Source organism: Bactrocera neohumeralis, chromosome 2, assembly GCF_024586455.1.
Source record: "Bactrocera neohumeralis isolate Rockhampton chromosome 2, APGP_CSIRO_Bneo_wtdbg2-racon-allhic-juicebox.fasta_v2, whole genome shotgun sequence".
NCBI classification, from domain to species: Eukaryota; Metazoa; Arthropoda; class Insecta; order Diptera; family Tephritidae; genus Bactrocera; species Bactrocera neohumeralis.
This window is the reverse complement of record NC_065919.1, coordinates 80,161,286-80,233,374: the sequence shown is the minus strand read 5'-3', so window position 1 is coordinate 80,233,374 and position 72,089 is coordinate 80,161,286. Positions and strand designations below refer to the sequence as shown.

Sequence of the window (72,089 nt, the reverse complement as noted above, 5' to 3'; positions counted from 1 at the left end):
ATTGTGGGGTCTCCCTTTTTGTGGATTGAACAGAGTACACTTAAATTCCAATCGTTGGGCATACTTTCGTTCGATCAGATTTTACAAAGAAGCTGTTGCATGTTCTTTATCAGTTCTTTGCCGCCGTAGTTGAATGCTTGGTCGGCAATCCATCGGCCACCGCCGCTTTGTTGGTCTTCAGACGGGTAACTGCTGGCCGGGCAATGCTCCATCGTCATCGATTGGGGAATCGGGTTCTCCATCTCCCGATTTTATGCTTTCACTGCCATTCAGCAGGCTAAAAAAGTATTCCCTCCATAATTTAACTATACTCAGGGTATCAGTCGCTAATTCACCTCTGGGGATTCTACAAGAATATGCTCCGGTATTGAAACCTTCTGTTAGTCGCCGCAACTTTTCATAGCATTTTCGAACATTACCCCTATCAACCAGAATGTTAAGCTCTCCGTACTCACACATTTTGGCCTTTCTCTTTTTTGTCTGCAAATGCGTCTCATTTCCCATTCCGCACGTGCTGTACGTATGGAGTTTGAAATGCCGTCTCACAGTTTCCTTATAGTTGCTAATGAGTGCTCTCAGAGAGCAGGAGTACAAGTCGAGTAGAAAATCGTTCGGCTGTTTATTGTAGTTGCAGCTACGGATGCATATCTAGGCTGAAATAAGATAGTGGGCCGAGTCAATGTTAGGACTTCGGGGCGTACGCACGTCTTAAACACCGGAGACGTGTCTTTCGTCTACCACAATATGATCGATCTGGCTTTTCGATCCGAATACAGCAAGGTAGCTTGATGAATTTTTCTATGCTGGCATCTAGTACTACAAATAACCATACAAGGTGCGTTTCAAAGTAAACAGGACTTAAACAAAAAAACCAGAACAAATGGTTTTTTCGGCAAAATCAATTTATTTAATTCAAAATAGTCTCCTTCTACTTCAATACAGCTTTTTGTACGGTCCAAAAGCATGTCGAACGAGTGTTTTAGCTCGTTAGCAGGTATGGCCGCCAGCAAGCCTTTTGAATGGCCCCTACGTTGCATAACGCTATCCTTTCATGGCAAATGCATTTTCCGAAAAGGAAGAAGTCGCACGGTGCCACATCAGGTGAATACGGGGAGTGGTTAATGGTTAAAATGTGATTTTTGGTCAAATAATCGTCCTTCGAATGTTGGATTCTGAGCTATTTTTGGTCGTCAGTCAATTTGTGCGGAACAAGTTGTTCGGTCAAAATGCAATAAATCGATGTTTTGGAGATCTTCAATTCCATTTCCATAAATTTCAATGATGATTTCGGCTGATTTTTGATGAATTCACGCACAGTTTCGATGGAATTTCCGGTGATCACGGATTTTGATTGGCCCACCTGTTGATCGTCATTTATGTCCTCACGACCACTTTGAAAACATTGAAACCACTCGTGCACTCTGTTACGGGATAGGCAATCATCGCCATAAACTTGTTTCATCAATTGAAACGTTTCGGTAAAAGGTTTACCAATTTTAAAACAAAATTTAATGTTGGCTCTTTGTTCGAAGCTCATTTTCGCACCGATAACACAAACATACTGACACTTAGAACGCAATAACTGCACTTCCAATACATAAAATGTCATGAAATTCTCTCTGGACAATCGATAAAAATAGCAGATTCGAATGCACTGGTAGTAATATACATGGCACCACCAGGGGGCGCTAAAATCTCTCTCCAACCACGAATACCACACCGAATTTTCGCCTCTTCAAATGCCACCAGAACCCACTCGCCTCAGTCCTCGTCCTGTCCACCGCAATTTTTGGACGGCGGTGATGTCAGTCTATACTCTAACGTGGACTTCAACCAGCTAGGTAGCGGCACCTTCCCAATTAAGAGACATGCCCTTAAATCGTAATCCTTAACACGTTTGCAGGGCTCATTATCAAAAAGGGGGTCTTTCGTCCGAGGCTGTGTTCTTCTTTTTTTTACATGGCGGGTCTCAAACTCAGCTCATAACCCTGGTGAGGGAATTTTTCACCTTCAAAAGGATGTTTTTAGACTACGCAGATGATACTTGGTCTAAGACCGGGAGACGTGAGCTGCTTAAGCTATATGCGAAAGAATCGTTACTGGCCAGAAACTTTAAAAAGGCTCAAGAGCAAATCAATCACAGTTGATAACTCACAAAAAAGCAAACTGAAATTTAAGTAAACCCCTCACCTCCCAGTACAGCTTGCGACTCCGCATAATTTATTGACCAACGAAATAATAGAATCAAATTACGTGTTAATGATAGCTTTATTATCGCCCACGAACCATTAACTGGCTGCTTGGTTTTACCCCACTGCTTATCATTCTCCCCTCCGCGCCGCTTAGCAAACGGTTAGAGTGTAATTCATAGAGCAAAATTTTTCTTTGGGGAATTAGCGCGCGTGTCGCAGACTGCCAAAGCGACATTTAGCTTACCCAACCCTTGGCGAAAAGCGAAATTTTACCCGCCACTTTGCACTACTCCTTCCAGACTTCCGCGCGCATTAGCGCTGATTTCTGGTGCTAATCTAAAATTCATTACACACAGGCAGTGCGTTAAATCGGCGAACATGCCGTGGCAATGTCACATTACGTTGAAACAACAACAACAATGACTGCTACAGCTGCTCGCGTTGTCTTTGTAGTTGTAGCTGTTGGCGTTGCTCTTTAGTTTCGGCGACAGCTCCACCGCAGAGAGTGTGTGTTGACAGTTATCACCCAACTCACTCGCGCCACTCGCCACTCGCCCCTCGTCACTTGTTTTATAATGATACTGCATGTTGTTGTTGTTGTCACTATATACTTGGCAGACTTTCGCTATGCAGTTATAACAACAACAAAAACGTTTAACGAAAAATTAAATTTTATTTAATCTGACAAAGTTGGCTATCTCTCTGCCTTCTTCTTCGTCTTCTTGAGTTAGCGAGGACAACAACAACGAAAAAGCCAGAAGGGAGTTTATTGCGCCGTTATGGTGACACGAGGGTAGTCAATTGAGAGTAAATAAACCACCCCTTAGTGTCATTGTGTACACAAACATTTTATTTTATTTTTATGCATGTGTGTGGTTGTTGCTTTATAGTTGATGTTGTTGTATGCATGTATGTGTGTGTAATCAAATCAAATGTTGCTTGCGAACAATGAAATTGCTGCCGCTGCAGAAGTCGCCACCCCTCAGCAACTTCATCGCTGTGGTTGTTGCTATTGTTGTTGTTGTTTCTATATTACTTTTGCTGTGATTTTCTATTAGTGACGGCGGTTGCGCTGATGGTTATGGTGCGTTTATTGAATTACACCTAAATGGCTGCACTGTCAACCGAATGTGTGGCGAAAGAACAAGACGAAGAGACACACTTCCAGTCCTAATAAGCACCCTTCAGGCAGCTCTTCCGCTCAGCATCGTAAAACAACAAGCAAATAAATAAGTAAATAAATTTTTGATTTCTTCACCAGCATTTTTGTTGTTTTTCTTTCTCTGCTGGCTATTGTTACACACACACACACTCTCATTTCATTCACCTAACGGCATTTGCATGCAAAGATTTGTCTCTTCTACTTGTTTTGCGGGGGTTGACGGCAGCTTTGATTGCTTTGGTTAGATTTTGTGCAAATACAAGTATTTGTCCAACGCAAACACATACATACATACATACATACATACATACGCACTGGTGTCCCTGCGGGAAATAAATACAAAAACACTTAATAAATGATTTTCGCAAATTTGGCTTCGAAGATAATATTCTTTATTGGGTGATGTTACGAGCTTTTTTTGATATCATATTCATTTATTAAAGAGATATCCCTCTTTTAATTTGGACTAAGGGTAGATATGGATTAAATTCATATACAAGGTCTGTCGCAAAAGAAACAGGACTGTTAAAAAAAAAACAACAAACAATTAATATTTTTCAAAAGTTATATTTTTTTATTCAAAGTAGTTTTCTTGTGCTTCGATACGGCGTTTAGCTCGGTCAATTAGCATTTCAAATGAGTGTTTAAGGTCATTTTTCGTAATGCTCTTAAAAATATCAGTCGTCCCCTTTTGGATAGCTGAAATGTCCTGAAACCAGTGTCCTTTCATGGGCAAATGAAGTTTTCCAAATAGGTAAAAATCACAGGGTGCCAGATCAGGTGAGTAGGGGGAGTGATTAATGGTTAATATGGTGTTCTTTGTCAAAAACTCAGTGCCAAGCGTCGACCGATGACACGGCGCATTATCATGCAACAGGCGCCAGGACCCTGCCTCACGGTATTGTGGCCGAGCACGACGAATGCATGACAAAAGACGCTTCATAACACTAAGGTAAAACACAGCATTAATCGCTTGGCCAGGTGGGCCGAACTCTCGGTGTACAATACCCTCGGCATCGTAAAAACAAATCAGTATTGTCTTTATTTTTGACTTCTGAAGACGACCGACTTCTGATCGTCACAGAGGTCCTCACGACCTTCTTGGAATCGCTTAAACCACTCATGCACATTACTACGGCATAGGCACTGATCACCATAAACTTTTTTCATCATTTGAAATGTTTCAGTAAACGTTTTCCCAAGTTTAAAACAAAATTTAATATTTGCTCTTTGCATTTTACGACCGATGACCAAAAGCTGCTGTCACTTTTTGATCGATAACATCGATTGTAGTTATCCAATTGTCTTAAAATTTTTACGAAATGTCAACAAGAGATCAAACTTTTTATTTCATATACCCAGCAATAGCTGGCGCCACCAGAACCAGTTATATTTAAAAAGTTCTGTTTCTTTTGCGACAGACCTTGTATTTTCACACCAAATAAGATTCTACTAAATGAAAGACTTCTATTTCATTTTACTAAACTATCCCAAATTTCTGACCCAAATATACATTAAGCTTAGCGACAGTGACCCATTAATATGATATGGGCATATATATGGACCGGTTTCAATCATGTTTGCATCAAATCATATCATGATAAATAAAAAAACCAACTTTTTTTAACTTCAATAAAAAAAAGCATCCAAATAACCTTATTCCATGAACTATCCATGGAGCTTAGAATACTAATTATTGTCGGTCTTCAACCATATTTTGTGTAAACTTACAGTCATTGCAGTTTAAAAAAGACTCTTAGTTAATTTTAGTATAATCATTGTGAGCATATCTTTCTTGGTGGTTTTGATTTTTTTTTTTCAAAATGGTGTATTATTGGTAGTGGAATGATTAAGGTAAGATTTCTCACTTTCCCCAGAGAATGTTATGTAACAAATTTGCTTACATTTGCTATAGCCCCATACCTTCTGCTTACTTTTTCGAAGGATATCCAAAAATCATTATTCTCCTCCATTAATTTTCTTAATCTTAGCCTTAATCCTCCATGAACTACCTATGGGACCTATCTGAGGTCAGAACTAAGTGATTATGTGCCAATCTGGAATTTCTTCTACAAAAACCAACCTATGAGCAATTATGCTATACAATTTAAGCCTGAGCAAGTATCCATTTTAATGGTATAATTTCAAAATACATAATTTGGCTTTTTATACATAAGATAAATAATGTTTTAAGATTAGAAAATGTATTAAGGGGTTACATGGGTTTCCTCGGTTAAAAACTTTTTCAACAATATTTTTCTCATATAAAAAATGTTTTATTTTAATAGAATTTTTTATTGTTACATACACTATTAACAAAGAATTTCTGAAATTTTTGGAAAAAAATATTTTAAACTCGTCCATTGTAACGCCATTTCCGATGACCTCTCGAAAAAAAGTTGCCCCACTATGACGGAATAACTCCTTACAGCATCATCCAAAGTGGAAAAATACGTGTTTTATTTAAAACCTTAACTCAGAACTTTGTCGAAGGAGAAGAAAAATTGCAAATTGAATTTTTGGCAGACATTTTTCCAAAAAAATGAAAATTTCGGAACTTCTTTTTCAAATATTTGTAATCAAAAAAGAAGCCTTCGTCCAAGTCTTTAAGAATTGTATCTCAAAGACCTCGGTTTGAGTAGTTCTCGAGAAATTTTGCCAGCCGACTTCAAAAACAAAATTGGTAAAGAAGCCGGTTCATAAATAAGCTGATACTTCTTTCCAATTCAAAAGTCAAGCTATCTTGTAGGATCTGATGAAAACAAAACTCAATTTCTAGCTAATAAATAATTTTATAAATCTTTATTTTAATAATGAAAAACAACAAACGGCCCACTGTTAGTTGCTGGTCAGCAAAAGGCAGCTGGTTTGACAATGTGTTTTCACATTTTTCTCTATTTCTTGCATTTTATTTCATTTTTATTAGATTTATACGAAAATCCAAAAACATTTATTTAATTACAATTTATTTCGCATTTATTTCTTGTTATTGTCTTGGTACACTTTTCTCACTTTTAGTCTCATACAAACAGTTAGACCAGCTTGAGTTTGAAATTTTTGTTAAAATAAATTAAAATGTCGTTGAGTTAAATAACCAAATAGGCCGAACTGCACACAAATATATATACATACATATATATTTCTAATATTTACATACAAACATGAACGTTCTTACATTTCTGCACCATTTTAATTGCTTTTTGGGAGACAAAAAAATAACATACGTTCAGATACATTTCTAATTTGAGAATAAAACTATTTTATTTAAAATTTAGATAAATAACGAAAGGAACTAACTGTAAGTGGAATTAAAATTATATCAAAGACTTGAACATGTAATATAATAATAATAGTTGTTCTTTAGATAAAAAATTAAATAATATCCAAAATAAAAATTAAATTTCAGCGTTACTTTCCAAACCAAACATTACATTTTAGTCCTTTGGGATACAAAATGGATTTCATGGTCTTTTGAAAATAACTAGAAGCTTAATCAAAAAAAAAGTCTTCGCCCAAGTCTTTAATAATGCCTGCACTTGATCTAAAAAACAAAATTGGTAAAGAAGCCGGTTCATAAATAAGTAAAAGTTAAATTTGCAGCATTCATTATTGGAAAATATTCTAAAATATACCACGTCCAGCAAGTAGTGAAGAAAAAATAACGAAGACCGTGAAGACTCGATTCGGCGCCGTTCGCAGCAACTCGGACTGACATATGGAACGACTTGACGCATTTTACGTCGAGATCTTAAACTGAAAGCATACAAAATACAATTTGTGCGGGAACTGAAGCCGCTCGACCTTCCCAAGCAAAAAACATCTCTTCGTTCTATGGTTCTTATTTGAAAAATTTAGATTCAAGAAGATAACGACGTTTATCGACCGAAAATTTGTTCAGCAGTGAGGACCATTTCTGGCTCAAGCAAAATTGCCAAATTTGGCGAAGAACAATCTGAAGAGATTCAAGAGCTGTAATTTCATCCAGAAAAAACAACAATATTTCTTCAAAAATGATACCAGTGAGAACGTAACCGTCAATGCCGACCGTTATCGCGCCATGAAAATTTAATATTTGATGTCTGAAATTGAAGCTCGTGTTGTCGACGACATTTGGTTTCAATAAAATGGCGCCACTTCCCACACATCGCATCAAAGAATGGATTTATTGAGAGAACACTTCGGCGAGAAGATAATTTCGCATTTTGAGCCGGTCGATAGACCACCATAATCGTGTGTATCATACCGTTAGCTTTTTTCTGTAGAGATATGTAAAGTTTAAAGTCTATGTGGATAATCCCGCTTTGATTCAGAACTTGGAACGAACCATAGCGCTTGTCATTCGCCAGTTATCAGTCGAAATGCTCGAACGAATCATTTAAAATTGAACTCAACGGATAGCTCATCTGAGACGTACTCGCCGCCAACATTTGAACGAGATAATTTTCAAAAAATTAATACCAAAGAATATTCTATGATAATTAAACATTATTCATTAAATTTGAAGTGTTATCTCGAAATGGATCACCCTATATAAACAAACTTCTAACTCATTGAGGTAGGTAAGCTCTTCACACTTGTATAACTCAAACGATGATATGTTTCCTCAGGCACTCAGGATCTTCAATTGTAAAGCAGTTGCAATTACTGATGTTCTGAAAAAATCAGTGATTGAAGGAAACCCGTTTATATAGCGAACCGCCTTCTTCAAGACAGACGCCCGTTTGCAGCCGCACCTTCGGGTGGACAGACGTTGTAACCTCGTTCAGCCATTAAACCGGTTATCTAAGAGTGGCTCTCTCAACACTCCCTCTCTTTTAGCCGTGATCCTGAGTTCCGCACGGGTTGGTTACCGCATCTTACTCAAAGTTGTGCACGTTGCTCGCGGTGTTCGACGCGGACGCAGGAATAAGGATTGAATATGATTGCTCAATTGTGGTTGGACAATCGGAGTAAGTACCACATTCAATTTATTTACTTATTGTATATTTCGGAATCGACATAAATGCCACCAATAATCTTAAGTCTGGAGATCATGCGCAGAATAACCCTTGCTCAGAGGTACTACTTTCGGATCTCGATGTCCCGTCCTATTTTAGGGTTCTTAAACAGGAACGATGACGACCCCAGATGAGAAAAAAAAGTATATATGTATATAGAGTATACCAGTTAGTCTTCATCCAATCCATCTTGGTGAATAAGAAGAGAGCTTTATTCGAGAGTACTCGGTACTAATGACATTTATATAACGACATATTATAAATATTAACGATCACCCTGCCGCCGATAAGGCACGAGCAGCCACATCGTATAGAACTTACGGTTCTACCATATTTATCTTTCAGCTGATGGCATCCACCGAGCTTGCATATCGAGTTTCGAGGCGCTCTCTTTGTCTACTAGCTGAACTGCCCGCGATGATTTTGCTGCTGCTGCTCTTGTTGATGGTGGTGGTAACTGCTCAAGTGGTTGAAGTTGTCCAGTTGGCTCAAGTCTCAGCGGCTGCGCAACATGCTTTACTACGCTTCAGTTCAGTATTTGCCTAGCTTCTACATGTGAAGCACAGACATACATATACATACATATGTATGTATGTATTTGTAAGTATGTGTTCAGTGAAGTGTTTGCCTTTACTTAATTTCAGATTTCAACGCCAAATGAATTGTTGCGCTAATAAAGATGAATGACTTAATAAATTGCGACCCTAATCGCAACAAGATGGCGGTTCACTCTACTGCCTCTGCCAGCGGGGTCGGCAGTTGGCGGATGGTGGATGGCGGATGACGCGGTATTCCACTTTTATTTCTGTTTAATGATGTGTACACACATCGAACGCACCGTGTGAAGTGTCAGTCGGCGACTCACGCAGCCGTGAATATCGCGGTGGAAGCGATGATAGTCTTAATGGGGAAGATAGAACAGATACTCGTATTGTTATTGCTGTTGTTGGCATTCGTAGCGCTAATGTTACACTTTGTGTGTGATGGCGAAAATGGCTGAAGTGCTTGGGCGGCACTGGTGGCGTTGGTTAATGCACGGTAAGAGGGAGGCACATTCATTATTTCACACGTTTTGTAAGCACAAGCGATTACTAATCGTTGCATGGCACTTAGTAAGTGGCTATTAGTAATTTACTCTAAGCATTTTCTATTCGGCGTTAATTAAGTCAATATAATTTTTGAGGTGAATAGTTTAAAGGTGACAGTTTTAAATCTACAATCACCATTTTGTTGATATAGTTAAGGCGCATACATAGAAACATTAAACTAAAATATGTATGTATAACATATTTTTTTGGAAACAGTTTTCAAAGATTTTAGCAATTTTGAAAATAGTAAAATGTAAAAAAAATAATGTAGAATATTGGCATGTATTTGATTTTCGTATTGAGAAATAACATCATTTCCTGAAAAAACCGATCTTAGGCAGCTTAAGAAGTATGGTGTTCTAAAATTTTACTAAATTTTTTGAAAATATAATCTTGAAATATAGTCAATGGGTCAGCGAATGCTGATCTAAAGTCATCTGTGGTACGCCATTCATTATGAAAGTCATCAACGAAGTTTATTACCTACAGAAAAAAACGTCGAAGACCAATTGATGCATATACTTACTACTATGAGCAAAAAATAGTAAGACTCTATTCATAAAATTCTTTATTTATTCTTCAAAATCTATGTCGTTCCCCTCAAAGTTATTCCCTTGGCCCCAATACACTTGTGTTAATAGTTTTTCCTATCCTCAAAACAGTTGTTAAAACCAATTTCCGATCATTTAAATTTGGTGAATAGCCAGAAGTTGCTAAATCAGGCGTGTATGGTTGCGGCACGATGTTGGTTGAAAATTTGGCAAAACCTCAAGAAGAATCAATGCAAAATGCCACGGTGCAAAAACAAAGAGTTAACGGCCCATAATTTCGGCCACTTTTTGAGAGTAGCTTCGCGCAAACGAAGCATAACTCTCAAATAGTATTCCCTGTTCACAGTTTGGCCGGGCGGAACGAATTCGGAGTGCACCATACCTCGATAATCGAAGAAAACTGTCAACATAACCTTGATTTTTGATTTCTTTGACGTGTTTTTGGAACTGGACTCACCCTTGCCATGATATTCGGCCGATTGATCGTCAGTTTCCAGGTCTAAGACTCATCGCTAGTAATAATACGTTTTATGACATATTGGTAGTCGGAAAGCATAGTTTCACAGACGTTAACGCGACGCTGTTTTTCGAAAAAATTTAGTGATTTTGGAACCCATCTGTGTTTCACTTTTCTTAGGCCCAAATGAACTTTGACAATGTTTTTCACTCATTCTTCCGTTATTCCAACGATGCCAGTAAGATCTCAGACTGTTAATCGTCGATAATCAAGCACCAATTCTTTTATTTTATTGATATGTTGGTTGATACTGATGGCCGTCCTGCACGTGGTTCCTCATCTAGATCGGACCACTATATTATGTTTGTATATGTAGCTGACATGCGAACTGAAACGAAGATTAAAATATTTTATACCCTCTTATGATATATAAAAAATGGGTATTATAGCTTTGATACAGGCGAAATACATTCTTTCTTTTTATTTATAAATTTCATATTTTTTTAAGTTATGTGCGAAAAATTGATTCAAACTAATTTGTTTCAGGCGGCACAACTTCCTAGAATTACCTTTACTCTTAGGGGCCCGGGCTAGAAGAAGATGACCCGAAAGATTTGCCTACTAGCAGGCAATTTTGAACCAAATGTCAATATAAAACTTTTTCCGAAAAAGATGAGACCGAAAATTGGCCAGCAGCTAACATATTTTATCAAAATTCAAATATAATCTTTTTATACAAAAAATATATAGTTTATTTCTTTACCATTGCTCGCAGAATATCTTGTCAAAGTATGGCTTCTTTGATAGCTCTACACTGAACAAGCCCTTAACAGATATCTTGTGCAAGAACTGTAATCGCTCGACCTTCTCAAGCGACATCATTTCGCTCTATGATCTCTTGAATTGTTCCACGAAGATCCAACGTTTTCGAGACAAATTTTGTTCAGCGATGAGGCCCATTTCTGGCTCAATGGATATGTAAATAAGCAAAATTGACACATTTGGGACGAATCTGAAGAGATTCAAGGGCTGCCATTTCAATCCAGAGAAAAAAACCGTTATCGTACCATGATAGCCGACTATTTGATTATAGAAACTGAAGCTCGTGATAGCGGCGAAAATTTCTTTCAACAAGACGGCGCCACTTTCCACACATCGCACCGATCAATGGATTTATTGAGAGAATACTTCGGTGAGCAAATAGTTTCACGTTTTGGGCCAGTCGATTGGTAGCGAGACCATGTGATATCACACCGTGAGACTTTTTCCTGAGTGGATATGTAAAGTCTAAAGTCTATGCGGACAATCCCGCTTCGATTCAGGCCTTGGCGCAAAACATCACGCGTGTCATTCACCAGTTACCAATCGAAATGCTCGAAAATTGGACTCAACGGATGGACCGTCTGAGACGTAGCCGCGGTCAACATTTGAAAGAGATAATCTTTAGAAAGTAAATGCCAAGAAATTTTCTTTCGAATGATAAGAAACATTCCCTATTAGATTTGAAGTTTCTGTGTTTTTCTTTAAAAAAGTTGGGAACCTCAAAATAGATCCCCCTTTAGTTTATGAAATTTAGTTATAATTTGATTTAAATTTCATAATCATACAATAAAATAGACAATATTAATACATTAAATTTATTAAGTAACAATGCTAATTACGAGCCAAACTTATCACTTAGCATAAGGAAAAAAATCATAATTTTTTAATTGATATAAAACTTATTTTATAATAAAATTGTATAAGCGGAACAAATTTTAAAATAAAATTTCTATTTTTAGCGTTTAAAAGCCGACGAAAGCCATTAAAACCATTGATTAATTCCGTAGTTGCCTAGACACTGGTCGAAGACGCATTGTGCTCAATTGACTCGTACTCGCGCTAATCAGTTTGGCTTGACTACAAAATACTAGCGCGTTAAGTTCTAGACACAGTCTAGAAGCGAGCTTTGTCTAACTGAAAATCGCGCTAATTACTATAAAATTTAATACAAAATAATAATAAAATTATATAGTAGATGCAGTTGTAGTTGTAGGTGATACAAGTACATGTACATATACATATGTATGCGAATAAAGGCTAGGATCTATTTATGTATATATTATATATATATGTATGTATATATAAATATATATAAAAATAAAATTAGACTCTACTTTAGTGGAAGTCGAGTGTCAAACTCATTTGCTAGTTCCATTGCGGGTTATCGCCGCTGAAGTGATTGAGTTTAGTATATAGTACGTACTACAAGTATATACATATGTATGTATATAAGTACGTTCGCTATAAATATGCCTATACGTATATTACATACTATATCAATAAAACTTTCAAAATAAAAACAAAATATTATATTTTTTGTATTTCTCTCAAATTAAATGAAATAGACAAATGAATTATAATTGCAGAATATTCGCTTGGAAATTACTTGGCAGTTTATTTGACATTTTAAAAGCAATTAATTGAGTTGTGCTTCTAAACCGCAATAAAAAACTTTTTATTTTTAATGCGCATATTTTTTGTTCTTTTTTCTTTTTGTATTTTCTCAAATTAAAATCGCTGCCTTAACAACTAAATTTTTAGCTTTTCCACACATTTTGCTTTCTTAGACCAAATGAAACTATCAAAATATTTACATTCCGCACGCTGAGTGGGCCAATTTATCATTTTCATCCGTCAAAGCATTGTCCGCAACGCGCAGACGACGGCGGCGTTAAATCAAAAGATTTCATTCCACGCACCGCACAGCGCCAGCTTTATAGTCGCAATCAGAAAACAAAAAAAAAACACGTGAGCATAATAATAAAACTTGCGTTGGTGTAACTTAGAAAATTAAGACATTTTCACAATCAGCGGTTTTGTGAGTGGATAATTTTTACTTTTTGTATTTAAGCAATACAAACAAACATACATATCTAAGCATAATATGTATACTTATAAATGCAATCGCACAAATTTTTAGTCGTGCGATACATTAAAGAAAACATATATTTATTTGTCTACATACATTTATAAGGTTCAAGTTTTTGTCCGGGATAAACGACTAAACTACTGAACCGATTTTAGTAAAATTTGGTACACTGTGTTCAGTTCGATCCAACTTAAGAGATAGGATAGTTTATATCTCAATTATGTTAAAATTAAAAATAATTCATAAATAAAAAATACAAGGTCTTCCAAGAGATATGATATGATTTCCAAGAGTCATTTCGGCCGTTTTTAATATGTCATGATCTATAATTTCAGTAAAGATGCAATGCAGTATCAGTTCGGGTAGCACAACAATGATTCGCTCGCTTCCGTTCTGGAAATTGCGATGTGAATGATGCACCTCGCTCAGGTTTTCGCTGAAAAAGTCGATAAAATTATGGAAAACGTTGATCAGGACCGTCACATAAGCAGGCATGACTTCGCTAAGGAACCTAACATTCATCATCAAACGGTTTTGAACCATTTAAAAAAGGCTGGCTATAAAAAGAAGCTCGATGTGTTGGTACCATATGAATTGTCTGTGAAAAATTTAATGCACCGAATTAACATCAACGATTCTTTGCTGAAACGGAAGGAAATCGAAACATTTCTGAAGAGAATGGTAACAAGAGACGAAAAGTAGATCAGGAACGACAATAATGTGCGAAAAAGATCATGGTTCAAGCGTGCTGAAGCTCAACAAATAGTCGCAAAGCCAGGATTGATGCCTCGAAAGGTTATGCTGAGTGTTTGGTGGGATTGGAAAGGAATCGTGAGCTGCTCCAGCCTGGTCGAACGATTGATTCTACATTTTACTGTCAACAACTGTTGAGATTAAACAAGCAATCGAAAAAAACGGCCAGAATTGATCAACAGAAAGAGCTTCGTCTTCCATCAGGACAACGCTAGACCACACACATCTTTGATGACTCGACAAAAACTGGAAGAGCTTGGCTGGAAAATTTTGATGCATCCACCATATAGTTCTGACCTTGCACCCTCAGACTGCCATTTGTTTCGGTCAATGCAGAACTCCCTTAGTGGAGTAAAGTTGACTTGAAGAGAACTCTGTGAAAATTACTTGTCGCAGTTTTTCGCCGAGAAACCAGAAAAGTTTAACACTGATGGAATAATGTCACTAGCGGAAAACTGGCAAAAAGTGCTCGACAAAAATGGTATATTTTTGGTTCATTAAAGTTCATTATAATTAAAAAAAAATAATTTGAAGTTTGATTAAAAATACGAAAAGACTTTTTCGACTCCCCAATATATGTATATGTATGATCAGCGTTGCGAGCTGAGTCAATTTAGCCATGCCCGTCTGTATGACGGTCCATCTGCAAATATTTGCGGGAGCTAGTCTAAATGTTTTTGAGATGTTGACCTGAAATTTTGCAAACGATCTCTCCTCCTCAAGAAACTTATCATAAAAATGGCTACACTTAGAATATTAATACTTGTATATAGTACACTGTTCGGCGCCTCGCCGACTAGTAACAACTAACTAGCTAACAATTTTTACTTAGCAATACTTCATATACATATGTATGTACCTTATATATGTATATCAAATACATTTCTTCATTTCTTTTAAAAACTTAGATTGAGGCACTAAATAACAACAACTGCGTCATAAAATTATTCCCCATACTCATATGCGCTAACAGATAAATGTAATAATTTTATGTAATCACAAAAATATTTTCGCTTTTGATGGCATCAACTTTCAGCAACTCTCGATTAACAAAACCGCAGACATGGAAACCGTTACTCATACCACATAGCCTGCAACAAGAGGAATAACATCACAAAGCGCAAAATCACCAACATTAACGGCACTTGAACACAACAAAATAATAGTCATTTGCTGCGCCATTCCTCTTCCTGCCGCCACCAGCTTACAGTGTTAACCACTTTCCACGCACACACACAAACACACGCACGCTTCGCTACACCAACACTAGCAACTAGCAATTTATCACTTTCAATGGTGTTGCAGCTACTTCCAAGCCAACAATTTCGAATAATAATAATCCTTAAAATGAGTTTAATTTGTTCAGTCAAATTGCTGGCGCGCCTGCCTCGCTTCACTGCGCTGCGTTGATGAGGCGGTGCGCGGGGGAGGGGAGTTAGCTGGTTGGTTGCTTGCTTGCAGCTGCCGCCAGTGTTGACTGTCAATTTTGGTTGCAGCAAACTTTTGTGGGTGGAAAATGGGCGAGAAATGGCTAAAAGCAGGCAAAGTTGTAACTACTTGAGATATTTATATGCATACATACATATGTATATATGTATATATAAACACACACATACAAACGTAGTTATGTAACCAGCGAAATGTAACCAACAATAATGAAATAAGTTGGGAAATTAATTTGCTGCAGATTTACGCTTACTACTGCTTGGCGAGAAATGGCGCTACATGCGAAATAACTGTAAAGACATTTTGAGGCATATTTTTTAAAAACCTGACAAACGTTAACTTAAGTTGTACTAAAGCTATAATAGTGCAATTACAGATAAAAAAAAGTTTCCATGCAATAACTTGACTTTGCTCGTTCAGTTTGTATGGCAACTACATATTATAGTCGTCCGATCTTAACAATTTTTGCGGAGGTTTTATCATTATCTTAGACATTAATATGTGCCAAATTCGATCAAGTTATCTTATCAAATAAAAAAGTTTTCCATACAAAAACTAGTTTCTGATCGAAGGGTTTGTATAGGGGCATATCTTAGAGAGAACCGATATTGGTGGTTCCGACAAATGTGCCGGTTCTTAAAGATAAAAAGACGTTTACAGAATTTCAGTTCGATATTTCAAAAACTAACGGAACGGTTCACGTATGTATATACAGGCGGATGGACATGGCCAAAGCCTTTCAGCTTGCCGCGGTGATCATTTACATATCATCACCTAATATGCAAAATAACAAAACATCACTTTTCATAAGTTGAAATTCGAAGAAAAGGCGATATAATAGAAACCACTTACATTGAAAAAAAAAATTGAGTTTTGGTTATGAAACGGTTATGTATTGGTTATATATTGGTTATGTATTGGTTATACATTGGTTATGTATTGGTTATATCTCACAGCGCAAGCTGAAAATTATGCTGTAGTGAATCATAAGCAATAAAAAAGTCAATTTCGATCTTTTAGATGATACATTATTTTCCAATATAGGAGACGATATATACTACATAAGTACATACATACATATGTATATATAATAACATACATACATATATCATATATGTATATGATCACGTGACGATATTTATATATGTATGTATACCCCCTTCAAGGTATACTAATTTCATTTCCAACTAGTTAACAAATGCAATGGTTATTGGTATATTAGCCCGCAAATATTATTCGAAAATTTCGACCATAAAATTACCGTTATTCCAGAAAGCACTCAAATATGGTTTTATGGCAAGCACTTACGTAAGTAGCGCACTAACAAGTCGTCGCACGCTTGCCTGCCTTTTAAGTCAAGCATTTCATCATTCATACATTTAATCGCCTCTTCATTGTAGCGTAATGATTCTACCCGTTTTTAATGAGCTTTTTTCTCGCCCTCCTTCCATTTCACTTTGCTGGTCGTCGCTTTGGTTTTTGGTAGCGTTTGCCCACCAATGCGGCTGTGGCACTGTGGCGCTGTGGCTCTGCAGCCGTGGCGCAACAATTTCATCCGCCCGCCGCAACAAAAGAAATCGCAAAAATGTAATTTCCGTTTTGCTGCTGCTGCGCTTTTCATACTTGCAAATAAAGAGATCTCCGGACGATGATAAGCCGCCATTCAAGCGCCCGCCGTCGTATGCCATCACCACCGAAATACAAACATATCTATCTAGGTGTCTATATACATATGTACCGTTGTCACTTTGGTATATGCCAACTGTACTTATGTGCATGTATTTAGCGTTGCAACCCATTCTCATCAATGCTGTTGGTGCCGTCAATAGAAGCATCTATGTTATGTATGTCGAAAGCGACAACGCCATCAGCTCAGCCAAAAATAGTTAACGCACATATTCACACATATAAATAGATATACATTCAACAGTATTGCCACCCACCACCTTTTTTTTTTGACAGCTCCGTTATTGTTATTGAATATCTTGTCCTTTTTGTCAACGAATCCGTTTTTTCTGACAATAACGGCACGGTTTATTAATTTATTAATATTTTACATAACGGTAATTTGATGCTCATATTCGCAGTGCTAATGAAAGAATGTTAAATTAGGATACAGAGTTGAAGTATGTACATAATTGGTTTATGTACGAGTAAATAATATTTGTATAGACATCTAGAAAATACATAAATAAATGTATAAGTCCATATCGTCACCTAAAATTCAAAATAACGTGACATCACATTACAGGCGAAGGAAAAACGATTTAATAGAAACCACTCATATTAAAACAAAATTTGAGTTTTGGTTATAAAATGGTTATTTTATTGGTTATTTAGTGGTTATTTATATGATATATCTGACAGAGGAAGCTGAAAAATAAGATGTAGTGAATCGTAAGCAATAAAAAACTCAATTTCGATTTTTTTGAAGATATGTTGTTTTGCATTTTAAATGACGATATCTTCTGCATTTTGAATTGTGACAGATTTTCGATATCGGTATGAATGTGTTTTCAAATTATTCCAGTTCGATTTGAAGTCTAGAGAAATTTAATTCTTAGTTCGTTCACCGCCGACAAAAGTACTTTCGAGCCACATTTTTTTCGGAATTAAAATCAGACGTGCTCAATGTTATACCCATTTGAATAAATCTGAATATTCTGCACATTTTTCAATGTAAAATAATCGTTTTTGAAACCTATAAAATAATTCCCCACTTACTGATGCTTATGAAAAGAACTGTAAACAAGTAAGGAAGGCTGAAGAATCCGAGTTTTTATGCTTTCGCAATTTGTATTGGTCAAACTCAGTGAAATAAGTGTTGGTAAAGCATTATATTAAGGGGTAACTTTGGTTTCGAAAGTTCAAAAAAACTTGTCTCTATTTTTTTAGTACTGTGATATATCTAGAATATTTCCCGAAAGTTTAAAAACATTCGCAATAAAGTGTAGGCGACAGAACCTTTGGGGAAACGGATGTCAAGCTAGACCGGTCGGCTACTTCATACTTTATTCATTTTTTTTTCTCAAAACATTATTTTCAAAGTCGTTGGCCACGACTACTCACAAATTAGATGATTTTAGGTTTTGACTTTGTTTTGTTTGCAACTTTGTCAAAAATTCATTTATTTCCAAATCTTTCGTTTAATTATGTCCTATACTCAGCTACTAACCGATCAATTAGATTTTTTGATTTCAGATGAACCCTTCGTCTGTTATGCTAACCAACACGAGGAGACGTTTTTGGACGGCGCCTCTGGAAACCAGCTGCCATTAACTGAATTTCCAAAAAAAATTTAAGAAAAATTCGCAAATATTATTCAAATCATATTTGATATGTAACCTAAGCGATGAGTTATATAATCACTTATTCCGATATATTTATATTAAAATCAATCTAACCAACACAAATATTCATAACTTTGGTGTTGAGAAAGGTACATTCTAATACACATAATATATGCTACCGAGATATATATATTATGTACAGGCCCAGAAATTGTAAGTAATCCTCACCTGATTTTTAAATTTATTTATTTTTTTATTTTGTTTATACTTTGCAACTAGTTCAAATTAAACGTATAATTACAAAATTACAAAACTACTATGAGAGTATTGTTAATTTGAAAGATCGCTGGGTTTGAGGCGTTTGAGTCGTCTTGGTGGTCTATCTCTAGAAGTTAACATTCGTTACAATGATGTAGCAAACTTGCACTATGTGCTGTTGCAATTTTTAATATCTCTGCATTCACCGAGTTTGCGCCTAGATCACGCTCTATATCAGCGCATCTACAATACCAAGGCGCTTTCACATTTAGTCTTAGTACTTTGTTTTGAAATTGTCACCAGATGTAATACACTTTATGCCTACGATTTTTCCAGTTCTCAAAATCCTTTTCATACGCACTTTTTGTGACGATCTTCAGCTCCTCGGCGACTTTTGTTTTATCTCTATTATTTTCAACGAATGTTCTTACGCAAACGCCTCAATACGATCAAATACATCTCCTTTTTGACCGTCTATCCCTCCGAAAAAAATTCATGATGCACCAAACCACGAATATCGAAAAAAACCATCAGCGTAACCTTGATTTTTGTGCGGCTTTAGCATGGTTTTTTTGATCGAGCAAGAACGCATTTCATACAAGAGATGTTGAGCGCTCTTGCCTTCTCTCTAACACTTGCCTGACGATTTTCAAGGACCATATCCCTCACCTTTTTAATATTTTCATCAGTTGAAGAGGTCGAAGGTCGTTCACAACGATGCACATCTTCAACGATTATTATTATCTATTCGATGCATTGTAAAAATCGCAATGCACTACGGAGGTGTACCGACTTAAGCAGCTGCTGTAAACAAACTCGTTGAAGATCGTGCTCATATTGGCATAGGAATTAAGGACAGCCTACAAACATAAAAAATTACATTATTTTGATAAATCATTTACCCGGAGATATTAATTACAATTTACTGGATTTACCTATTCCTGAAACCAGGGCGCATTATTATCACAAAATTAAGCTCTCAGAATTTTAATTACTCAATAGCCAACCAATTGACTGACATTTATGATCTGATTTCGACCATTTTGAGGTAAGATACATACTTTAAAAACACTAATCGTGCAACGTTTTTCTAGATAAGTATCTTCATTGATTTTTGAGAAATCACTGTAATTTCGTATTTTTATGACAACGATTTAAAGATTTTCATTCCAAAAATACCATTTTTTGAAAATAATATTTTCTTGCATAATTTTAAAACACATTTTTGAAAACGTAGTTTTTTTTGTAGTTACAGCAATGAAATTACATTCAATTAGCTCTCGTTAACCAGTGAATAAAGTTTCTATATACTCGCTTGTTTACTTTGTCGCAGCTGTATCTACTAAGATCCCTTTGTTACAATTTAATTTATTCTGCTATTACAATTTTACAATTAAATCCTTGAAATGACCGCAATCTCGAACAAATAATCTGCCTTCTAATATGAACGCAAATTAAGAATTCAGCAAAAGGCCAGACAATGTGGCCCCAACTGCCAAAGTCAGCGAGCGCTGCTAGAATGCGAGAGGTGAGTTTCCCCAGTGCATAGACAAAGAGGTACATACATACATATGTACATATAAACCCACAGCTTACCAAATGCACGTAAAATTGTGCACGAAATAGTCCGTTTAATGCTGCAAGCAAGCCATTATGTATCTAGTATGTATGTATATAAATATATAATGTATGTGTGCAGACGGTACGTGCGATTATCAATTGCATATTAGTGGCCAACGACGAAAATAAAGCCATAAGCCATAATGGCCAAATAAAAAGAATTAATAAAAATAAAAAAAAAATAAAAAAAATAAACTCTACAATAGAATTGGCTATGGCACACACATACATCTATATATTTCGCATTTGAGCCACTTGACAGTGTTTGCCAATAGTAACTGCGCAAGCGCTCTCACTCAACTGCAGAGAAGCCGTTAGCAAAGCCTTGCAAAAACAAAACTCAACTTCCATGGGATGTGTGTGTATGTATAGCTTCGTGTGTGCGCGAATAAAGTATGGCGGAGACACACTGGAGACCAATTAGGTAATGTGCGCCAAGCGCAAGGCATTAGTAAGCGCTGACGACGGCGGCGGCAGCAACAACACGTACGCTTAACTACTTGACTGTGCGCTGGAATGCAAGCAGCAAACAAAACAAAAAACGAGAAGGTGAATAGAAATATTGCTAGAGAAGAATGCCGTGGACATAATACATATTGCTTAACAGTTTCCGTCGCTTGCAGCGCACTAAATTAAGCAGCGACGCGCGTTGCATTTGGCGGCTGGGAAAAATGGTTGGCAACATGCTTTATGCTGATCGCGTTTAAGAAGAAACGTTAATGCAATTAGCTGTGCCAACGCATGCATATGAACGTACATACAAACATACATATACATATATACATGCATGCATACATACATGCATATACCCAAAACTCCATACCAAATGTTGTATGTGTGTTCGGCAACGTTTATCAAAACGAAGTAAATAACTTTGTTAGCAAACAAGCCATCAAATGCAAAACAAATTGCCGTGTGACGCGCTGCAAGGCAAGTGAAAGAGATAGCGGCAGCGCTGCGCGTCGAGTTTGTGTTTGCGGTTGGCGCGCTTGTTGATAGAGCGGTTAGGTATGTGTATGGCATTAAATAAAAAATAATATGATAAATAGTAAATAAATATTTAACATTATTGTCTTAGCTGAACAAGGAACTGTTGCATTTTTCCCATTGCTGCAGCTGCGGTGCCGTTGCATGCCACGTTAATGCCATGAGTTATTTGCCAGTGTTCTGTTGGGAAAGCTATACTAACAACACTTTGGTGCCTGTATATGGAAATTGTATGCGCTAGATGCCCTGCGGGGAGGCTGTTAAGTTCAATTCAAAATAAAAATAAATAACGAAGTTATAATAAATAAAGCTTTGAAATAAGTTGTAGTGTAGTATTCCTTGTTGACAGTTCGGCTGTTTGGAAGGAATTCGTAGTGCAACACACCTCGATAATCGAAGAAAGCTGTGAACATATTCTTAATTTTTAACCTGATGTGATGTGGTTTCCTCGGCTTCGGATCATCTTTGACACGATGTCTGGAAGATTGATCGTCGGTTTCCGGATAATAAGCTTAGGTTCAAGACTCGTCGCTACTAGTAATACGTTTCATTACAGCCTGGTAGTCGGAAAGCATTATTTCACAGACGTTAATGTGACGATGTTTTTCGAAAAAATTTAGTGGTTTTGGAACCAATTGTGCTTTCACTTTTCTTAGGCCCAATGTATCTTTCAAAATAATTTTCACTGATCCATCCGATATTCCAACGATACCAGTAAGCTCACTGACTTTTAATCGTCGATACTCAAGCACCAATTTCTTTATTTTATTGACGTGTTGATCATCAGTTGTTGGCCGTCCTGGACGTGGTTCGTTGTCAACGCGTTCTCGACCTTCTTTGAATGATTTGTATCAATCAAAAATACTTGCTCGCGACAAACTATTATCACCGAAAGCCTTTTCCAACATTTTGTATGTTTCCGCACCAGAAATTTTATTTCGCACACAAAATTTAATGGATTTTCTTTGTTGAATTATTTCACTCTTAGTAAAAATCGCCGAATGCATTTTATGTACTTCAGAAAGCCAAGCGTATACTCAATAATAGTGATTATTATGTTGTGACATTTGGCTCAGATGTCACTGGTAGAAAAGTCTTACTACTTTTTGCCCACATTATTATATAGAATCGGATCTTGCTTCTATATAAGATTATAAACAACAATAAAGTTAAACAAAGTAGGTTCGTTATAGGCATATGCATTATGTTAAGGGAATAATAGTTTTCTCAATAAAAAAAAATATTTTTTGGTTTTATGAATAAGTTATATATGTTTATTATAAGCAAACTTAAATTTACAGCTTTGAAGAAATCTTAATAGGCACACCTAGGGTGACAGCCAAAAGCAAGCGATTTTTTGTAATTAAAAAAGAAACAAAACTATTGTATCAATATTTTTTAAATTTTGAGGTTATAATTATAAATATATTAAGAAGACACAGACATGTTTTGAAGAAAAAATTAAATGTTTTTGATTGAATATTTTTGGACTTAGACGTGATCTCCGTCGGTGATAAATAAAAGTCCTTCGTTGCTGCAGGGATTTCGGACTTCTCTGTGGAAGAAACCTAAATGAAGAAAATTCTCTACAAGACACACTGTTCATACAATGACCGACGTTCGAAAAAATACTAAAAAAAATACAAAATAGCGGCGTTCTTAAAAGAGTTGAATTTTATTTAAAAATTTTTGGGGCTTTGGGGCTTTTAAAGGACTGGATGGAAGAAAATGAGGTGGAAACAACTTCCTTCTTGACTGTCCTGCATTTGGAAAGTCAAGATTTAAGAACTTGCAAGCGCATACTTTGAGACATCCTTTTACCCCTTTTACAATGCTCAAATGTGATGCTATAAAAAAGAGAGGAACATTTTTTTCTAATGTCATTTAAATGGAATATGGAAAGTTAGGAGCAGGCAACTTTTAATGTGCATATTAAAATTTAAAATTTTTAAGAGGCTTCTTTTGATTTTAATACCGTTTTTTTTGTTTGTTGAAAAAACAGTGGCCTTAAATATAAACAACTTAAATCACATAAGAGCTATGGATATAATTCAAAATGTTCCTTAACAAACGATTAAAACTGTAAAATTTCTCCCACTCATTAATAACTTATATTTTTTAGAATTTGTTCATATTCTCATCACAGAAAGATTTTATTATTAAGCATTTTTCTAGCCGAGATCCATTTATTTCCTATAATTTATGTTCCATTGAATATATTAAAAAAAAATTCTACCATATACGGACCATAAATTAAATTTTCAATACTTTTCATTAATTCATATGAACACGAGTGTTTTTGGTAAATAATCTTAAATTCCAAAGTATAATTTTATTAAAATTATATTGCTATTGTAAATACATATATATAAAATTAGGGTAGCGAGCTCACCAATTACCATATGTATAACCTTTATTTATGTCATTTGCCACTTCCTGCAGGGTATACATATGTATGTATGCATATACATATGTACGCATTTATAGACTTACATATGTAATCTTTTGTTAAAAAAAAAAATAAACTAAAAAATACTTTGCAAAGACAATAAATGCAATTAGAAGCAATCGACGCTTTTAAATGGCTGGTTGACAACATTTCTCCGCCTTTAGAGAGCAGCGAACAACAAAAAAACAACACAAGCAGGCAGCCAAAGCGCAGTAAAGCAAACTCACCACAGCACACCACACTGGAAATCGTTAGCTGCTTCCAGCGCTGAGTGCAGACAAGTGAGCGCAATTAACGCATGCGATAAATGAGTGTGTGTGTGTTGAAGTGAGTGAGTTGACGTGCATGAGTGTGGCTGCATTTTAGTGAGTACAGTACAAGGGGCGGTGACCAGTGCGCGCTTCCAATTGTCTGCCATCAACGGTGAGTGAGTGAGTGAGTGAGCGACTCATGTGGGGAATTGCATGCGCTTTTTTATATGCATGAATATCCAATAGATACACATACCGTTGTTGAATAGAACAAAAAAAACAAAATATATGGAAAAAAATACTTGAGAGCAGCATGCTTATGTGAGTGTAACAGAGCGCGTGCGAGCCAGCAATTAGTGAAGGGCGGCAGGTGATGGGTGTGAAAAGAATAGCAAGAGCGCAGCAGCGTGGTAGTGAGATTAATAAAAAATTATGAATTTTTGTTTTAATTTGTTGCCGCGTATTTGTTATGCCTGTTTTCAGTTTTATTACTGTTATTATTTCAACAGCTATTTTATTGGGAAATTCTTTCAAATAATTTTCGATTTTTAAGTGACAGTCAAAAATTTTTTTTTTTTGGAAATTTTTTTATTGAAAAAGTTATACATTTTTCGTAAGATTTGCGATTTTTAAATGGCAGTCAAAAATAATTTTACTAAAATTTTTTGATTTTTGGTTTAAAACAATCTTTCTATTTATGTTTGTTTTTTGTTTTTTTAAGTACAAAATTGTATTCATGTTTTTATAATATTATTTTTCGTATTTATATATTTTTGTAAATTATTAAACATTAATTTCATTTACTTTAATTTCATAAATAATAATTTTTTTTATTTATTATAATTATTTTCAATTCAGTTACATTACAATGTCTGCTATCAAAATAAATTATGTCTTTCAAAAAGTCAATTGTTTTTGAATTGCATTTAGCATCTCGAGAAATACATATACATATGTATGTATAAAAGACACTTTACTAGCTAAACTTTTGCGCCACTTCCCATCTCCTCAAACTCTTTCAACCTCAAATACACGTACTCCGAGGCTTTAACTGCAATAGTCTAACACTGCGTTGTTTTTGTTATTGCACGCATAAACCAATTAGAAGCAACACACTCTAGCGCTCGCATCCAAGTGCCGTGCTGAATACGAGCATCTCATAAAACTATAGCCAGCACGCTCGCACTTGCAAATTAACGGGACGCCAGCGCTGCTGTGAATATTGAAAATATTGAAACTTTTTTTGTTTTTGTTGTTACCGCTGTTATAAGTGGTGGTGGTGGTACATGCCTCAGCGCTGTGTTTCAATGAATGGACGTTTCGACTCATATGACTGGCCAGCAGCCTGCCTTCCACCCTCGTCGAAGGCTTGCTTGCATGACTGGCTCCCCTGGCTCACCTACATGGAATCACACACACACAGCCGCTTGTTTTGCTTAGTTCTACCACCACATATGCGATACAGCAAACCGGTCGGTGGTGGTAGGTGTGTGTTGGTGTGTATGCGTCGGCTGTGCATGTTGCGCGGAGCGACCGCGTACGCTCTGTTTCTACAAACGCCTCAATGCTCAGGCACTTGGGTTTGTGAGTATGAAAATAATTCAGTTGTAGACCAGTCGTGATCTTAAACGGATGTGTTGTCCGTTCGTTTGTGCACGCTCGCCAGTCGTATATTTTACCGCTACGCCAAAAGCAAAGTAAAACAGCCAGTGGCTCGATTAAACAGTGACAAATCGTTTCATTAATAAGTGTTGAATAGGAAAACAATTTTGAAAATTTTTTTATTTGATTTTGATAAGAAATTGCAAACACTGGAATTGTTTTATTGTTAAAAAAAACAACAATTAATTAAAAATAAACACATACACACACGCACATCACAAAAACTGGTTTTAAAATCCTGACTGCAAATGCATGGTGCTTTCGTTTTTGTTGTAACGTTAATGAGAACGCGCGCGCACGGTCGCATTAGTCATTAATTAAAAATTAATTAAAGCGCTTTAGTTGAAAGCTAACAAATTTGCAAGCGACAAAGCACAAAGCCAACAAAGGTGACAAGCCAATTTGAGCGTGAAAAGCGAAAAACAAAAACAAAAAATCGAAATTTGAAACAAATTGAACAAAATTGCAGTGAGTCAAAAGCAAAAACAACAAAAAAACACCAAAACAAATCGCAAAAAAGCTCACCGGAGTGTTGAACAAATCTCATTACGCCAACTCAAGCGCTTAGCAGAGTACGAAACGGTAAAAAATATGTTGTTGTATTCGAAGTCAAGCCGCTGTGCACTGTGACATCTTTTCTTGTATAAAAACAAAAAATAATAAAAAAATTAAAATTTAATACTGTGCAACATTATCAAAACGCCAGCGCCAGTTACACTCTCGCCACCCCGCTGCCCCATGTTAAAGCTGTCATCCACAGGAATGACTGTCACTGGTTTACGCACAAGCATGACAAGCCCGACGGTACCGCCGCAAACAGCGTCCGCCGCCATCACCACCACCATGACAATGACCAGCCCCAGCACGCTGGTGGTCAGTCCCGCACATCTAATTGGTGGCAACAACAACAATAACAGCAATAGCAACAACAATAATACAAATCTCAATCGCAGCGGTAGCAACAGCAGCCCCACATCACCCTCCACACTCCTCCTAACACATCAGCAACAGCAAACGTTGCAGCAACAATTGTTGCCGCTACATACACAGTCAACGCATAGTCACCCGCATCAATTGAATAAGACCAGCTCGCGTCTGAGTAATTTCAGCGTCGCTTCACTCTTAGCCGATACGCGGCCAGCAGCAAATTTGTCCCCCTCACGCACCCACAGCGCGGACGGCATGCAAATGGAGCCGCGCAATCTGTCCAGCCACACACCAGCCGTCACGTTGTCACCTGTTTCGCCGGCAGGCTCCTCACCCGCTTCACCCAGCGCCACACACGGCACGCAACCTTTGGCGCCACACGCCGCCAACCATCCGCCACATCAGCATCCACACGCGCACTTCCATTCCGCCGCCGTGGCACATCATGCACATTTGTTGCATGCCGCCGCAGCTGCACACGCGCAACAACAACACGCCGCCGCGGTGGCTGCCGCTGCTGCAGCACAACAGGCGGCGGTCGCGGCAGCGGCCAACAGTGGCACAGCGCCACATTTGCATGGCGCGACGGCTCACTTGCGTCACACGTTGAGCAGCAGCTCAGCGGAAGCGCCCACCAATCTAGTTACCACGGAGGGCGGTAGCGGCAGCAATGCGCAACAACAACACCATGCGGCAACATCGCGTCTGGGTTCACCCGCTACACATATGAGCGGCCCGAGCGCGGACACGTCCTCCTCCTCATCGGCCACAGCGTTGCTGGCGAAACATGAACGTCACTCGCCCATCGGCAGCTCGGTGGACTCGGAGCTGGAATATGATGATGATTACAATGAGCACGAGCACGATGGTGAGCATGAACATGATGAAGAGGAGGATTCGATAGTGGATATTGAAGATATGAATGCGGATGATTCGCCGCGTTCCACACCGGATGGCATGGACAGCAGCAAATCACCGGAAACGCTTAGCGCTCATATGCCCAACTCACCGCATCTGCTTTCGCCAGCGGCACTGGCTGCCTCGGGTCATGTGCCCATACGGCCGACACCGTTTAGCGCGCTGGCCGCAGCCGCGGTGGCGTGGGGTGGCATCGGCGGCGGTGTGCCTTGGCCGGGTGCGCGTCAAATGCCACCGTTCGGGCCGCCTGGCCTATTTCCAGGACAAGGATTCGGCGGAGGTGGTAAGTGCAGATTTTTGTTATTATTTTATTACAAGAAAATGTTAGTGAATGAGAGAATTGTTTGGGTGTGAAAAGCCGACGGGCGGTAGTGTTTCTGCTAAAACGATGTTGTAACTAAGCTTAATTTAGCGGCGTGCTGATAGAAATATTTGAATTACTTTGTTTGGATGCTAAAAGAGTATCTCAAGACGGTGTTGATGTAGTTGTTGTATCGGCATAAAACATTCCTGAAGCAATTTCGAGGAATAGTGCCGAGTTGACAGTCTTTGACCGGATAACAATCCGGATCCGTTTCGGTTACTTAGACCCGACTGTCGTTGGAAATATTTGTAGTACTATAATTATGGCATTGCCGATGACTATATTTTTTAATTTTATTATGCTTTTTTTTTCTAAAACCACATTAAATACATACATATGTTAATTCTAATCTGTAATCAGCAATACTATTTTCGAAGAAATTCTCTTGAATTCAATTCCCTTGAAATATTCTCGATTAAAATTTTTATAAATTTCTAATTTAGTTTTTGAAATTTCAATATTTAATCAGAAATATTATTTTAGAAAGTATGAAATTCTCTAGAAGTCTTCTCAAAACGACATTTTTATAAATTTCGAATTTTATTTCGAAATTTTTATTAAATCAGAAATGTTATTTTCGAATTAAATTTTACTGAAATATTTTCAAATTAATATTTTTATAAATTTCAAATTTAATTTTTGAAATTTCAATATTGTTTTCGAATGTATGATATTATCTTGAATTCAATTACATATATTGAAATATTCTCCAATTGATAATATGATATTCTCTTTAAATATTTTCAAAATGATATTTTTATATATGTACGTATGTATTTTCAAAAAAAAATATTTTAAAAATTAATTATTGAAATTTCAATATATAATCAGAAATATTATTTTCGAAAATATGATATTCTCTTAAATTAAATTTTATTGAAATATTCTCAAAATGATATTTATATAAATATCAAATTTGATTTTCCGCAATACAATACATATGTATGTATATGTATGTACATATAACTTAAAAATTTTGAGATCATACAATTTGTATGTATACCATTATTCGAATGCTGTTCCGACTGTTCAGTGCAAATTTAAAAAAAAAAGTGCCCCAAAAATAAGTAGAAAGTGCCTCGCCACTGAATAGACTTAAAAAAAAATCATTTCAATTACTAATCAACTAACTTTCTATATAATTATCCTGCAATTTATAAAAGAAAAAAATATTTATACTTTCAAACTTAATTTAACGCTAGAAAACAAAATTAAAATTAATGAAATTTTTTTAAAATTTTTCAAAACTCTTTTATCAGAAAGTTTCTAACAAATTTTGCACTCAGTGAGGATTCAATCACTCATAAAAGTTCCTAACAATTCTGGAACACATTTGTCTTCTCACTCATAAACTTCTCCCATTCAATTGGTCCACAATTGAGTCACTTCATTTACATACACAAATACACATAAAGATGCGTTTGCCAACGAGCGTACGCATCAATTACTCACGCCACCCATTAGTTACGAGTTTCCTCATTTCCAACAGGAAAGTAAGAAAAACAACAACAATTGTAGAAGATTGGCAGAAATTTCAATACAAATTTAAAAAAAATTCAACCAAAAATTTTAATGAATTCCGCAAACAGTTGACCGGCGCAACCAACCCCAGCAGAAGTAAGCCAACAAGCAAGCGCTCATTGAATCATTAAAGATTATTTGACAATTTAATGCTTTCATTTCATTTATTTTTTTTTGTAGTTTTTGTTTATGCTTATTTTTATTTTTTTTTCTTATTTTCACACATACAAATGCGAAAAGCTAAAAATAATGTGCGCTGCTGTCGCCATTAAAGAACGCGCAGCTGAGCCAAAAGCTCCAGCTAGAGTGCGTATATACATATGTATACACATATGTATGTATGTGTATTCGTGCACTAAAACAAAACCTATTAACAAAAACAATAATAGCAATGAAAAAGTCAACGCAAGCAGCATTAGCACAAATGACAAAGGGAAGAGCCAAAGCACAAACACGCGCACACATATAAGTACATAGATATATGTACATATACATACATACATACATACATATATACATTATATTATAATTGGATGAGCAATATGTGCTGTGCTCTTGGTTGGCTGCTTGATTGGGCGGCTCTGGCCGTTGGGACACTTATTGCGACTCCACCGCTGGGTTGTTGTTGTTGTTGTTGACGCAGCGATTCAATGCTGATTTTCGGTGAACCACGCAGCGCAGCAAACAATTACAATTCATTGTTTTACGACATTGCATTGTTGTTGTTGTTGTTTTACATTTATCCGAAATGTCTGCAATATCAATTGGACGGCGCGGCGCGGAATGGCCGCAAACGGGCAATTGTGCGCGGCTGATTGGAGTTAATATGCAATTACGCGATGGGGGCTGCACAACAGCAACAACAGCAACACAAACAAAGAAAATGTCTACCATAAAACAAAAAACAACAACAAAACAATAAACATTTTTTTAGAGTTTTTTCACTCGTACCACAAGTGCATGCTTTCCACTGCTGCTGGCAGCCAATGACTGCTGCGGCGGCGCGGCCAGTCAAAATGCGTGCAATTATCAAATTAAATGCAATAAAAAGCCCATTTGGGCGCTGGCACGCAAGTATAATAAATAATAATATGTATATACATACATACATACATATGTACATCTGTACAATATATGAAGAAAAATCTGGCTGATTGGCGCGTCGGCTTAGCAGCGCGCTTCCGGTAGTCCAACAAATAAAAAATAATAATTTTTTTCATGCGGAAATATTAAATCTATGAAAATAATGCGTCTCTTCTTCCGCATTGCCAGTTTTTAGGCGTTTTTGTTGCGTTCACGCGCTCAGATGCCTATCTTGCCACACACTTAATGCACAATTCACACATTGATTTCGCAATGCATTGAATTTGAATATACTCAACCAGTAGCTTAGTAATATACTAAGAAATGTTTGTTATATAGCCATATAAACCGATGTGGCAAGCTTTTTCCAGCCAATTTGCTTGACGCGCGCTTCCGCCACTGCCGCTTATGCATGCACTATTGCGCCTATTTTCAAGTTTATAAACAATATTTGCGCCTTGCACTTGACTAACGAACTAACGGTACGCGAAACTTACTTGCAACAGCGCCTAGCCAACCACAGTGTTGCATATTGCAAGAAAAACTTTAATTGTATGCAAGAAGTGTGAAGCACACACACATATATACATAGATAACCACATTAGAGAGTAACTAACTTGCCACAAAAAGGCGCTGGCGGTCACACAGCGTTTTTGTAGCGCGCAACACTTTGTCAACGATGCGGCAAAGCGCGATACAAGCGCATTTGTGGCACCTTTCCAACATGCCGGCGAACCCTTTTCGAGTGACAAGCAGCAACCATTGTGGCAGCACACAGTAGCAAAAGTCAAAGTACCAAGTCCAACGCAAGTCCAAGTCCAAGTCAAAGAGACAGCTACCGTTTCGGTGCAGAAAAACGTGTGTATTTACCTTGCATGTGTGTGTGTGTGTGTGTAATTTCTTCAATATTGACTGTTTTTCTGTTGTGAAAGTCCAATTGCAGCATAGCCAATTGCCACGGCTACTAACTAAGCCTGGCAATGTGTGTGTGTTCGGGTATGCATTGTTGTTGTGTTGCATATGTATGATTGTTGCCCTGCTTGCTATGCATGTGTGCGGCCCTTTTCCACACCGTTTGCACTTTATACATTTCACCTTTTCCACAATTGCATACAATATGCATGAGGCACCTCTGCTTTGTAGTTAGAAGTCTTTGCTTTCGTTGTTGTTGGAAGGCATAATTCTGTGCCTACGGCCTAGCCAACTGTGTTCACACACTGTGCAACATAATTTTATTGCATTTATTTGCGCTGCGCCACTGTGAATTTTGCTTTAATGACCAACAGCGGCAGCAGCAATGGCCAGTGGAAGTCTTTAAATTGTTGCTATAGCAAAATTGATGGACTTGCAGCGTATCTAGTTGCATTTGAGTTGCTTTTTATGTAACTAAATTACTTGTTTGCATAAGTTTTATAGAAATTTTATCTTATCAGATCTTTGTATGCGTTGCGTTCGGTTGAGTTCCTAATGCAGCATAATCGAGGACTTCTAGATCTTCCGTTCACACCATAGTGATGCTTATGTAACCGAAATTTTCTTTATACAGATATGTATAACTGTAATCGCTGCACCGAAATTTTGTGTGTAATATTTTTTGCCGCTACAACAATAACAACTTAAAGGTTTTCAAAAATTTGCAACCCGCTAAAAAAAATGAAAAAAAAATTTTACATTCTTGACGAAAATGCTGACATTTTCAAAAATTTAGCAATATAGTGCAAAAAAAACTTCTCAAAAACTGGAAAAAAAAATTTCTCAGGATTGAAAAAAAATATTTTTTTTTTAAATTGTACGAAATTGTTATATGAAAAACTTCTCAGGATTAGAAAATTTTTTTTTTTAGTTTTACTAAATTGTTGTATGAAGAACTTCTCAGGATTGAAAAAAAATTATTTTTATTATTATTTTTTTTTAATTTTACGAAATTGTTGCAGAAAAACTTCTCAGTATTAAAAAAAATTTATAATTTTAAGTAATTTTCCTATAAAAATCTGCTGTAATGGCAACTGACAATGCAAATATTAATATTTAGCACTCTTCTGTAACTTTTGCTCAATAATAACTAGATATCATTGTTCACGAAGTCTTAGGAATTTTTTTTAGAAATATTGAAATTGATTGGAGTCGAAACTTAAAAGTATTGTGGTTGTTTTGTTGTTGTTGTAGCGGCAGAAAACATTGCTAAAGTAATTGTGAGGAATGCTACGGAGTTGACAGACATTTATTGGTTAAAAATACGTGTACGTTCCGGTTACTTGGACCCGATTGTCATGAGAAAGACTTAAAATTAATAGTTGGATGATCAAAAAATATTATATTTATACATGCTAAAGCTAGAAAATTCAATTTCGACTGATTAGATCAACTTTAGAGTTACATACATATGTTTATTAAAAGCTTCTTAAGGTCATATAGAAAGGCTTCAAATCACAGTTCGGACTTTAAAGAAGTCCCAGCGATTTTTATTGTAGAGTTAATGCTGAAGCCCACAATTCCAATTAGATTTGGTTCTTGGTTTTTTTTTTGTGCTAAGAGCGCCATGTCATGCATAACTAAACTAAAAAAGAAAATATATGTATTCATCGTCACCTGAAATGCAATTTATATATCATCAAAAAGTCAAAACTGAGTTTTTTATTGCTTACGATTTACTAGATCATATTATACATACATATGTATCATAAAATTTTAAAAATCACTGTCAGATATAACCAATTTATAACCAATATATAACCATTTTATAACCAATATATAACCATTTTATAACCAAAACTCAAATTGCAGTTTACGTGACGATATATTTATATACAATACATATCGTCATCTAAAATGCAAAACAACGAATAATCAAACAAAAATGAAATCGTTATCAGATATAATAACCAATATATAACCATTTTAAAACCAAAACTCAAATTTTGTTTCAAAATGAGTGGTTTTTATTAATAGTTTTTCTTTCGCCTGTAACTTATGAAAAGTGATGTTACTTTATTTTGCACTTTACGAGACCATATATCCTTATAAAGTAGGTTTTGAACTATAAGCAGAATTTCTTTATTAATTCAGCAAAAGTCATGCCTTAAGATACATATAATTTTTTATGAATTCTGTTTATAAAATTTTTTTTCCCATTTTTTTTAAATTTTCCTTTCTTAATCTTTTATGTTCGTAAAATGTCAATATAAACTTAAAAACCACCCAAAAACACTCAAAACTTGAATCAATAAAATTATTTTGACAAAAAACTTGAATATTGAAGTGCTTGAAATAAATTTGTGGTCCCTCAATGACGGCATTTCCTTTCATCCCTGACCCCATGGACGATTTAGTGTCACATTAAATGGCAATTGGCCTTTTGGCCACGTACCAACCAGCACAAAAACGGCAATAAGTTCATCAGCAGTGACAGCACCAGCAACATCACCAGCAACTGCGGCGGGAGTGTAGCCAAAGGGACAGCAGCTAGCATGGCATGCAAATCTATATAAATATTTGTACTTGTAATTTAGTTGCTGACATTGGCAATGCAACTAATTCCGATGAAATTGGATTTTTCAACAAATTTGAATGCCAGCGCGAGAGACGAGCGCGCGAGCGAGCGAAATAACAGGTGCATTGCGGCAAGGGCACACAAGGCAGCCAACCAAGCGCAAGCACATACACACACATACATATATCTACTGCGGTAGCAGCAAAAAACACAGTTAAGTTATAAAAAAGTGCAGCAAATCAGCAGCCTGTCAACTTTTTACCTTTGCGCATCCGCGCCACTTGAAGCGCGCAATGAAGCAGCCGCCGAAACGCGCGCGTACATATGTACATATATATCTACGAGTATGCATGTATATGCGCTACCGTTACGGCGTGTATGCGGCACTGCCACTTATCCAGCATTTATCCATTTGTTTTGTGTGATGTGTTGTTTGCTATTTGCTGTTTGCGCTGCGGCTGGATTATTGTCAGCGCTGCAGGTTGCCGTACAACTGAAGTGCCGCCGCTTTAGCCGGGCTGTCACCGCCAGCTATGCGTCCTTTGTGTGTCATGTGTATGCGAGTGGCTGTGTGTGACAAGTGTGAGGTACTTAGAACCTCGGCAGGTCGCACGATGCAGCACACACACACACGCAAGCATGCATATACACGAAAGACTCTGCTCACCCGCTTGATTGGGCCAATTGGTCATGGCCGATAGCTGGTAGGCAGCGGCAAAGCCGAAAGCATGCATAGCTGGAAGTTAGGCTCACTGCCACATGTCAGATTGCCACTTCAGATAAGCGAGATTAGCCCGCGTTGCAGCGGGCGCACGCTGCTGCAAATGTCGTAATTTGGCTACTGACTGTCACTGCTCGCCGCATTACAGGTAGCTGTGTGATGTGACAAGTGCTTGGCGGCCGTCGGCAGCTACCAAGCTACTGTCTTCATAGCCATACGCCGCGATGGCTGTCGGCAGTGTAAGAGAAAAATGAAAATGTCGCTTATCTGCCGAATGTGTTACACTTAATTTGAGTCAAATTAAATGATACTTTGTAGGCATTTAACGTATCTATTATTACATGCTTGGACACGCTGTTTGTGTAAGTGCGCGCCACACACCAACTAGTGGCACACCAGGTTTCTTCTTCAGGCCACACGCATGCAGTTGAGATCTAGAAAACTCCCTCACACACACACACACAAACACCCACGTATCGCTGATAACGCTGCAATAAAACCAACAAATATCCAACTACAAGTTGAGACATCAGTAGCACTCAGCTCCGTCGCACCCGCAGTCGCACCGACTACACAGAATATTCGTGTTTTTCAGCTGATGAGGCCATAAAAAAGTGTCGCATTTAAAGACAAAGCAACGTTTGTTCGAAAAATCAACCGAAAATGGTCTAAATGAAAAAGTCACAAAAGCAAAACAGCAACAGTTAAGTTAACAACAATAGCAATAACAACTGCTGCTGCTATAAAGCGCACTACAATTATGCCTCGTCTGTTAGTAATTAAGCGTTTTCAGCTGGAAATTTTTTCGTAAATAAGCCACGTTAATTGGGCGCTGCATTGCAATGGCCCGAAAAATGTAAATTAAAATAATAATGAGCGGCAAGTAATGAGAGAAAAGGTGCAATGCCGTTAAAGCTGTACGTGGCAATGGAAGTTTACTTGAAAAGCTTACACCATAAAAGCGGCTAAAAATAGCGTAAAGGTTGACAATTTTATAAAAGAAAATAATGGCTTTTAAACTTTGTGGTTTTGTAATTTTATGAAGATGAGAGAATATTGTTTTTATTGAATTCTACTATACCTCAAGACGGAAAAATATTTTTCATGGCACGTTTTTTATGTTGTAAATTAATATAAAATTTAAAACTGTTCCTTCTGCTTAAAATTACTTGTTTTTAATATATGTATATTAAGTATAAATGGTGCGGAAAGTATTAAAAGTCAAAAGTTTAATACATTTTTTTTATTACTTTTCATAGATTAATCAGTGGAAATCAATTTAATATAATTATATAATATTTTCTTCACAATAAAATAAATTTTATTATTAAAAGTAATTTTTAAAATGATAAAAATAATTTTTAATATTCTAGATATTAATATTTATGAGTAAAATAGGGTTTGTTTTTAAAAAATTATAGTTAAATTTAATATTATTTATTTTAATTACATTTCGAATATTAGAAATTTTTTTTATTAATACAAATTAAAGATAAAGTATATTTTATTCATAAAAATTAAAATTAATTTTTATTAATAAAAATTGAAAAACCAAAAAATAAAATTAGTTATTACAAAAAAATATTTTTTAATATTCCAAATGTTAAACTTTATGAACGGTGCTACTTAATCAAATACGAATTTCCTTTTAAAACTTTGGAACTTTTTTTAAAATTAAATTGTCTTAAAATTAATAATTTAAAAATTTTTTTGAATAATTTGAAATATAAATAAATATTTTTAATAATTTTTATTAACTGTATTTGGATAATAAAAATTTTTTATTAATAAAAATTCATGTTAATTTTATGAACAAATGTTAATATTTATGCACAGTAAAATTTAATAAAATACGGGTTTCTTTTTAAAAATTGAGAATTATTTTGCATATTAAAAAGTTTTCAAATTACTAATTTAATAATTTTTTTAAATAAGCTTCCTGCGTTATTTTATTTATTTTAAAATTCAAATATTGCTTTCTCGTTGAATTAAAAAATTTATTTTTCATGCCGGTATTATTAATATTTACTAATAAAATAATTCTTCACATGCCAAAAGTAAATATTTAAATATTATTTAATAAAATACGGATTTCAACTTAAAAATTATTTTCATATTAAATTGTTTTGTTATTAATAATTAAATAATTTTTTATATAAGTTTTCTTCGTTATTATATTTATTTACAATTTAAATATTGTTTTTTGTTAGAATAATATTAAAAAAAAATTTTCATGGCTATAATATTTATCTCAGAAAAATTTATTTCTATTTTAATATTTCTTTCACTTTAATATTATTCACTGTTCATAAATTCGTACATATAAATATTTTTTTATGCTCAATCTATTTTCTTCCATAATATTAGTTTATTTTTTATTATATAAAATTTAATTAATATATTTTGTTTTAGTTTTTTATTATTGAAACTTCAAATGGTTATTGATTTGCATTTTCATGCTAATTTTTTGTGTTAAAATATATATACATTTTAAAATTCAACAAAAGGATATACATACATACTATGTATATGTATATATGTATGTATCTATGTATGTACATAAGTAAGCCATATGCACTTTGAAGACAAAAAAACCCATTTTTTGTGATTTTGTTTTTGAAATCAAAATTCGTATATTTCAAAGTAATTTTTACATTTTTTATTTTTTAAATACATATTTTACCCATTTTTGCTCCTTTGCTTTAACATAAATTCTCATGTTTGAAAATCAAATTCATTTATTTTTAATCATTTTTTAATTTTTTGTTTTAAAAATGCATTTTTCGCCCATTTTTGCTCTTTCGTTTTAATCATTTTTGACATTAAGATTATTTTATTTTCAATTATATTATTATTTTTATATTTTTATTTTATAAATAAATTTTTCAGCAATTTTTATTATTTTGCATTTGAAAATTTTTGATCATTTTTGAAATTCAAAATTATTATTTTAAACTAATTTTTATATTTTTTTGTTTTATTAATACATTTTTCAACATTTAGCTTTCCCTTTTTTTTGTTTTTCTATTATCATAATTTTACACTTTTTAAATATAATTAGTTCTAAAAATTAGAAAAAAATATTTTTTTGATAAAATACGATTAATAAAATCTATTTGTTTCCTTATCGTATCACCTTTTCTACAATATGCGGCACTTCTCTCATTATTTCAACACTTTTCTTTTCAATCGCTTCACTAGTTTAACACTATTCACCATATTTACATGTGTTTATGACAACCATATTTACTCATACTCGTATGTCTAAAAAATTTACTCCTCCTCTCACTGACTCCGCCTCGTGCTGCTCTCAATACCTCGTGTCTATTTACTGCAATTCACCGAACATCGCAAAATTACTTAAGCATTGAAAAATTAGTATTAACACTAGCGAAACGAAAAATTGCAAAAATTCTGCCAACACACCTCAATGCAAGATTTTCAATAAATTTTACGGAAAAAATTATTATATTTTTTTACAACTCTTTGCTGGCTACGAAATTCAATTAATTTAATGCAAATGTGCATGGCGGCACGCACGCAGTGAATAGAGACACAGAATCGTACAGCAATACACACAAATATATACATACATACATACATACCATACTCATGTACACATATATGTATATGTATATAATGTATGTATATGTATACATACATATATTTGTTGTTACAAGTAAATTGCCTTTCGATGCGTTCAAATGCCTATAAGCGTGTAATTTTATATGCACATACATACATATGTAAGTACATACGTGCATGTCTGTATATTTGTGTGACTATTTGCTTGTAAATTTATTTGCCGCCGCACCCGCGATTTTCGACAAGCGCAAAGGTTAAGTAAATATCTTAAATCAAATTAGCCAAAGTACGAATTGCCGGCAATGCAAATTATGCGAAAGAGTGGCCGCTCGGCCAGGCGTTCAGTTATGCCGACAGACATTTTGCTGCACAAATGCATTGCATTGCAATCACGCTTTTATTGTACATATATATAGATATATACATATACATATATGCATGAGTGTGCATATACATATGTACATGCATATATGTATATATGTGTAGAAGTGTTTGTATGTATATATTCGACATGCGAGCGGCATTAACACTCGCAAATGCGGTTTAAGCGCCTGTGCATTTGGGCAACGACCTAGCGGTGCTTTTCAAAACACACACACACGGACACGCACACATATGCATGTATGTATGTGTTAGAGCACAGCCCCTTTTCGCTACAAAGTTGACTAACCCCTCGGCAAAATAGTATTTCATGCCTTTTTTGCCGCTTTTTTGTTGTTGTTGCTAAAGCGCTTGGTTGCAGCGCGCCTAGTTGGTATGCAAATGGGTGTAAGCGACTAATATGGCCTTATATGCTGATTTAATGCAAATAAATTTTATTTGGCACAACATTTTTCTTCATAAAGTTGAGTGGCGGCGACGGCGGCTATGGAAGCAAAGCCGATACACACACATATACATACATACATATATACATATGCATGCATAAGTACATATATATTCAGAAACATTTGTCTGCAGTTTGGCATGCCAAGTGTAAATTTGTATGTGTGTGGCATGCCACTCGCCGCATACTTGTTGTTGTTGTATTTTGTTGCAGATGGCGTGCAAAATGCAAATATTATTAGCGCTGGCGTCTGGGCTAGCAACGCCCTGCCGTGTCGCCACCAACAGTCAAGCGTCTAGGAGTCACCGGTTAGCAATTTGATGCGCCAACGCGTCACCGTGTGCTTGCAACCAACCAGCTAAAAGTGCAAAAGTTGCACGAAGCGCCAACATTAGCGGCCAGACGCCATCACGTGCAATGCCAAGAAACAACAAAACACCAGTAGCAGCGCCATCACCAAACACCATCTCCGGCCAAATCTGCCGTCAACCATCAACACCTCAACTTTCAACTGCTGCTTGCAACCATCAAAGTCAATTTAGTGAAATTTGCTGTAGTTGTTAGTGTTGTTGTTGTTGTTGCCATTTGCAATTGCATGCGCCAAGCGCCAACAAATTAAGCAAACAAAACAAAAAACAACAACAACAAATAATTATGCTTATACTCATTTGCGAAAAATTTGCCTGCTCGGTTGCGTGTGTCCGTCGCGCTTGGCGTGGCAAACAAGTGTCTACACACATATACACTTACATTGTACAAATATACACACATACATATACATTGTATATACTTATATACACTTAAATACGAGCATATACATATTTCTATGCTTTTATATGGGCGTAAGCTGATGTGGCATGTCTACTCGGCTGCCAGTGTGGCAAGTCCAAAACTGTGTGTTTACTTACCTCTCACACTTTGTAGGTGGGTTTGTGTGAACAAAACGTTGTTGGCAAGCGTTCGTCCGTCCAGCTGTTCGTCAGCCTTCAAGCCAAACCAATAAAAGCAAATAATGGTTATACCAATAACAACAACAACTTGACTTAAGACACACCCTCATTGCAGCGCGGCAAATAAGCTGGCACCCTCCACAATAAGCAACACACACACCCCACCCACTTGCTTCACTGCGCTCGCCATCACTCGCTTCAACCAGTTGGCAAGTTTATACCACAACAACAACAACAAATTACAAGCAATATACTTGCAATGTGTTTATTTGCGAATTTATTTGTTTGAAGTTTTGTTACCTTTGTTATTGTTGTTGTTATTTTTAGCGTGTTTGTTGTTGTTGCTGCTGCCTCCATTATTCTGCCATTATTGCCTTGGCGTATGTCGCGCAATTTTAAATGCAACAAACTAATTTGACTGCAATTATATTTTTATTATTTTATTTTCGTCGGATTTCTCTTCTCAGCACTTCTCCTCTTCACTGTTATTCTTTGTGTGGGTGTAAAATTTATTATTTTAATTTTTATTATTTTTCATGATTGCAATTTGTGACATTTTTATTGTATTATAATTATGGCACTGTTGCCAATTTGTTGTTGTTTTATTTATGTATGGTCATTATTTATGGAAATTGATATATACACATACTATATATATGTTTATGGTATACATACATTTTACTTCCTCGCTTTTTAAGAAAACTTCGAGTTTTTATAATAACTGTTTACCCTACTAGCCAATTATCGGTTAAGTAACCGGTTAATTATCCGGTTATTAATCAAATAAATATTGGATTACAAAAATAAATGCGAATACACATACAAATTTTTCGAAACCAGTAACTCTACCAGACAACTATCAGTTAAGTAATCGGTTAATTATTCGGTTATTTATAAATTAAATATTGGATTTCAAAAATAATGACAAAATTATACGTATGCAAATTTTTCAAAACCAGTAACTAGCCAACTATCAGTTAAGTAACCGGTTAATTCTCCGGTAATTAATCAATTAAATATTGTATTACAAAAATAATGACAAAAAATTAATATACAAATTTCTCGAAACCAGTAACCCTACCACTTAACTAACGGTTAACTATCCAATACCTACCAGATATTTCAGTTAAAGTTTCTATAAATTTGTTAAAATCAGTTTCCAATTCCATTTCCAACTGAAACTCTTCCGTACATGTGAATGTTCATTCCTTTCTTATTGAAAAGCTTTATGTGTTGCACCGTGTATACATATACGCTACTTTTCACAAACTTTCTTTCAATGTATTGTGTTTCCGGACTTGTTGGGTGCTATATTCCAGAAGAACCAAAAAAATTAACAGATGAATTTTCTTTTTTACTTATATATGTACATACATATGCATGTACGAAACAAATATTTCTAAAATTGCACATTGATGCCACAAATTGCATTTGGTCGAAGTAAGCTTGCTCCAAGCCGCAAATTTTACAGAATACTTCACGATAGAATTACAATAATTTCAAATAATTTAACAAAATCGCTCAACTGACTATTTTGCTTATCGAAAAAAGTAAAATCGATGGATCCATAAAAAAATAACAAGTTGCCAAACAGCTGTTACGCAGCTGCACCGTCATCGCTCATGCCAACAGCGACGCATCGATCACAAAGGTGGATAGCCAGATTTGCCAAAAACAGCGAGGCAGCTAGTGTTGTTACTACACTTGGATATTTGCACAGCACAGCAATTTACCTTGCTTCGGCTTGCAGTTGTTGTTGTTGTTGTAAATTGCACAAATTAATTGGTCATTTGTCGTTAATTGCCATTGGAATGGAGTTTGCTTTCCTACAAATCATATGAGCGCTTCAGTGTGTTTGTGCGTGTGTGTGTATGGCCAATGCTGGCAACACACGAACGTGGCCAGCGGCGATTGGCAGCAACACACGCGCATTTACCGCACGACGATGGTGGCGATGATGGCGATCGCGCGGCGTTGGTGATGGCGATGCCGAAGCCGATGAAGATGAAGATGACGAGTACGTGTACACATTTGCTTGCGAACAAGTAAACAAATGACAGCAACAACAACAACAACAACAATGGAGAAATGGTGTAACTGCCAATGGCCGACGCTATTGCCACACAGCGTTTGGCGCTTCAGCTGCAACAGCGAGCAGCTTGCAGCAATGTGTCATCAAAGTGCAAGAAGCGTGTGTGTGTGTTTACTGAGTTGTTAAGCTCAAAATGAGTGAAACACTTTGTCGCCGCATATTTGCGCTGCTGCTGCGGTCGCTGCCACTGTTGTTGTTGGCTTGCCGGTGGCATGTGTCTTGCATGCGGCATGCATTAGTACGCGTCTCGCATGCCACAGCTGGAAATTGTGACATTTAACTACCATTTAACAATCAGTCAGCGCTGCAAGTGTGTGTGTGTGTGTGTGTGACAGTCAACAGCACAGACCGTTAAGCGGCTGGAGCCCAATCATTGCTGGGCTTCTGTTTCACTTATTTGCTTTATCTTCAGCTTATTTCACTCCATTTTCGGCAGTCAATCAGCTGCATTTGTCTCACTGCACTGCTGCGGCGACTGTTGTTGTTACATTTGTTGTGCTGCTGTCGTGGCAGTCACTTTTCACTTGCCACGTTACAGTTGCAACGCATCTATTTGCTTTGTGCCCAAAATTGGTTGAAGTATTTTCAATTAATTTGAGTTCTCCAGAGTGTCGTAGGCATATTATGAAATCAACAAGCGACATCAACGCGTGTGTTGCTGCAGCTGCGGCGGCCGCAGCGCGCTACGTGCTACTCGGAAGCACTGTCACTAGCTAGCTGACATATGTACAGGCTGACGGTAGACACGTATTGCAACGGCTATTAGTTGTTAGTTATTTTTTGTACTTGTTGTTGTTGTTGTGTTAAGTGTGGAAAAGTTTCTGGAAAATGAGTCGGATTGCGCTGCAAATTGCTCGCAATTAGCTTTTAATTAAAGCCTTTTGCAAGCCAACCATTTTATATGCCATTAACATGCTGCATAATTGTTGTTGGTGTAGCTGAATTATTTCTTTTTCCCTTGTAATTATTTGTTGTTGTGTTTATTGTTGTTTTAGTACACAATGTTTTGCCTTATGTTTTTGTTGTTCTTGCTGTTATTATTATTGTTGTTGTTGTTGTTGCATTGTTTTACAACAACCAGCGTTATATTAGCGCACCTCATTTGGCTATTTTGCAAGCCCACCAACCTGCAATTATGCGCTCAGCTGCCGCAGTCAGTCCATCACTCCAATGGTGGCATGCAACAAATATATACCATAATTGGCGCTGAGCGGCGGCAACAGTAAAAACAATAGCAGACCCTAGCTGGCCACAGAAGCTTGTAACTAACTATATATGTATATGTATGTATATTGAAAATATAATATAATATATATATACATATAAATATATAGACATATACACACATATATACTTATATATGTATATACTTATGTATAGAAATGTCGCTTACATAACAGTAGATATGTATGTAAGCTCCACATGGCAAACCGCGGATCGCCAGCAATCAGCTATTGATATTGGTATCATGCAGGCAGCCTGCCACCAAAATATTCATGTGCTTGCCACATGATATGATATGCACATACAAACACATGTTTTTATGTTACAATTGTCGCCAATTGTGGCAACTGATCGATCGCATGCAATGCACGAATTGCAGTTTTTACTGCTGTTGCTGTTGTTGTTGTTGTTGCGAGATGTCATAACTTCGCTGCTTTTTTAATTAATACCAAATTTGTCATGTTGCACGTAAGTGCACACATAGCGCTGGCGAATTTCGTTTTCTAACCGCCGACGGCTGTTAATTGCCATGTCTAGTTGTTGTTGTTGCTGTTGTTTTTGGTGGTGGTGCTGTTTTTTGATGTTGTTGTTTTTGGTAGTGCTGTTTTTGTTGTTGTTACTTTTGTTGTTGTTGTTATTACTTTTGTTGTTGTTGTTGTTGGCACTGATTTTATTGTTGTTGTACATAGTTATACGGCCCACCAGTGCCTAATATGTCAATTATTGCTCGCTTACATTTGCCAGCAATGCGACACCCAGTGCTCCTCTTGCTTTTTGTTGTAGTTGTTGTTGTTGCAGTTTTTTGTGCTGCACAAGCTTGTCACGCCAAAAAGTAAAGCTGTGTAACTATTGCTTAATTGTTTTGCCATTTAATTACACATGTATTTATTGCACATATTTAATTTGCCCCCACACAAACACACATACAAACACACGCGTTTACTATAAATCGCCGCTGCATTTGTGCATACAACTTTTGCTTACAAATAGTTTTGTGGCAATTAATGTGAGTTAATCTGTGGTATGCGCCACAAAAGTCAATTCACCGCTAAACGTTGTTCGTGCGTCAGTCGGCTCGGCTGCCTTTCGTTAATGTGCAATTAAACGTTTTTTTTCTCGCTATTTTTTGCTGTTTTTTGTTTTGATTTACGGTTAATGGAAAAATTACCGCTGTGTGTGCATGTGTGTGTGTGCGGTGAGTGATTCGCGTGTGATTGTCTCACAAATTAATTTTAAAATTGCAGAAATTAATTTTAATGGAAATTTAAACGCCAGCGATTTTAATGAGTTTGACTTCACTTACAACTAATACATACGAATGTGCCGTTAAATGGGCGGCAAAGGGTTAAATAGTTAATTAAAGAATTGAGACGTTAATTCGTAGTTATGCTGTATATGAAAATATATCCAAAAAAGCATAAAAATGCATTAAAAGTCTCGGAATTATTTTTGGAAAAATTTTTAAAATATATTGTATTTTTTATTTACTGAATTTTGAGGTTATAATGAAATTTTTTGTATAGATGCAGCTTAAGCAAATTTTATAGGTTAGATTATTTTCAGTTTTTTGGGAAAAGAAAAATTATTTTTATATCAAAAAACTATGAGTTTGCTTATATCAAGTGTTGAAGTGGACACACCTAGTTTGAAATTTCGAAAAAATATTTTTTTTTTTTATTTTTGCATAGTTCTACAGTGTATACTTACTAATATAACAACTACAATTTTGCATGATTATTTCAATAAATTTTTCAGTTACAGGGCTTTAATGTGTAGCCGCTCAGTTCAATTAGCCATATGTGGCCACATATGCACCTGAGAGAGGATGCCAAAATAATTGGCATATAATATTGATGAATTGTTTAAATGAAATACCGATGAATTCTCAACTAATGCTCCATTTTGAAATCTTTTCAATAAAGAAGTTATCTTGTCTTCTGTTGCGTACATTTGTTCTTCAGGTAATAACGGAAAGCAATCGTAGAACAGCACCTTCTTCTGAAGAAATTCAACATTCTGATGTAACTTATCGCGTTGATCCTTCAATTGATCGCATTATTATTCACTGAATCACGTTGATCTTTGAAATCACGTTTTCAGTTGATCTTTACGGACTTTTTTCTCAAAACTACATTTTCGAATTTGCTTGGGCGATTAGTCGGAGACAAATGTTGCGAGAAAAACTAACAAATTTTGCTTGATCTATGTGTAAATCTTCTTATAATGACCTACCAGTTTTTGAACTAATTAAAGATCAAACTTGGCAGGCCAAAAACGAACAAAATTTTATATAAAATTAACCTCATCACAAAGGACTACATTATTAGTCTACGTGTGATGTTTGATCAGCCATCTAACCTAACCTAACCTCATCTTTAAACGCCACCATTTTTGTCAACTTTTGTTCGATTTTTTTTGGATCGTCGCTCATTGCACCGACAATATCTTCTAGTCAAAATTTTCTCTTTATGTGTTATCCAAGTAACTCGAAAAATAAATAATTTTTTCTTCAATAATTTACTGTGTAAAATCGCCTTTCTTAGGCCGTCACAATAAATACTGGTTCAAATTGCTTTGTAAGAGTTATCGGCCCATAATTCCGGCTTATTTTTACGAATATCTTCGCGCAAACCACTCATAACACTCAAATAGTATTTCTGGTTGACATTTTGGCCGATGAGAAGGAATTCGGAGTGCACCACACCTCGATAATCGAAGAAAACTGACGACATAATCTTGATTTTCGACCCGCATTGAGGAGACTTTTCCGGTTTCAGCTCACCTTAGCCACGATATTCGGATGATTGATCGTCTGTTCCCGCGTCGTAGGCATAGATCCAAGACACATCGCCTATATAGTACATTTCATGACATCCTGGTAGTCGGAAGCATTGTTTCACAGACGTTGAGGCGGTGATGTTTTTCTCTAAAAATATGTGCTTTTGGAACCAATCGCACTTTCTCATTTCTTAGGCCCAAATGAACTTTCAAGAAGGTCTTCAGTGATCCTCCCGTAATTCCAACGATGCCAGAAAGATCTCTGACTGTTAATTGTCGATTCTTAAGCACCAATTCCTTTATTTTATTAATCTTGATCATCAGTTGATGTTGACGGCCGTCCTGAACGTGGTTCGTCGTCAACGTATTCTCCATCCTCTTTGAATAATTTGCACCAATCAAAAACACTTGATCACGAAAGACATTCTGAACGTTTCGGCACCAGAAATTTTATTTCGCACACAAAATTGAAAGGATTTTCTTTGTTGAATTATTTCACTCTTAGTAAAAATCGCCGAATGCACTTTATGTACTTCAGAAAGTCAAGCGTATACTAAACATTAATGATTATTTTGATGAGTCACTTGGCGCAGATATCACCAACCTAGAAAACAAATTTTTCAACGAATGGATTTTCGCGCGAAATTTCAATAAAAAGTCTTACTATTTTTTGGCCAGAGTAGTATATAAAAAAGAAAAAACGCAAAACATTTTGTCCCTAATCTAAGAAATCGATTTTCGAAATTGATAAATTTTTTTACATATTTTTAAAATATATAAATATGTATATTATTTAAACTTTTTTAAATAAACCATCATATTACCTATTATTATTGGTAGTCGAAAAAGTCTTTTCGTATTTTGTCAATATACGTCGTTGCAATCGTATATCTGCAGTGCTAACAATCACATTGTGTCATACAATATAGTGTTGGCAAGCTGATATTTTAAGCTTCATTTAACTAAAAAAATACGAAAATACTTTTTCGACTATCCAATATATAAACTCATTTTAATGAAACTAAAAAATTTGCATACATGCATACACACAGCTATCAAGCAAACAGGTTCTAAGGTTCATATTCAAATTTTGCATATCTTCATAAACTGTCATCAATTACGCGCTTTGCTACCACCAGTCGACAGACACACCAATCAATCAAGTTTTATGGCAGCAAGCAGCCTTGCCGAACCCCTTTTTGCATGCGTGTGCGATAAATTTTCGAATTAGAAAGAGAAATGAAATTCCTTTCTCAAATATAAGGTATAAAAAATATTTAAAAAAAATCAACTAAAAAAATGTTATTAAAAAATGTATATCTACTTAGAAAAAATAAAAAAACTTTCGAAAAAATCCTGTTAATTTTCTCTTTCAAGTTGCTTTGCGTCAACTGGCATTCGCTCCTTTTGCAAGCTGCACTGCATGCGCCAACGGCCGCTTAACTAAACTTGCCACAGCAGTTGTGGCATATATGGGTGCACATGCACGCACACATATACACACATGCGCGTGTGTATGAACATGCACACTGGAGGCGTTAATAACTGTCACAAAACGACATTAAAGTGTTAATGCATGGCAGCGATGCCATGAGCAGCGCAGAAACGCAGAAGAAAGAGGCAGCATCAGCAGCAGCATGCAAACGAGCAACAATCAGCGCAGTTGTAATGAAATTAGCATATTTAACTTCAACATGTCATAATCGCCGGCTAAGAGATAAAAATACATGAATGCATTTGTTGTGATCGCCGATACGCTGATACCATTTAACGCGCTGTGGGCACATAAGCCTCGCAACAACAAATGCCACGCAACAACAAATATACATATGTGAGTATGTATGTATGAGGCAGTTGAGAACGTGTGAGCTGCGCTGGCAAACGGCCTACGGCAACAGATGCTGGTTGCAATGATGCAACTGGCTGCTTGCTACCGTGCAGCAGCCAGTCAGCCGGCCAAAGCCAGCAAGCGCTTAAATTGCCTGCACGCACTCGTTCCCAGCACAACCACGCCGAACACGCAAACGTATTAATTTCGAGCCGTTTTTGGACTTCCCTGAATGTCTGACTGCCGCGCTGCCTCGCCGCCCTGCTGCCTTGCTGCCTGGTGCTTCGCCAACTTGCTTGGGCAACCGGCTGGGCGTCTGGCTGCCTGGTGGCTGTTGTTGTGGCATGCAGAAATGCTTAAAATTGCGAAGGCGCAACTATTTCTGCGACACGCCGCGCCACTCATGCCTTTCTATGCGCGTTGACGACCCCGCTACCGGCGGCCGCCGCCACAGTCGCCATACGCGCGCTCGGCGTGTCGGCATTTTTACGTGCAACATGCCGTATGCGGGTATAAAGTTGCAGCTATGTGTGTGTGTGTGTTTGTGTTGTATATGCCTCGCACTGAGTCGACGCGCGACTGCGTAGGCTGCGATGCGCCAGTTTGTCGGCCACCGCGCAGCCATTGCCGCTCGCCACTGATTGCCGCTGAATGCGCGTGAACACGATATCTTGTTTGGTCGTTTGTGTTGACTTTTCGCTTAGCCATTGGCGATTAAAAATGCACTTCATTGCTGTTGCATGCACATGCACAGCGGCGGCAATAATAGCAACAGCAACAAAAACAACAACAAATTGCTTAGCAATTGCCTGGCAGCCAGCTGCTCGCCTCCCCAGTTGCAGGCCACTTTACTGTAATTGTTGTTGTTGTTGTTGGGTTTGTTGTTGTGACATTTATTGTTGTTGTTGTTGCAGTTGCTCGCGTGCAGGACCCGCAATTGTTGACATTTTGCTATAATTATTTGTTATTATTGTTGTTGTCGCAAGCACACACATGCCAGCTAATCCTTGCGATTCTTGCCACATACTTACAGTATACATCTGTGCGTGTGTCGCCGTTGCAGTTGCATATTTGCGCTATATAGTTGTCGCTGTTGTTGTTGTTGTTGCTGTTGCTGTTGTGGCATAAATGCCTGCGTGTTGGTATTTTATTGCTTTTACGTCATTACATTGGCTAATTAATGTTCCACAAACACCAAACAGCTCCACGACTGCCTTGCCACAGCCATTTGGCGCACTTGAGTTCTTACTCTGTCTCACTTGGTGGTTTAATTCATTTACTTTGCAGCTTTAGTGCCCACTTTGTTTTTGTTTTGCTTTTATTTTTGCGTTTTTCTCTCTTCATTTTTAATGATTTCCTCATTTTTTTTTGTTGGAATTTTGCTCCATTTCGTTGGCTTTCTTATGGCGCACACACTTGACCATAAAATTGACCATCACACACACACAAACGTGTGTGCAGTGTGTAGCGCTGTCCGCCCCATATGATTTGTTCGTTTTGATATGTTTTTTTTTTTTTTTTTTTTTATGGATACGCCAAAGGTGGGTGTAAATCTTCAAAAGATATTGTTGGCCCGTACCAACAATTATGCCCACACACACACACACACTGTGTGCGGTATATGGTTATGTATAATTAATGCATGTGTGTGTGTGGTGTGTAGCGCTGTCCGCCTCATAAACAATTGATTTGTTCGTTTTGATATGTGGCGCTATGCATATGTGTATGTGTGTGTGATACATAACTGTGCCCATAAAAAGGGCGTTTGCCATTTTTTGCTTCACCTTTCATTAACATGTCAAAATATTTTCATTGCCGATAAGCGAATGGACTTACGGACGCACATGTGAAAGGTATGGTGGGGGAATCTTGACTTATGAGTTGAGATACATATGTACATATGTATATAAAAATAATACGCACAGGCATCTAAATGCTTTTATGCATATACATATAAAAACGTTCGTAACACTTTTTAACAGTTTTCCGTCGCAATTTAAACATTTTTATTGAAATTTTTGCCTGAATTCGAGTCTGTTAAATTTTTCTACTAACAGAAGTTGATTAAATAACTTAATAATGTTAAAGAAAAACATATTGTCACTTCAAATGCAAAAACAACGTATGTTCGAAAAATTCGAAATTGGGTTTTTTATTGATAACGATTCACGTATGTATGTTTCATAAACTTTAACGCTTCCGCTGTCCAATATAACCAATATGTAACCAATACATAACCAATCCATAACCAATATATAAGCAATACATAACCATTTTATAACCAAAACACACATTTTGTTTCAATATGAGTGATTTCTATTATAGCGTTTTAGCTTCACTTGTAAACTTATAAAAAGTGATGTTACGTTATTTTGCATTTTATGTGACGATATGTATGTATTTGTCGATTATTTTGGATCGCCTTAATAGTAAAAAAAAATATTTTTGAATATTTTTAACCGCCATAATAATAAAAAAAATATTTTAGAGACTTAAAAATATTTTAGTGAAAAAGAAATTGAATTTTATTTTTATTTTTTTGTAAGAAAATAATTTAAGCGGTTTCACGGTGAAAAAATGTTTGCAGAGAAATATTTTAAAATTGCATACAAATTTTAATTCCGTATATTTATTCTGCAAAATTTTTACTAAATTTAAAAACTTTAACTTATACATCTTTATATATATATGTATATATATATATATATATATATATATATATATGTACATATGTATATACATTTCTTAAATTTTTTTTTTAATTTTTATTTATTATTTTATTAATATTTTACTTTTTATTTTTTTATTTATTATTTTCATTAATAAATAACATAGTCATTAAATTGTATGTGTGTCTTGTTTCTACATTTAATGACACGCCTTAACTCCCAACTCTTCTTACAAATTTAGCATTTTGCCTAAATTTATGAACAAAATTAATAAATTTTTATTAATAAGCGAATATTTATAAGCCACTTCGTAAATAACATACAATAATATGCCCGCCTGAAATATAATATGAGCTCATAGTTTATAAAGCATGAAAAAATCAACGCCTATTTATGCATATATAATTTGTAAGCCTACAAATTGAGCACTTAATTTATGAGCCGAAAAAGTTATGACCAAAAATATTTTGGTTGTCTCGCTTTCCTTGTTTTATATTTTTTTTTTTTTTTTTTTTTTTTTTTTTTTTTTTTTTTTTTTTTTTTTTTTTTTTTTTTTTTTTTTTCATTCAATTTTTTTTTTTTTTATTTTTTTCCTTTTTTTTCATTTTGTTTTTTTTTGAATTTTTTTCTTCTTGAATTTTTTTTCCAAACAACGGCAATATTCCCACACATTACTATAAATCACCACACTACAAAGCCACCAAATTAAGCGCGTACAATCAAACTTAACTGTTCAATATGCAAAACAATGGGAACCAGCCCATAGAGAAGCCCTAAAACCTAAAATATCTCTGTTCACCCTTTTCTACAACCTTTTTACCTGCCCCACTGCATGTTGGTATTTAATTCATTCATATTTATGTTGTCAATGCTCGTAAATGACATTTTCTGGCTAAAAACCCTTTTCGAAAATTTTAATTTTCAAGTAATCGCCCAGTTTCATAAATATTATTTTACCCATTGTCGATCTTATTAGCGCTTGATTTTTGCTTTTTTTTTACTTTTCTGGTTTTGTTTACTTCTGCTTTTCGTAAATTATGTGCACTCGCTTTTGTTTGTGTTTGTTCTTGTAATGATCTTTAGTGTAGCTTCTATTTTTTAAAATGTTTGTTCAGGCTTTATCTAGTTATACGCTACGTTGTTGTTATTGTTGCTGTCGTGGCACACTCTAAATTGTATTTTATTTATTTGTTTACTTTTTTGGGGGAGATGATATTCAGTTATACATAAAGGTAGATTTGTGAGCAGCAAAATGAATACCCAGCAGTAAGTTATAAGGGAGAAAAACAAATAATTCTATAAAAAAGTAGTTTTTACGACAGTTGGAGGATGACATAACTGTAAAACATCCTCCACATAATTTTATTACTAACATACAAGTAACTAGCCTGAAACTGGTTCTAAAAAATACAAATTCAAAATTAGTGAATAAAAGTGCTAAAATCAGAAATATATTTGTTTAAAAGTTTTACTATAAACTTATAAGTAACTAGTCTGAAACTAGTCCTAAAAGTACACATTCAAAATAAGTGAATAAAAGTGCACAAATCAAAAATATTTTTCTTCAAAAGATTGCAGTTTGAAAATAGTTTACAGTTAGACTTTCTTCAATACAGGGTTACAACCAACTTACAAGTAACCAGTCTTAAACTGATCCTAAAAACCACAAAATTAATGAATAAAAGTGCAAAAATCAAAAATATTTTTGTTCAGAAAATTGCAAATTGAAACTTGTTTACAGTTATACTTTCTTCAACATAGTTTTACTACCAACCAACTTACAAGTAACTATACCGAAACTGGTCTTAAAAAATACACATTCAGAATTAGTGGCACTGAAATTATAAATATCTTTTGTTCAAAAGAGTAGAGTTTGGTACTAGTTAATAATAATACAAAAACTAGTTCGTAACTAGTCCGAAAATATTGTTTGGAAAACGTGCTAATAAAAAATGTAATGCCTTTAATGGTGAGTAACAGCCAATATACATACTAACTAGTTCGGAAACTAGTTCGAAAGTAGTTCATTAAAAACCAGCTTGAAACTAGTCCGAAAATAGTTCTTTAAAAACAAACACAAAATGTACCTTTAATGGTGAATGACATCTTATATAGACTTTAATTAATTCGAAAGTAGTTCATAAACAACCAGTACGCAACTAGTCCAAAAATTTTTATGAAAAGTTAATTTTTGCTACTTTAATACCATTTACTACTTTAATTTTTTTCATATTGTTTCCATATTCTGCCAACTCTAACAGCATCTTATTCCGCTCCCAACGGTACCAGTTCACTTTTCGTTGACCAAATGTTTTTTACCGCTACACCAAACCACAGTCGCTTATAAATATATCGTTTTCCTTCAACTCAACTGCTGTTGAGCCCGTAAATGAGCCACTAACTATCAGCCATAATCATTTCCGAATTGTTTGTAGGCAGTTTGTTGCTTTTGTTTTCGTTTTTTATTCCATCATTTTTATTTGTCTCAATAAAATCGCTCGAAGCTGTGAACGGGAAACCTGTTACAGAATTTCTTAAAGCATTTTGCTTATGTTTAGCTTGTTTTGTGAATTGTTGTTGTTATTCAGCGGTGTGTGTGTGTGACTTTGGTCTCTTCATCCGTTGGCTGCCTCCATTGTTTCGTGGCTTTAAATGTCTCGGCTCTTTAACTCTTCGACTACACCAAATACTGTCTCAATAAACAAATGCGGCTCGTTGCGACGGTTGTAGCGATCGCTTGTATATGTGTGTGTGCGTGTGTGCATACATAAATATTAAACGACACACACAACCTGTCCGCTGTGCTGTTTTTGTTTTAATTAAATTCATATTAAAGCGAGAACACAACGACGCTGCAAACGTAACTTTGACATGTCACACTAATTACTTAATGGCCCCATAATGCTGCTGGGACGCGCTGTTGCTGCGATCACACATACATAGGTACATGTATGTATGTATGTAGCAAGGTTTTTCAATTAATTCTTGCTTCCAAGCCATGAGCTCAACAGCGCTCGCCGTCAAGTCTGGCTGTTTAGCGCTTAGAGCGACTTGGCGCGGCGACACACCTGCGAGGCTGCGACGCGCATGCCCAGCAGCATCAGTGCCTGCGCACACGTGATTCCCACCAGACGCATATACACATTTACATATGTATATAAATAGTTATATGTGCAGCTCATATAGCTCTCGAGCACCTTGCAGCAATGCTGCGGGTCTCGTGCGCCACTTTTCGATTGTTGTTGTTGTTGTTGTTTTTATTTTAGTCTTTGTTTTTTGTCGTCCTCTACTTGGCAGTTAAGTTTATTATTATTATCAGCGTTTTTATTGTGCTTGTTGTTATTGTCATGTATGTAGTTAGCTGTTTGTCTCTGTGCCACAACAACAACAATGTAGACTATAAAATACAACAACAAGCAAATGAGGCAACAATTAAGCCACGTTTCGTTTTGTTTCAATGTAAATATGTATATGCATGTATATCGATCTGATATAAGTATATGTATGTATAGTATATGCATGTATGTGTGTGTGTGATCGAATTGAAATGTACACAAATGAGCCCAGCAATTTGAATGTGGAAGCTGCTGTCGCTGCGTTGATTTCAATTTCCAAGAATTGACAAGCGTTGCGCACACAATCAACCCAACAAAACAACAACAATGTGTCGTTAACGTGGCCACAACAACAACAAATGCCTCTGGAAATGCAACGCGGCAACTGACTGCGCTTTAACTGCTGCTCCTGCTGGTGCTGGTGAGCGTTACCTGCGGTCACCTCATTGCTTCGTGGCAACATTCTCACTACACACACCTACCTCTCCCCACCTCTACTTGCTCGCCGCGCTCACGCTCACAGCTTTGATGACATTCATTTGATTACGTTATGACGATAACATGACGTGACAGCCGTGTGACAAAGGCGACGACAACAACTAAAACAATCAACTACAATAGTAACAATAATAATAATAGCAACAACAACAACAGCAACAACAGAATATGAACAGCAAGCAATGACATTCCTGAAGGCAGCCAGCAGGTCGCTGGCGCATCTTTTCCCCACAAATACTTCACCATTCAGTGGGTAACCCAGTAAGCGAAAACTTTGGAAGCATGCGATGTCTATGGAAAGGATTTTTTTCAAAAGTTTATTATTTAAAATTTTTTTTATTGCTTAAATTTCAATGCCATGCTGGAGAAATATTTGACCGATAGTCGAAAAAGTCTTTTCGTATTTCTAATCAAATTTTAACTAATTTTTTTTTTTATATTTATATACGAAAAGACTTTTTCGACTACCCAATATTTTATGCGCCAGATCGGTGGTATATAACTTCAATTTGGTCCTTCGAAAAAAGCGTTTCTGCAGTCACCTAAGAGATTCACTTGAATTTCGGTTTCGAGTTGATTTCATGCAGCAAAAGTCTTCCTGATCACCAGCTAACTCTTTTCGAAGGTGCTCTTGGAGATCGGCTACGGAATCAATATATTACAAAATTTCTCAAAATTAATCAACGATTATTGAACTCCATTTAATTTTCTAAAAATGCATATTTTTATTTATTTTTTAAAGAAAATGCTTTTCCAAGAAAAAAAAATGTACAAAAAACACATTTTCTCTTCGCAACTGAATACACCCCAACTCAACTCCATTTAAAAATCTTTAAATTTTCGCATTGCTGGGTTAACAATAAACAAGTGTATGCACACTTACCCACACATAAACACACATGGCACAATTCCACACACACACGCACCATTTATCTTCATATAAATACACATAAGTGTATATGTACATACATATGTAGGTGTGGAGTTGCACTCCCCTTTAGGGACTTGTGACAACTAAAAGTTAAGATTTCGATTTAATGGCTGGTGTGGCTTAATTAATTGACAATTAAATTGCTGCTTGTGTTGGCATTCATTGCAACGTAGGAGAACACATGTAGCATCAGACAATTAAGTGGCAAACCGCAGCAAGTTAAAGTTGAAATATCGAAATGGTACATGCACTCGTTTGACATCGCATCGCTGCTTCCAAGAATAAATATTTTTGTGCGCTGCAATGACAAACAAACACACACACATATAGCCACTTCTTCAGACAAACATACATGCAGGCATATGTGCAATTGGAGCCCGCAAGCAGCGATAAATTGTGAATTATTTATGCATATTTTTCCCTCTCTTATAATCAAAGACAATTTACATGCCTAAATACATACATACATATATACTATATATACGAATATGTATGCGTGTGTATGTAGCTAAACAAGTGCATTTAAATGCTTGGAAATACATGAACATTTTATTTTGTGCGCCTGCGTGGTATTTAAGTAGTTTGATGGATTTGTTGGAAGAGTTGGTCTTTATGAGAGCTTTGAAAAAAAAATTAAATTTTTTAAAAAAATTTAATTTAAGGAAAATAAAATATTATAAACTATTTTTTTTTTTTTGTCATTGTTTTTTTTTGTAAAAAACTATCATCTAAATTTTTTTTTCACACATAATTATATTTTTATAAAATATTATCTTTGTTATACTATTATCTAAATTTTATGAAAAAAGTTTATAATTTTTTATTTTCTTTAATTAAAAATTTAAATATTTATTGATTTTTTAAAATAATAGTAAATTGTTTATTAATATATTTCTTAACATTTTTCTAAGAACAAAATCTAGTTTTGGTATATATTTTTAATATTATCTAAATTCATATGACATCAACATTCCACAAAGGTAAAAACAACGTATATTTTTTTTTAACTATTTTGAAAAAATTATGATTATATTTTTTAAATTTATTTGAAGCAAATATTATTTTTTTTTTTTTGTGCAATAAAAAAAAGTAAATATTTTTCCAACTGCAATATTCGATTTTAAAAAAAAGAAAAAATAAATTTACCGTTATTTTTAATAATTTCTTATTGCTTTTATTTAAACATTTTTATTGCAAAAAAACTTTTTTTTTATCGATTTCAAAAGTTCTATTTTTTCACATTAATTTAATTCATTTTAAAAATATATACATTTTTAAACATTTTTAGTTTTTATTTCGATATTTTTATTTTTTTATATCATTTTAAAATATAAATTTTGAAACAATTATTTAAAATTTTATATTAGCATTTTTTGAATTTTGTTATTTTTTATTTATAATTTATTTATTAATTTTGTTCATGAAAAACTTTCAAAATTATTCAAATATATAATTTTGGCAATTTTTTGTTTTATTTTTTTATATTTAATTTTCTAATTTCATTTTATTTTTTTGTTTTATTTAATTTTGTTTTACGTTTTTAAACATATTTTATTTTACTTTTTATTTAAATTTTATTTTATTTTATTTTTTACGGTTTTTTATTTTCTTTTTTTTTTTTAGTTTTATTTTGTTTCAATTAAGAATATTTTTTAACCATATTCTAGAACATTTACTCCCAAAATTTTATATTGAAATTTTTAGCAATTTTTATTTACAAATTTTTGTTTTTTTATATCTAATTTAATTTTATTTTATTTTATTTCGTTTTTTTATAATATTTAATTTAATTGGATTTTTTTATTTTACTTTCATTTTATATCAATTTATATTTTTTGATCATATTCTGGAACAATTACTTTCCAAATTTTTTTCCGATTTTTTTTTTTTTAATTTTTTTTTTTTTTTATTTTACTTTTTTTGTATTTCCCCATGTGCTTTATTGTTTATGTCATTTTGTTTAATATAGTCGCGCTCTACCGCACAGCACTTTGCTCACGCTACACGCTCGTTTGCATTCCAATTTACAAATTCAACGTTTAATTAAAACATAACAAAAAGACGCAACAATGACAGCGGAAAATGCAGAATGCTGAGCTGAAAAAATGCCAAAAAACAATGTTTAAGGCATTTCGAAAGTTATGCAATTAAAAATGCAACAAAAATTAAAAACAAAAATTGAAAAAAAATCATAAAAATACACTGGAAAAAATTGTTTGGTTAATAAAATAAATTCCGAAAACAAAAAGATTTTAAATATTTTTTATAGGAATTAAGTGGCATTTCAAGCATTTTAACACGCGCAGACATATTTGTTTGTATGTATGTACACTAAAAAGACTTTAAATTTGTAGTTTTTAAATGCCAAATTTTTTTGTCATATACCAGAATATAAACTCGAAATACGCGCACTCCAAAAATACAAAGGAAACTACGTTGAAGCAACAACAATAAACAATTACCGCTACGCCACGCATTCAAGCAACGAAATTGTGCATAAAATTAAAATGTTCCTCCTCATTTTCAGTTCACTTTCCACTTGATTTATTGAGTGCGGCATTGTTCTTGCGGTTTTGTGGTTTTTGTTATTGGAATAAAAATATTTGAATTTTGGGGGGAGTGTATATGAGCGACGCGTGTGTATGTATGTACATATGTATATAAGCCAAGTATATTTGCAAAAATCCGCTACTGACGCTCAAGTGCTTGAGAGTTTTGGGACATTATATAACAGTGATATTATTATTTAAAAAAAAAAAAATACTAAGATAATCACATAAACACACTAAAAACTATTTAATTTCGAAAATTTGATTTATTGGATTGATTTCAACAATTTTCGGTCACCCTTGGTTGTAGTACGGAGTCTTCACATCACTCCAGCATCATATACTTACATACATACTTTCGTACTTTAATTTAGCCATAAATTTATGCCACAAACTGACTGGGGCGCAATATGCGCATTTGTGCTCGCCAACCGCTTGGCATCTTCGCGAAGATCGCTGCCACAAGCACCACTTTTATGTTAAATTGTTCATCATTTACGTGCGACCCCATTTGCTGCATGCCGCAGCGCATTCCAGACGCATCTCTGTGGTTTTGCATGGAAATTGCCCGCTGGCAGCCCGTCAGCCAGCCGGCGTGTAGCAGCATCTGCGACCTTTCCACCAAGTGGCGGGCTATCATTTGGCGTTGCATTTACTTGCTTGTTGGCATTACGTTTTCATTAGCATTAAGATGCCACGCCAATATGGGCATGCCACACATTGTTGCTGTGAAATCAATGTCACACAATGGCAAAGCAAGCAGAAGTAGAAACAGCAGATTGCGGCGTTAATGCGCCTTTTTGTTGTCTTTTTTGCAAAGAAAAAATGTGCAAATTAAAATTTCACGGGCTTAAATTTTTGTTGTTGTTTTTATACTTTCGATATATATGTTTTCTTCTGTTATTTATTTTTTTTTTAATTTTTTTTAAATTTTTTTTTTTTTTTTTTATTTTTTGTTTTTGGTTTTTTTCTTTACTTCTTGAAGCGCAACTTTGTTCCGCTTTCCTCATACGCTACCCAAATGTCTACGCGCTGCCTTTGTTTGCGCTTTGCCTTGTTGTATTCGGTATTCGTGTACGTCACTCAGCCCATCGTGTGACAAATGATTTGGACAGCAAATTTATTGGCCACTTAAATAGCGACTAAGTGCGCTTGGTGTGGCGAAAGAGCGCCGCCAAAAAAAGGGTGTGCAAAAAATGCGGCAAAAAATCAAGCAAAACAACACACAAAAATTGTTGCAAGCAAGTGTTGTAGTTGTTGCAAGCAAATGTTGTTATTGTGGCAAGCAGAAAAAAACTGTGGCAAGCAACAACATGCGTCGTAAATTCACTTGCCACATTGCATTGATTTATTTATTTTGTGCTTAGCTGCAGTCTTCAGTGTATTTGCCGCCTTCGAAGCAGGTTACTCATACGCCCTGTTGTCCAAACAATGAAGTTAATTCAAATGTGCCTTAAATGCGCATAATTCCATTTCATTGTTGCTGTCAATTATTTGTACTGTTGTTGTAGTTTTTTTTTGCAGCGAAAATTTGTTTTTGTTGTTGTTTGCTTTCATTATATTTACAACTAACGCTGACAGCGCACCTTTTGTCAACGCCGCATTGCCGTCAACGAGCGATCGCCTAATTGATTTTCAATTATATGCAAATATCGCTTTTGCTGCTATTATTTGCTGACTGTATGCCACACATACAAACATATATACATGCAAACATATGTATGTATATGTTTGTGAGCATATGTGTGTGTACTTGCATATTTATGTGCCGCGCTCGTGCCAGTAATGAAAGCAGCAAGAAAACTGTAATTTCGCCACAAAGTAGCGCACAATACTAGCAACAAAAACAAAGCATAGTAACAACAACAGCAATAGCGAAATACTAGCAATTCCAAAAGTAATTCAACATGTTCACGTATCGTTTTAATTGAATTTATTTTTAATTAGCGAAAGTATTTATTCGTGTTTAATTGACAATTGTCCGTCTGTACGTCTGTCTGTCTGTCGGTTAGTTGGTAGTGCGCTCGGTTCGGTCGCCAAGTTGCGCCGCTTTTGCCAGTTTGTCGTCGCTGTACCGCCGGCTGTTGACTGCCGCTGCCGCTGCCATTGTAATTGATTGCTTATTTTTAGTATTGTTTCGAATAGTTTGTACTTGTATGCGCATGTTGAGTGTTGACAGCGCTCATTTGTTAAGCAATTTACAATTTTGTGCTTTTTTTCTTTCCCGGGCGCTTTTTTGTTGCAAATAATATAAATACAATAAGTGAAGTTGACAGTTTTAGTTGCTGTGTGCGACTTAAACTAAAAAAAATGTATTTGTGTATACTATTTTGTTGTTGTTGTTGTTTCTTCATGCAGCTGCGGCAAATTTATGCAAAGTGTTGTGACAATTTGCATAAGTTTTTGGTTTTTTTGCGCTAATTGCTTGAAATCGAGGTGGGTCTAGAGTTTGGAGCGACCTTTTGGATGGTCAATGAACCAAGCAGATTTTGAAAAATCAATTTACAGCAATAAAATGGTATGAAATAGTAAGAAAAAGTATAGAAAAGTATTTGGTAGTCGAAAAAGTCTTTTCGTATTTCTAATCAAATTTCAACTTACTTTTTTATATTTATAATAATAAATAAGCAAACAAATATTTTGACTAAATGAAGCTTGAAATCTCCAAATTTCCAACATTACTTGGTATGACACAATGTGATTGGTAGCACTAGAGATATACGACTGCAACGGCTTCTATGGACAAAAAGCGAAAATACTTTTTTGACTACCCAATTCATATTTATACATAAATTTGGGTTCTTAGAAAATAAAAATATTTTTTGTTGTTGTATATAAGTATATTATTGATTAAAAATATAATATATTTCATTGTTGTATATAAACTTTTATAAATTAAATACAAGATTTTATGATTTTTGTCTTCTCACACACCAAACAATGCCACAACTTTTCATACTTAAATATATTTTACCACAAAAAAATATGTGAAAACTAATTTCCATCTCTTATCTCTTTTCTTCCTCCACCAGATAACAATGAGCCGCCACGCATCAAGTGCAATCTGCGCAAACACAAGCCAAATCGTAAGCCACGCACGCCCTTCACCACCCAACAGCTGCTCTCGTTGGAGAAGAAATTCCGCGAAAAGCAATATCTGAGCATAGCCGAGCGCGCTGAATTCTCCTCGTCGCTGCGCCTAACCGAAACGCAAGTGAAAATCTGGTTTCAAAATCGTCGCGCCAAGGCGAAACGTCTGCAAGAAGCCGAAATCGAGAAGATCAAAATGGCCGCGCTGGGACGCGGTGGACCGGGTGCGCAATGGGCGATGGCCGGCTACTTTCATCCCAGTCTAATGCATTTGGGATAAGTAGCTAAGCGGCTAGCACATATTACGCTCTTCGGTGCATACACTTGGCAACTAAAAGCTTGGACCCAGTTCGTACATAATACATTTCAAACCTTTTCAATAGTTAAGTTAGACAGTGGGCTTTCTGTGAAATGCAACGTGTAAATTTCGTATGAAGCTATAATACGCAGTGAGAGTTCAAAAGTGTGCCGCACTAAAATTTTGAAAATTTTCTAAAATTATATGCGTTTGCTGTATAAATTTCGCAGCTAATTTTTGTTGTTGCAAATTTTATGGCCCACTGTTTGCTGATAGCTTATAATTTATAGTTATGTATTCGTAGTTTAACTTACCCCAATTGCTGTGATGTTAGCGCATTTTACATTGTAACTGTAAATATATATAAAGAATAGATTTTGAATTGTATAAAAATCCATAATTATGTAAAGTGGAATTAATAAAATTAAGTTATTTAGTGGATATAGTAACACGAAAGTTTCCAAAAAGGGCACACAAAATCAGTTCACTAAACAATAATTTTTTTTTTGTTTTTTATTATTGTAAATTAGTTGAAAAAATTATGATTTTTTATTATAAATTGGTTAAAAAATTTCAAAAATGTTATCTGGCAATAATTTGGTGGTTTAAAGATTATTTTTGATTTTAAAAATTATGATTTTTTCATTGTAAATTAGTTAAAATTTTTTTTTTAATATTAAATCGCAATAATTTGGTTGTTTACAGTTTGTTTTTGGTTTTAAATTTTATTTAGAATGCATTTTTGAATAAATGCTATTTAGAAAATATATATTTTTTTAATTTTTTCCATTTAACTTAAAAAATATTCGTATTTTTCTTTAAAAAATTTTGTAATTAAATTTATTTTTTTTTTAATAAATTATATTAACTAAAAAATTTAAAAATATTATTTGGCAATAATTTTGTTTAGCTTATATTGAGTTTGAAATTGTATTTGTAAAATTTTTTTGAGTTTTAAATTTTATTTAGTTACATACATATACATATATGTATGTATATTTGAAATGTTCAAATTTTCCTTTAAAAAATTTTGGTTATTAATTATGATTTTTTCCTTTTTAATATAAAAACTGAAAAATATTTTTTGGCAATTTTTGAATTTTTTGAATTAACAATCTGTCTTAACTTAAAAAAGCTTTGTAATTAACTTTGATTTCAAGTAAATATTTTTTCGTTGTTTATTGTTGCTATAGGCATACAAATGTTCCACAGATATAAAAATTATTACATTTATTAAAAAAAAATTAAAAAAAAAATATACAAAAAAATAAAAAATTTCTCAGTACAAAAATTAAATTAAAAATAATAATAATTTTCTCAGCAAAAAAAATTGTTTAAAAAAAATTATAAATAAAATATTTATTTATTATTCTAAAAAAATTATTATAAAAAAATAATAAAAAAATTATAATTTTTTAAAATAATGTTTTTTTTATAAGAATTTTTTAAAATAATTTTTTTTTGCTCAGAAAATTATTATTTTTTCAATATATTTTTTTTAAATATTTTTTGCTAAATAAACCATTATTATTAATATGTTTTTTAAATAGTTTTATTTTTTTTAATTAATGAAATTTTTTAATATTTTACTTTATTATATATAATTTTTTTAAATTGTTTTTTTCTGAGAAATTTTTTTTGTTTCTATTTTCTTTTATATTTTTTGGTGCAAAAACGATTATTTTTTAATATGTTTTTTAAATAATTTTATACTATATTTAATTAATGACAATTTTTTAATATTTTGTTTTACGTCATTTTTGTTTTTTTTTTGTTTTGATAACTTCATTGTAAATTATTTTAAAACATTATTTAAAACAAACTAATTTTTTGATTAAAATTATTATAATTTTTTTTAAATATTTTTTTTTTATTTATTTTTTTTCATGAAAAATTTTTTATTATTTATTTTTACATATTATTTTTTTGATTGTTGTGCATTTGTATTTTATACCTTATGTTTATTGATTATATTTCATTTTTTTGTAAACCTCATTCAATTTTTTATCAACCTAATTAAATTATTGCCAACATAAAATCTCTAAATTTTTTTTCGAAAATTAATTATATTTTTACTACTATTTCTATGTTTTTTTCCAGTAAAATATTTTTTTTCAAGTTCCAAATCTTGTATTGAAATAAGTCAAGACAAAAAAATTCAAAATCAAGTATGTAATTAACTGAAATATTTCAAAAAAGGCTCTAATCTTGAAACAGCTGCAATAAAATGAATCACAACTATTCCAAAGTAAATTAGCCAACAACAAATAGTTATTTTATTGCAAGAAATCTAAAACTGTAAATAACACTACCATAAATGTTGACACTAAACACACATTAACTAACAACACATAAAGATATCAAAATCATGAGCAACAGGTATGCGCAAACAAAGCTTTGACGAAAAAAATCACAAAAAATAAAAATATATTATTTTCTGCTGAGTAAACTTTAAATTTGCATCAATAGCTAAAACCACATAAAAAAGGAAAACAAAATTAAAAAAAAGTTTAAAGGAAATATAAAATAAATAAAAAATAGCAAATCTTAAAGTCAACAAACACATCCAAATACTGATTAACGGAAATACAAACATTATTCTCTAAACTTGTAACATTTATGTAAATACCAACACAACTACAGCGTTAATTAGTTAGTTAGTCTAGCGCTTAAATAGCTGTAAATATCTACATATGTAAACACGCTAATAACAACAAAATGTTGTTAAAATTAATTATGTAATTATTATTATATTATGAATAGTAATCAAAGATTTCATTGTGTGTAAATAATGACACACAACAAATAACTAACAAATAAGTCCCTGTAATCATTAACAAAAAACTATAAAAATTACAAAAACAAAAAACAAATGCAAACTATAATTTATTATTAGCACTAAAAATTATTTAAATAAAATCTGTACATCTACACACCTACTTATTTAGCTATAAATAATCGTAAATACCTAAATAGTTATGTTAATTTGTAAGTAGAGAGAAAACAAGTCGTGCACATAAGAATATTAAACTAAAGAATAAAACTACAAAATCATATTAAATATAAGTGAAAAGAATAAAAGTGAAAGCCTTTTTGAAGAAAAAATCATAAATAACTGCTTTTTTGTTTTTCTCGAAAGTCGTTTTTTGGTTGAATGGATTTAAAAAATGTGGGCGGAAATTTGCTAAGTTTGCGGAGTGGAGCGGAAGTGATTCAAAACGAAAAATTTTAGTAAAAAATATATGTTTTTTGCACAGCAACTGTATGTGCCAGTTACAGGTCACTAAAACCCCCATCTAAGGAACCGTTGCCCACCCTGGAACCACATTTGAATTACTTCAGGGGGTGTTCCATTTTTCTCATTGAAAGATTTAATCTACAGACCTGTGTTCAAGTCCTACTTTTTGCTGCGCAGCAAGATTGCTGCGAATTTCTGGTTAATCCTCCAGTTTAGTGGGCCAATCAGGTCTTCTACAGCGGTGCATTGTCGTTGCCAGCGCACCCATTCAAAGAATGTGTGTTCAGCGTCGTTTTTCGTCGCGTCGTTGTATAGTCATGACGGCTCATCGATTTTTGCCATTCTGGGGAGTTACTTTTTGAAGTATCCGTGACCGGATAGCAGCTGGGTTGTGCAAAAATCGGTTATTCACAAGATTAGATCTTTTATTAGCCTGGCCGTCCATCTGCCACGACTCTCATTCTCCCATCTTCGTTGCCATGTTGTTATTGTATCTTTATTTATTTGTTCTATTGCGCTCTTGTGATTTTCATATGTTTTCTTTAGCTCCCACAGCTTTTTTCCTTTAGTATGTCAGAAGGTCATTTGAGGCATTACCGCTTATAACTAATATTGCAACGCCTGACACTATTCGAACTGGGGTGCAGTGCACTCTTGTCACTACCTTACGCCGGTTTCCCTTTTTAAGCACATCTTCCCATATCTCAACTCCATATAACAGAGCGCTGATTGTTGTCTTTCACTCTCTCTGTCTGTCCTTGGCTGAAGCCTCCTATGTTGGCCATTAGTATTCTGAGTTTGGAGATGATTTTCACTGCCTTTCCTGCGGCGTGCTGGATTTGTACCTAGAAGGTTAGTATGGGGTCCAGTCTTACGCCTTGGTTGTTTACTGCTTTTTGTGTCTTAAGAATATTCGTAGTCGTTTGCATACTTATTTCTAGGGTATGTGCTTATTTGTTAGCAGTAGTAGCTCTGTTTTTCCGGTAGCGAGCTGCAGATTGTATCAGTCGAGCCATGCATGCGTCCGTATCACGGCCTGATTAAGCTTTCTTCGCGCTTCTTCTGTGTCTCTTGCTATAATTACTGCTCCAATTTCGTCCAACAGGCATTTCAAGTTTTAGTATAGTATCGTAGCTGATGTTCTACAAGTCTGGACCTAGAATCGATCCTTGTGCAGCTCTTCACGTATACATATATTCTGATGACTTCCATACGAAGGTTTACATACAAAGATTATATCTTTATGGTACGTGGAATTCTGTTAAACATAACGGTACACGAATATTCAAGGAACAGTAAAACACAACTCTGAGATAGCCAACCCACAGCACTGATGCTCAACTCTCAGTGACAAAAAATCGATGAACATACCTATACAACTATGCTTTCAAAAGAGAATGAGAGAACAGTACGTGTACTGAACGATGACTTGTTGAGACTGCAAATAATTCCCGAGGATCACGTTGCGTTTTTTTCAATTGTAGATTCGTCAATTTTATTTTTGCTTCTTTAAAGAAAATATGAATTCTCGATTTCATTAAGGTGCACATACCCGGTCACACCAAATTGTGGGCTGGATCTTTATTTTTCGATGCTTTAATACTATCAACATTTTCCACGAAAAATTAGTTATGATTTCTAGGTTAGAGTTTCAGAGTGCGTGAAGCGTTTCGTTGATCTGTTAGTCAATTGAGCAAGATGTGACTATTTTTTCTTAACTTAGAAAATTCGAGATGATCGTGAATACTTTAAAGTCTCTAATGAAGAATGATAATGGTTTGATGGTATCATCTTTACTGTTGATTGTCTTAAATTGAGTACTAGGCGATCTGTAAATGAAGACGGACTAATTGATGGGATTATATATTGTTGCGACAGTTCACAGCATATGACAAACATAACTAAGAAGAAGCTCGGGTGTCGGTCAAGCAGTTTTGGTGAAATGTTCTTCACCGTTTCAGTGTTCAAAGCTTTGGCAGACGATTACACTACATAATAAAAAAATCATTGAAGTATACTTATAACACTGAAACTATTTGACGCATCAACATCAAATTCGAAGAATATTCTCAAATATATGTACATTTTATATTATATATACTTCAATTCCGTGAAGACCCGTGAAAAGAAAATCTACACATAGCTGGAGCTGCCTTTATGCTCCGCAAAACTAATACGGCTACACAGCCGTTGAGCATTACCAAAACCTCGGTCAGGATCGAGGTTTCAGACAAGGTGACTACCTATCTTCAATCTACTGCTTAAAAAAATAATTCGAGCTAAAGATCTGAATAGAGAAGATACAATTTTCTATAAGAGTGTACGACTGCTGGCCTACGCCGATGATATGTGTTAGTTCTGCTTTGTCCACACTGGATAAGAAAGCGATCAAATGAATCTGGTAGAGACCGAGGGCAAGACAAAATGTATCCTGTCATTAAGCAAACAGTCCTGGCACTCGCGACTTGTGGGAGCCAAGTCACTGTTGACAGTCATAACTTCGAAGTCGTTTATAATTTCGTCTATCATGGAACCAGTATTAAAACCAACAACAACGTCGGTCGTAAAATCCAACGCAGAAAAACTCTTGCCAAAAGGTGCTACTTCGGACTTAGTAGGCAATTGAGAAGTAAAGTCCTCTCTCGACGAACAAAGGCCAAACTCTACAGGTCACTCATCATCCCCGTCCTGCTATTTGGTGCAGAGGCATGAATTTTTTTCGGGATATTGGCCCCAAAATAACTTTTTTTTAAATATTGCGTCATAAGTGAAAAAACTTTTTTCTCCGTTTTTCGAAGTTTGGTTTCAAATTCGAAATATTTGCATTCGAAGTTCGAAATCGAGCAGCAGATAAAAATTTTTTTTAGTTTCTACTTTACTTCAAAGACCAACTTCAAGACGTAACGCGAAAAAAACTCCGCATCCGGTCTGTTTTTGCGGGCTATTTAGTGAAGCTCTAACCGCTCGTCCAATTGAGAACACTTCATAACGGCAAATACATAAACCCACATCAATCGGAGTCACATCACTTAGCCGATGTAAGTAATCAAGCTGGTGTTTGTTGGTTATAATTTCTGTGTTCATTACAAAACTGTCTTAAGTAATAAATTCAACGCGCAAACGATGACGGCGAGCATAATCAGGCAAAAGGAAAGAAAGCTACAATGGATGACACTAACAACATTTCGAAGTACGAGTTTCGGTTTCCGCAAAATAAGTTGTCCATATTACTGAGCAACATATGTATGTACATATGTATATGTAGAAATCTTTATGTGTGTGCTGTGTGTGTGTGTGTATGGGTTGAATGGGTGTACTGGTATGTCGTTAGACGTTTATTGGTTTGTAAAATATTCCAGATTGGCAATAAATAACGCAAAGTTACGTGGACAACTTCAAAATGTAACGAATCGATTGAGGCAACGGTCTGAGTGGATCAAAGTTTTCGGATTATTAAATGAGTAGGAACAAATCGTAAGTCGGTGTACCAGCGGACGCTTATCGCGAAGGCTTATGGGCTCATATTATGCACACACACAGACACACACATACATAAACAAACATATGCCACAAGTGAAGTGCAATAAGGCGGCACCGACAACAGCAAATATTACAGTTACAACAAAAACCACAACAACAACAATGGTGGTATATATTTTAGCGACCTGCAATTGTAACAAAGTGCAGACGAAAACAACACAACAACAACAGCAAACAAACAAACAGTGCAAACAATAAGCGCAACAGCGAAATCCATCGTTGCAAGCAGATGCCGCATCGTTCGTCCAGTTGCCGTTGCTGCAGCCGGTGCAACCCGTTCACCAGCAAACAACAAGTTGTTGATGTCTCAATTTCTTTGAACTGCGCCAACTCGACCGAGACGACGGCGGCGACTATTTCACCAATTGTGGGCATTTCGTTAGTCAGAATGAGGATGTGGTCATGTCTGCTGGTATGTGTGTGTATGTGTGCGTGTGTGTTGTGCAGCGATTGAGTGCACAGCAATGAATGAACAAAGAGATGAATGCTTTGTGCGGCGGCAGATCTCAAGGATGGACGAGCTTATGTCAGCGCGGCGATGTGTGTGTACGTCAAACTCGTGTAAAATCTGTAAAATCGAAGCAATGAGACGTTTTAAGAAAAGTTGTACGATAAATTACATACACAACAGCGCCAGCGGCAAGGATATTGCGATTTCCCAGTGGGAAAAGTTCGTCATGCCACAATATTTCTGCGAATTGCAACAGCTGATGAGCTTGAAAGGTTTATTGCTATTTTTGTGGAGATTAATTGGTGCTGGAAGCTTTGTTTAAATTCTTTTTGTTAATTTTTTTTTAGTTGTCATTAATATCACTTAGTCAAACTTAGCTGTCAAAAGGTGTTCAATTTTAAATCCCAAAAATGACGTTATAAAACGATTTATTTTACGTATTATTTTACAAAACATCCAAATGCATTATATTGTTACTTCCACTTGTTGTTGTTGTGGCGACATAAAACATTTCTCAGTCAATTTCGAGAAAAGGTGCCGAGTTGACAATCCTTTGCCGGATAAAAATCCTGGTTCGTTCCGGTTACTTAGACCCGGCTCTCGTCGCAGCGTACTCTTTCTGTTCCTCTTAATTGGCTCTGAAATCTCCTCAACAAACTTATCATAGTCTACACTATCAATAATAATAGGGTCTTAATTCAGGCACAGTGCTTTTCTGTATTGAAGATGTACAAATATTATAAGTGAGGAGCACGGAGACATGTGTAGAAGTTCACGCAAGTGAAAGAAAGAAATGAAAGTCCTCTGATCACTTGGTAGTGGCCAGAAACGATTTTTTCACATATAGCTCATGCTGCTCACAACTTCCCGTGTTAGAATAAGTATCCTGTAGGCAAAAAAACACCATGCGCCAAATCTTGGAAAAGACCCATGAAAAGAAGATCGACACACACCATCTCTACGTCGACTTCAAAGCTTGCTTTGACAGCACGAAAAGGAGCTTCCTTTATGCCGCGTTATCTGAATTTGGTATCCCTGTAAAACTAATACAGCTTTTCAAACTGACGTTGAGCAATACCCAAAACTCCGTCAAGTACCAAACGAGGTTTCAGACAAAGCGTCTTCAATCTACTGCTGGAGCAAATAATTCGAGAGAATAGAGAAGGTGCCTTCTTCTATAAAAGTGTAGTACTGCTGGCGAACGCCGATGATATTGATAACATTTGCCTCAACAATTGCGCCGTTAGTCCTGGTTTCCCCAAAGTGGATAAGAAAGCGAAGAAAATGGGTTGGTAGTGACCTACGGAAAGACGAAATATCTCCTGTCATCAAAGAAAAAGTCGCAACTTGGCTCCCACGTCACAGTTGACAGTCGCAATTTCGTCTATCTTGGAACCAGCAAAAACAATGTCAGCCTCGAAATCCAACGCAGAATAACTCTTGCCAACAGGTGCTACTTTAGACTGAGTAGGCAAATGAGAAGTAAATTCTTATCTCGACGAAAAAAGACCACATTCTATAAGTCACTCATTATACCCGTCGTGCAATATAGTGCAGAGGCGTGGACGATGTGATGAGTCGAAGCTACGAGCTTTCGAGAGAAAGGTTCTGTGAAAGATTTATGGTCCTTTGCGCATTACGAACGGCGAATATCGCATTCGATGGAACAATGAGCTGTACGAGATATACGACGATATTTACATAGTTCAGCGAATTTAAAGATGCATTTTTTAAAACTATATGTTTAAAGTTAAATAAGGTTAATAAGAAAAAAATTATGAAGGCATTTGTATAATCTTCTTCTTCTTAATTAACGATAGAACCGCTTACGCGATTATAGCCTAGTTAACAACAGCGCGCCAGTCGTTTCTTCTTTTCGCTACGTGGCGCCAATTGGATATTCCAAAGATGCAGGTTTCTAAAACTTGGTTCTTCCAACGGAGTTGAGGTCTTCCTCTTCCTCTACTTCCCCCGGCGGGTACTGCGTCGAATACTTTCAGAGCTGGAGTGTTTTCGTCATTTGTATAATAGCTTTTTAATTAATGATCTGATCGGAGATTGTAGAGTTGTCTTGCACAATAATATCTGTTGAGTTTCGTAAATATATACAAAAGTTTTTTATTGATTTTGAATTAGTTTGATTAGTTTGTATAGCAGCTATATCTTTTGGTGGTTCAATATCGACGAGTCCATCAAATGTTCGGTTTCTTGAAGAAAAAAGGGAATTTACAAAATTTTATATGGATATCTCAAAAATTGAGGGACTAGTTCGCGTAGATACAGACAGACATACAGACGAACTTGTTTAAAACAACACAGCTCGTCGCGTGGATTATTTATATACATACATATGTATATACAGTTCAACTTCCTTAACTCGAATCATCATAATCTACAAAAAAACTTTAAGTTAGGGAAACTTCGAGTTCTGAAAAGAAATTTGTATGCAATTTGGCTTCTTTTGCCAATTCAAGTGTACGAGTTATGGAGAACTTCGCGATAGAAGTTCGGGTAATGGAAGTTCAACTGTACTTTATAAGGTATCCCATGTTTCCTTCTGCGTACTATAAACTTCGTGGCAAACTTTATATACCCTGATCAGGGTATTACAAAAAAATACCCTTTGAAAATTCGTAGAACATTTACTTTCTATTGAAAGTATTTAAGAGGGTTAAACCGTGTGACGGTTTCAAGATATCGATTTTTTAGGCATAAATCCGATCTAGAGCTTTCATAGAAAGTACTGATAAAGTAATGAACAGCAAACTGCTTTGAAAGGTTGTTTTTCATAAAAAAGTAGTTGGGTTTTAATTTTTAACCCTCTCATGCCCGAAGTCAAGGCGGGGTATTTTAAAAATATTTGAGGGCAGATTTCTGTTAGTCGGAATGCAAATATAAATTGCTAACAATTTCAAAGTCCTTGGTGCCCTGGGACGATGGATACAGGATGTACAGGTGACTATACAAGGATCCTAGTTCCGGCGATAGCCATTTATCTACAGTTTAACATGAAACAAGCTTTTTTGATTTTAGGTTAGCTTTTACCTTAAAAATGCATAATTACAGCTAAAGGCTTAATTAATATACAGATTTGAAAGCTTTATGAAAA

At 35.2% G+C, this 72,089-nt stretch overlaps 1 protein-coding gene across 1 annotated transcript; it reads left to right on the top strand.

The window, feature by feature from the left end:
- The first annotated feature begins 26,044 nt into the window (after positions 1 to 26,044).
- On the top strand, positions 26,045 to 62,336 carry LOC126751594 (muscle segmentation homeobox). Its single transcript, XM_050461976.1, has 2 exons — positions 26,045 to 28,202; positions 61,396 to 62,336. Exons 1-2 carry the CDS (start codon positions 26,813 to 26,815, stop codon positions 61,731 to 61,733), a joined length of 1,728 nt encoding a protein of 575 aa, XP_050317933.1. The 5' UTR covers positions 26,045 to 26,812; the 3' UTR covers positions 61,734 to 62,336.
- Positions 62,337 to 72,089: the final 9,753 nt, after the last annotated feature.

Excerpts from the sequence above, each read along its gene's own strand:
- LOC126751594 (XM_050461976.1), top strand. The coding sequence starts at position 26,813 with ATGTTAAAGCTGTCATCCACAGGAATGACTGTCACTGGTTTACGCACA. Across the intron at positions 28,203-61,395 it reads ACAAGGATTCGGCGGAGGTG|ATAACAATGAGCCGCCACGC; the intron begins GTAAGTGCAGAT and ends TTCCTCCACCAG.